This window comes from Coregonus clupeaformis, unplaced genomic scaffold, assembly GCF_020615455.1.
Source record: "Coregonus clupeaformis isolate EN_2021a unplaced genomic scaffold, ASM2061545v1 scaf1563, whole genome shotgun sequence".
NCBI classification, from domain to species: domain Eukaryota; kingdom Metazoa; phylum Chordata; class Actinopteri; order Salmoniformes; family Salmonidae; genus Coregonus; species Coregonus clupeaformis.
The window spans coordinates 48,617-120,705 of NW_025535017.1; the positions used below are offsets into that span (position 1 = coordinate 48,617).

General features: G+C 43.6%; 1 protein-coding gene across 1 annotated transcript; it reads left to right on the forward strand.

The window, feature by feature from the left end:
- Nucleotides 1-1,653: 1,653 nt before the first annotated feature.
- On the forward strand, nucleotides 1,654-58,444 carry LOC121585739 (cadherin-related family member 2-like). The gene is made up of 30 exons (XM_041902054.2): nucleotides 1,654-1,733; nucleotides 2,124-2,192; nucleotides 2,369-2,520; nucleotides 2,950-3,000; nucleotides 3,136-3,225; nucleotides 24,346-24,435; nucleotides 24,648-24,770; nucleotides 24,968-25,114; nucleotides 25,450-25,525; nucleotides 26,157-26,269; nucleotides 26,376-26,603; nucleotides 26,888-27,043; nucleotides 27,824-27,988; nucleotides 32,169-32,230; nucleotides 32,425-32,668; nucleotides 37,753-37,986; nucleotides 38,302-38,371; nucleotides 38,632-39,231; nucleotides 39,423-39,494; nucleotides 39,650-39,699; nucleotides 39,992-40,146; nucleotides 41,913-42,015; nucleotides 42,458-42,546; nucleotides 42,773-42,841; nucleotides 44,883-45,021; nucleotides 47,903-48,024; nucleotides 53,489-53,605; nucleotides 57,172-57,255; nucleotides 57,375-57,438; nucleotides 57,524-58,444. The coding sequence occupies exons 1-30, from the start codon at nucleotides 1,685-1,687 to the stop codon at nucleotides 57,671-57,673; spliced, it is 3,933 nt and encodes a 1,310-aa protein (XP_041757988.2). The 5' UTR covers nucleotides 1,654-1,684; the 3' UTR covers nucleotides 57,674-58,444.
- The last annotated feature ends 13,645 nt before the right edge of the window (nucleotides 58,445-72,089 follow it).

The following is a 72,089-nucleotide window of genomic DNA, read 5'->3' on the forward strand; positions in this document are numbered from 1 at the left end:
AGAATGATGGAGGCCACTGTTTTCTTGGGGACCTTCAATGCTGCAGACATTTTTTGGTAGCCTTCCCCAGATCTGTGCCTCGACACAATCCTGTCTCAGAGCTCTACGGACAATTCCTTCGACGTGTGCCTTTCCAAATCATGTCCATTCAATTGAATTTACCACAGGTGGACTCCAATCAAGTTGTAGAAACATCTCACCAATGGAAACCGGATGCACCTGAGCTCAATTTCGAGTCTCATAGCAAATGGTCTGAAATGTCTTCTTTTTTTTCTTCTTTTTTTTATATACATTTGCAAAAATGTAACGTAACAAAATGTGGAAAAAGGGAAGGGGTCTGAATACTTTCCGAATGCACCGTACCTATCTGATTGACTGAGAAGGTGTTTTCAGTTCTAAAATGTAATTCTATGGCGTTTTGAGTTCTTATAATGACAAGAAAAATAATTGTTCAACTTGAAAAAGTTTTGTCACATACACCAGATAAGTGCAGTAAAATGTGTTGTTTAACAGGCCATTATAGTACAGCTCCCCTTGAGTTCTAATATGTCATTCTATGGTGTTTAGAGTTACAATATGTAGTTCTATGTTGTTTTGAGTTGTAATATACTGTATTATTCTATGGTGTTTTGATATATAATATGTCATTCTATGGTGTTTTGGGTTCTAATATATAATTATATGGTGATTTGTGTTCTAATATATAATTATATGGTGATTTGTGTTCTGATGTGTCATTCTATGGTGATTTGTGTTCTGATATGTCATTCTATGGTGATTTGTGTTCTGATATGTCATTCTATGGTGATTTGTGTTCTGATATGTCATTCTATGGTGATTTGTGTTCTGATATGTCATTCTATGGTGATTTGTGTTCTGATATGTCATTCTATGGTGATTTGTGTTCTGATATGTCATTCTATGGTGATTTGTGTTCTGATATGTCATTCTATGGTGTTTTGTGTTCTGATATGTCATTCTATGGTGTTTTGTGTTCTGATATGTCATTCTATGGTGTTTTGTGTTCTGATATGTCATTCTAGGGTGTTTTGTGTTCTGATATGTCATTCTATGGTGATTTGTGTTCTGATATGTCATTCTATGGTGATTTGTGTTCTGATATGTCATTCTATGGTGATTTGTGTTCTGATATGTCATTCTATGGTGTTTTGTGTTCTGATATGTCATTCTATGGTGATTTGTGTTCTGATATGTCATTCTATGGTGTTTTGTGTTCTGATATGTCATTCTATGGTGATTTGTGTTCTGATATGTCATTCTATGGTGTTTTGTGTTCTGATATGTCATTCTATGGTGATTTGTGTTCTGATATGTCATTCTATGGTGATTTGTGTTCTGATATGTCATTCTATGGTGATTTGTGTTCTGATATGTCATTATATGGTGATTTGTGTTCTGATATGTCATTCTATGGTGATTTGTGTTCTGATATGTCATTCTATGGTGATTTGTGTTCTGATATGTCATTCTATGGTGATTTGTGTTCTGATATGTCATTCTATGGTGTTTTGTGTTCTGATATGTCATTCTATGGTGTTTTGTGTTCTGATATGTCATTCTATGGTGTTTTGTGTTCTGATATGTCATTCTGTGGTGTTTTGTGTTCTGATATGTCATTCTATGGTGTTTTGTGTGTAGTCTGTAGTTAGCAGGCCTGCGGAGGATGGAGGGCTGTCTGCTGCTGCTGTGTCTTGTGAGCCTCTTCGCTGGAGGTGAGTACCTACCTGGGTCTCTAAACACATCCTCTCTGTGTCCCAAATGGCACCTTATTCCCTAAGTAGAGCATTTATTTTGACCCCACAGGGAATACGAGCCCTGGTCAAAAGTAGTACACTATATAGGGGATAGGGTGACATTCGCGACGCAACCCAGGAATCCTGTTGCACTGGCTATTGAACCGCATTAACTTTACGTCTAATAATGTGATTTCTATTCATACATTGATACTGCATGTTTAAGGGCAATTTCACAGATACAGTGAGGAAGTTTAAACTCAATGTAAAATGTTATCAATATTATTGTAAAGTAGGACCCATTTTGCTTGGACTTACACGTTAAATATGATTACTCCTCATTTTAAACTACCTCTGCTTTTTCTCCAGCTCAAAGCCGAAACCAAACCCCGAGCATTACAACAGATTATGCCCAAGTAAAGGAAGACACTCCGACAAGTATGTGTTTATTGTACTCCTTAGTAAAGAAACGCATTTATCATTGAACTGGGCATGAATTAAAGTGAAATATGAAAGGTTTCTATAACAAAATAATATGTCAATTCATGCATGCTCTTTGCCACATACTGGGTTTTTGACTCACATTTTGTCAACCCAACACCCTCTGCCTTCAGACGAGTTTGCCTTTCAAATAGAAACGTATGATCCTGATCTGGTTCCTAATCCACTTACGTACATGATTACCGGGCCGAAAGCAAGCTACTTTAGAGTCGACCCAAACACAGGGACGGTAACCGTCCGGAACCCCTTGGAGAGAGATGATGATGTAGGTCCCGGACTCCCATTTCAGTATTTTCCGTATTGTTTCATCCATTTTATTATTTCAGTATTGGTTTAAGCCATTTTAGTATTTCAGTATTATTTCAGCCATTTTAGTATTGTCAGCCATTTTAGTATTTCAGTATTATTTCAGCCATTTTAGTATTGTCAGCCATTTTAGTATTTCAGTATTATTTCAGCCATTTTAGTATTATCAGCCATTTTAGTATTTCAGAATTATTTCAGCCATTTTAGTATTGTCAGCCATTTTAGTATTTCAGTATTATTTCAGCCATTTTAGTATTATCAGCCATTTTATTATTTCAGTATTGTTTCAAGCATTTCAGTGTTTAAGTATTATTTCAGCCATTTCAGTATTTTTAGCCTTTATATTGCCTGACCTGAATCTCTAATTGATTAGCTTATATTTGTTTAGGACAAGGGTGTATTCTCTATCGGCGTTGTGGTTTCTGACGCTGATTATACAGTAAGTTCACAATAAAGCCTCTAACTTAAAAAAAGGTTTTACTATATTTTTCTTCATATATTTTATTGTTTTTAAACAGATTGATACATGTATTGTAACAATGTCTTGCACAATATATCATGTCATCCTTTTTAGGTTAACAAAGACATTCAGATAATCATAACAGATGCGAATGATAATCGACCCATATTTGAAAATGCACCTTACAACGAAAATGTCAAAGAAGTAAGTACAATTACTAATTTTACATTCCTTTATTAAGAATTACATTTATATGGCAAGTTCAATTAATTTCCAGCCGTAACTAAGAAATTGTGGGCAACTTTATGAGCCTGTGAAATCATCTCAATTGACTAGGGTTTCAAAATTCCCGGTAATTTACCAAAGTTACCTGAATTATCTGAAATGTTGGTATCAAGTAATTTGGGAAATATATGGAAACTTTTTTACTTGAATAACGTTTTTGAAATATATTTATATTACTTTCATATTATTTACAGCGCCTTCAGAAAGTATTCATATCCCTTGACTTATTTCGTATTTTGTTGTGTTACAGCCTGAATTCAAAATGGATTCAATAGATTTTATTCTCACACCCATCTACACACAATAAACCATAATGACAAAGTGAAAACATGTTTTTAGAAATTTTTGCAAATGTATTGAAAATTAAATACAGAAATATCTCATTTACATAAGTATTCACACACCTGAGTTAATACATGTTAGAATCACCTTTGGCAGCGATTACAGCTGTGAGTCTTTCTGGTTAAGTCTCTAAGAGCTTTGCACACCTGGATTGTACAATATTTGCACATTGTTCTTTTAAATATTCTTCAAGCTCTGTCAAGAAAGTTGTTGTATTTGCTAGACAGACATTTTCAAGTCTTGCCATAGATTTTCAAGCCAATTTAAGTCAAACCTATAACTCAGGAACATTCAATGTCGCCGTGGTAAGCAATTCCAGTGTATATTTGGCCTTGTGTTTTAGGTTATTGTCCTGTTGAAAGGTAAATGTGTCTCCCAGTGTCTGTTGGAAAGCAGACTGAACAAGGTTTTCCTCCAGGATTTTGCCTGTGCTTAGCTCTATTCCGTTTAGTTTTATCCTAAAAAACTCTCTAGTCCTTGCCGATGACAAGCATACCCATAACATGATGCAGCCACCACCATGCTTGAAGAAATTTGAAGAGTGGTACTCAGTGATGTCTTCTGTTGGATTTTCCCCAAACATAACGCTTTGTATTCAGGGCACAAATTTAATTTCTTTGCCATATTCTTTGCAGTATTACTTTAGTGCCAATATTGCAAACAGGAATTCATGTATATATGTTTATTCTGTACAGGCTTCCTTCTTTACACTCTGTCATTTAGGTTAGTATTGTGGAGTAACTGGGTGTATTAATGCAACATCCGAAGTGTAATTAATAACTTCATCATGCTCAAAGGGTATTCAATGTCAGCTTTTTTTTCTTTTTTTTCTCCTCCATCTACCAGTAGTTTTTTGTTTTTGTTTTTTGTTTTCTTTTTATTTCACCTTTATTTAACCAGGTAAGCCAGTTGAGAACAAGTTCTCATTTACAACTGCGACCCGGCCAAGATAAAGCAAAGCAGTGCGATAAAAACAACAACACAGAGTTACATATGGGGTAAAAAAAAACATAAAGTCAAAAAATACAACAGAAAATATATATACAGTGTGTGCAAATGTAGCAAGTTATGGAGGTAAGGCAATAAATAGGCTATAGTGCAAAATAATTACAATTAGTATTAACACTGGAATGCTAGATGTGCAAGAGATTATGTGCAAATAGAGATACTGGGGTGCAAAAGAGCAAAATAAATAACAATATAGGGATGAGGTAGTTGGGTGGGCTAATTTCAGATGGGCTGTGTACAGGTGCAGTGATCGGTAAGGTGCTCTGACAACTGATGCTTAAAGTTAGTGAGGGAGATAAGAGTCTCCAGCTTCAGAGATTTTTGCAATTCGTTCCAGTCATTGGCAGCAGAGAACTGGACGGAATGGCGGCCAAAGGAGGTGTTGGCTTTGGGAATGACCAGTGAGATATACCTGCTACAGCGCAGACTACGGGTGGGTGCTGCTATGGTGACCAATGAGCTAAGATAAGGCGGGGATTTGCCTAGCAGTGATTTATAGATGGCCTGGAGCCAGTGGGTTTGACGACGAACATGTAGTGAGGACCAGCCAACAAGAGCGTACAGGTCACAGTGGTGGGTAGTGTATGGGGCTTTGGAGACAAAACGGATGGCACTGTGATAGACTACATCCAATTTGCTGAGTAGAGTGTTGGAGGCTATTTTGTAAATGACATCGCCGAAGTCAAGGATCGGTAGGATAGTCAGTTTTACGAGGCAATGTTTGGCAGCATGAGTGAAGGAGGCTTTGTTGCGAAATAGGAAGCCGATTCTAGATTTAACTTTGGATTGGAGATTCTTAATGTGAGTCTGGAAGGAGAGTTTACAGTCTAACCAGACACCTAGGTATTTGTAGTTGTCCACATACTCTAGGTCAGACCCGTCGAGAGTAGTGATTCTAGTCGGGTGGGCGGGTGCCAGCAGCGTTCGATTGAAGAGCATGCATTTAGTTTTACTAGTGTTTAAGAGCAGTTGGAGGCTACTGAAGGAGTGTTGTATGGCATTGAAGCTCGTTTGGAGGTTTGTTAACACAGTGTCCAATGAAGGGCCAGATGTATACAAAATGGTGTCGTCTGTGTAGAGGTGGATCTGAGAGTCACCAGCAGCAAGAGCGACATCATTGATATACAGTGAGAAAAGAGTCGGCCCAAGAATTGAACCCTGTGGCACCCCCATAGAGACTGCCATAGGTCCAGACAACAGGCCCTCCGATTTGACACATTGAACTCTATCTGAGAAGTACTTGGTGAACCAGGCGAGGCAGTCATTTGAGAAACCAAGGCTATTTAGTCTGCCAATAAGAATGCGGTGGTTGACCGAGTCGAAAGCCTTGGCCAGGTCGATGAAGACGGCTGCACAGTACTGTCTATTATCGATCGCGGTTATAATATCGTTTAGGACCTTGAGCGTGGCTGAGGTACACCCATGACCAGCTCGGAAACCAGATTGCATAGCGGAGAAGGTACGGTGGGATTCGAAATGGTCGGTGATCTGTTTGTTAACTTGGCTTTCAAATACTTTCGAAAGGCAGGGCAGGATGGATATGTAACAGTTTGGATCTAGAGTGTCACCCCCTTTGAAGAGGGGGATGACCGCGGCAGCTTTCCAATCTCTGGGGATCTCAGACGTTACGAAAGAGAGGTTGAACAGGCTAGTAATAGGGGTTGCGACAATTTCGGCAGCTAGTTTTAGAAAGAAAGGGTCCAGATTGTCTAGCCCAGCTGATTTGTAGGGGTCCAGATTTTGCAGCTCTTTCAGAACATCAGCTGTCTGAATTTGTGTGAAGGAGAAGCGGGGGGCATGGGCAAGTTGCAGCGGAGGGTGCAGAGTTGGTGGCCGGGGTAGTGGTAGCCAGGTGGAAAGCATGGCCAGCCGTAGCAAAATGCTTGTTGAAATTCTCGATTATTGTAGATTTATCGGTGGTGATAGTGTTTCCTAGCCTCAGTGCAGTGGGCAGCTGGGAGGAAGTGCTCTTATTCTCCATGGACTTTACAGTGTCCCAAAACTTTTTGGAGTTAGTGATACAGGATGCACATTTCTGTTTGAAAAAGTTAGCCTTTGCTTTCCTGACTGCTTGTGTCACGCCCTGGCTCTGGGGACAATGTTATGTTGAGCCAGGGTGTGTAATTCTATGTTTGATTTTCTATGTTGGTCTGAGTGACTCCCAATCAGAGGCAACGAGTGTCAGCTGGGTGTCTCTGATTGGGAGCCATATTTAACTGTCTGTCTTTCACGTTGTGTTTGTGGTTTCTTGTTCGTGTTGGTGTGTGTTTAACCATAGACGTCACGTTTTTCGTTTGTTGTTTTGATCGTGTGATCATTTAATAAATATAATATGTTCACCCGCAACGCTGCGCCTTGGTCTCTCCATGACGATCGTGACAGAAGAAACCACCTAAACCAGACCAAGCAGCGTGTCCAGGAGCCATCGCTGGCAGATCTCCGTGGCAGCCTCGACTGGGTCAAGCCTAGTGAGGAGCAGAGAGGGTGGACTTGGGACCAGTTGAGGAGGAGCTTCGACTGGGTCAAGCCCATTGAGGAGCTGAATGGCGAGAGTTGGAGACAGAGGAGCGAGAGTTGGGCGAGAACGATGGAGGCCTGGCCCACGGGGAGGAGAGACCCCCAGAAATTTTTTAGGGGGGGGCTCACGACGTCGGGGCAGCAGGAGGCCGCGATAGAGCGGTCCAGCGGGTTGGCAGAGGAGGCCGCCAGGTTACGGGAGTCACTGGTCACCAGGGGGAAGGAGGTTGTAGAGGCACGGCGAGAGGTACTGGCGTGTGTTGCCAGTCCGGTCCGGCCTGTTCCTGATCCTCAAGTAGGGCCAGTGGTGTGTGTTCCCAGTACGGTCCGGCCTGTTCCTGCCACTCCCACCAAGTCAGTGGTGCGTTTCGTCAGCCCGGCGCGGCCCGTTCCTGCTCCCCGCCCCAAGTCAGTGGTGCGCGTCGTCAGCCCGGTCCGGCCCATTCCTGCTCCCCGCACCAAGTCAGTGGTGCGCGTCGTCAGCCCGGTCCGGCCCATTCCTGCTCCCCGCACCAAGTCAGTGGTGCGCGTCGTCAGCCATGTCTGGCCCATTCCTGCTCCCCGCACCAAGTCAGTGGTGCGCGTCGTCAGCCCGGTCCGGCCCATTCCTGCTCCCCGCACCAAGTCAGTGGTGCGCGTCGTCAGCCCGGTCCGGCCCATTCCTGCTCCCCGCACCAAGTCAGTGGTGCGCGTCGTCAGACCGGTCTGTCCCATTCCTGCTCCCCGCACCAAGTCAGTGGTGCGCGTACGTCAGACCGGTCCGGCCCATTCCTGCTCCCCGCACCAAGTCAGGGGTGCGCTTCGTCAGCCCGGTCCGGTCCATTCCTGCTCCCGCACCAAGGCAGTGGTGCGCCCGTCAGCCCGGCTCGGCCCGTTCCTGCTCCCGCGCACCAAGTCAGTGGTGTGCTTCGTCAGCCCAGTCCGGCCTGTCCCTGCTCCACGCACCAAGCCTACGGTGTGCGTCGTCAGCCTGGTAAGGCCCGTTCCTCCTCCACGCACCAAGCCAGGGGTGCGCGTCGTCAGTCCAGCACAACCCGTGCCTGGGTCATGTCCGGAGCCGGATCCGCCGCCTAGGCGGAGTGCCCACCCGGTCCCTCCCCTGTGGGATTTAGTTGGCGCGGTCGGAGTCCGCGCCTTTAGGGGGGGGTACTGTCACGCCCTGGCTCTGGGTGTCAGAGGAAGGCCCTCAAAATTGTCAAAGACTCCAGCCACCCTAGTCATAGACTGTTCTCTCTGCTACCGCACGGCAAGCGGTACCGGAGTGCCAAGTCTAGGTCCAAAAGACTTCTCAACAGCTTCTACCCCCAAGCCATAAGACTCCTGAACAGCTAATCATGGCTACCCGGACTATTTGCACTGCCCCCCACCCCATCCTTTTTACGCTGCTGCTACTCTGTTAAGTATTTATGCATAGTCACTTTAACTCTACCCACATGTACATATTACCTCAACTACCTCAACTAGCCGGTGCCCCGCACATTGACTCTGCAACGGTACCCCCTGTATATATAGCCTCCCTACTGTCACTTTATTTTACTGTATATATAGCCTCCCTACTGTCACTTTATTTTACTTCTGCTCTTTTTTTCTCAACACTTTTTTGTTGTTGTTGTTTTATTCTTACTTTTTTTGTTTAAAATAAATGCACTGTTGGTTAAGGGCTGTAAGTAAGCATTTCACTGCAATGTCTGCACCTGTTGTATTCGGCGCATGTGACCAATAAAATTTGATTTGATTTGATTTGATTTGGGGACAATGTTATGTTGAGCCAGGGTGTGTAATTCTATGTTTGATTTTCTATGTTGGTCTGAGTGACTCCCAATCAGAGGCAACGAGTGTCAGCTGGGTGTCTCTGATTGGGAGCCATATTTAACTGTCTGTCTTTCACGTTGTGTTTGTGGTTTCTTGTTCGTGTTGGTGTGTGTTTAACCATAGACGTCACGTTTTTCGTTTGTTGTTTTGATCGTGTGATCATTTAATAAATATAATATGTTCACCCGCAACGCTGCGCCTTGGTCTCTCCATGACGATCGTGACAGCTTGTGTATATTGGTTCCTAACTTCCCTGAAAAGTTGCATATCGCGGGGGCTATTTGATGCTAATGCAGTACGCCACAGGATGTTTTTGTGCTGGTCAAGGGCAGTCAAGTCTGAGGAGAACCAGGGGCTATATCTGTTCTTAGTTCTGTATTTTCTGAATGGGGCAGGTTTATTTAAGATTGAGAGGAAATTACTTTTAAAGAACAACCAGGCATCCTCTACTGACGGAATGAGATCTATATCCATCCAGGATACCTTGGCCAGGTCAATTAGGAAGGCCTGCTCGCTAAAGTGTTTTACGGAGCGTTTGACAGTGATGAGGGGTGGTCGTTTGACCGCGGACCCGTTACGGACGCAGGCAATAAGGCAGTGATCGCTGAGATCCTGGTTGAAGACAGCGGAGGTGTATTTAGAGGGTAAGTTAGTCAGGATGATATCTATGAGGGTGCCCATGTTAACGGATTTAGGGTTGTACCTTGTAGGTTCGTTGATAATTTGTGTGAGATTGAGGGCATCTAGTTTGGATTGTAGGATGGCCGGGGTGTTAAGCATATCCCAATTTAGGTCACCAAGCAGTACGAACTCTGAAGATAAATGGGCGGCAATCAATTCACATATGGTGTCCAGGGCACAGCTGGGGGCTGAGGGGGGTCTGTAGCAAGCGGCAACAGCGAGAGACTTATTTCTGGAAAGGTGGTGTTTTAGAAGTAGGAGCTCAAACTGTTTGGGCACAGACCTGGATAGTATGATAGAGCTCTGCAGGCTATCTCTACAGTAGATTGCAACTCCACCCCCTTTGGCAGTTCTATCTAGACGGAAAATGTTATAGTTGGGGATGGAAATTTCAGAATTTTTGGTGGCCTTCCTAAGCCAGGATTCAGACACTGCTAGAACATCAGGGTTGGCGGAGTGTGCTAACGCAGTGAATAACTCAAACTTAGGAAGTAGACTTCTGATATTAACATGCAAGAAACCAAGGCTTTTGTGATTACAGAAGTCAACAAATGATAGCGCCTGGGGAGTAGGAGTGATACTGAGGGCTGCAGGGCCTGGGTTAGTCTCTACATCACCAGAGGAACAGAGGAGGACTAGAATAAGGATACGGCTAAAGGCTTTAAGAACTGGTCTTCTAGTGCGTTGGGTACATAGAATAAAGGGGGCAGATTTCCGGGCGTTGTAGAAAAGATTCAGGGCATTATGTACAGACAAGGATATGGAAGGATATGAGTAAAGTGGAGGTAAACCTAAGCGTTGGGTATCAATGAAAGAGATAGCATCACTGGAGGCACCGATTGAGTCGGTCTCCACGTGTATGGGGGGTGGGACAAAGGAGCTGTCTAAGGCAGGTTTAGCTGGGCTGGGGGATCTACAGTGAAATAGTACAATTAGAAATAACCGAAACAGCAATAAGCAAACCCTATTGACATGGGAGAGAGGCATAAAGCAATCACAGGTGTAATTTGAGAGAGCTAAGACAACAGCTGGTAATGACGACACAGTTTGGGCTGAGGCTAAACATAAACAGGATGCAGTACCGTAAAAAGGAACAGTCCAGCAGGCATCAGCTGTATAGCTGAGTTATTATAAGGTCCGGTGAACAGCAATAGGATAGTTCGGAGGTAGTTCGGGGGCTGCTAAAGCACTAGCGAGCAAGAGGCCATGGCTAGCGTGTGCTAGCGGGCCGGGGCTAGCAGATGGAATCTTCATGGTCGACGTCGTAACGGGAAGCCTGTTGTAACCACATCAGACGATTTCGTCGGCAGACCAGCCGTGTAGGATCGGCGGGGCTCCGTGTCAACACTAGGTGGTCTCGTCCGGTTGACAGAGAGGTAGATAGCCGGGAGATGGGCCTAGCTCAATCTCTCAATTTGTCTGTCATAGTTGACGTGTACCTATGATGAAAATTACAGGCCTCTCTTGCACAATTGGTGGCTTTTTTCCCCCACTGTATGCGAAATAAAAAAAAGGAAAATCACGTTTTTTGACTGCAATGCCCCTGTAGTGTCGAGACAACGATGCTGATATGCTGTGATGACAAGAAATCCGCTGACACTGTCCTTGATTATAATGGTTTTATTACATCAACGATTACAGTATCAATTTACAGACTCCTGCAGACATCTGGAGAACAACTGACCCAATCTCTAATATGTTATTCTCTCCCCATCCTTTGTTCCAACCATGGTATTTATAATATGTAACATAATATGGGTGTTTTTTTATAGACCAATCCCTGGCCTCTACACATCCGAATCTCCTCTGTCTTAGGGGGCCCCTATAGTAATGTTTTCCAGATGTTTCCGCAAGCAGAGCCAAATTCCTCTAACACACCATTTGCAAAACGTCAGCAAAATCATAAACTGTTTAGATACTACATATTTCACCCCTTCGAGACTAATTAAGTCTCGAAAACAAAAATAATAGGATTATGACAGATCTTGTGTAACTTTAACAATAAAACAAAATGTATGCAGTGTGAACACATTTTTATGAAGTGTAAACAAATCGTTATGGAGTGTAAGAGCAAAAAACCTGTCTGGCAGCTTTCTTTCCAAATATCCATCAATCAATCAAGACAGTAAAATTCTCTCACGGCCCCTCTGCCCCAGGCGACCACCTAAGTACTCCAGATCAATTTATAAATCTTTATCAATGCATTTTAAACTATGATGCAATTGAATACACATGAAAGCCTCAGAAAACAAAATACAATCAAAAATGTCCACATTCAGGCTGGTCGACCCATCGGACCCTCCTGTGGATTCTCTCTGTCCCTTCCTAGACCCAATATCCCTAAGCATCCACGAAAAAAACAACAACATCTGAGGTCCCCACATGTACCCAACAACAGAAAATATCATTCTTCAAAAATCTATACAGAAAGAATATGACACAAATTATGTATTACACATGCAAATATGTCTATATATCATTGCAGACACTGGAATGTAGTCCACTACACTGCATCTCCTCAGCAGTGTCGACTTTTAATGCAACGTCGATGATGGAATCTGAACATTTCCACACCTTCCTTGTTCCACTTCCTCCAGTCCATTCATATTGTCCATGTTTGAGTATTTGAATCCCCTCTACACATTCCCCCATATGCTTCTGGAAGAAAAGAAAAGACCAACCAGTATCTTTTTCAAAGCAACACATGAAAATTAAAACATCAATATCAAAATAATATAAAATGATATATAAATGATATATAAAAATTAATCACATTCCATTTCCCCCTTTGATTCATAAGAAAATACTAAATATCACAATAATATGTAAAGACGTGAAAAATGATTGGATATTCAAAATGGATATCTATCCATCAATACTCCATCCAGTCCCACTTGTTTATCTCCATCTAGATCAGTAACAGTTAACAACGGCATCTGAGTGTTGTCTCCAGGCATCACAACTCCAACCCATCTCAATATCATAGCCTTCGCAAAAGTCAATAACAAAGTACAAAAGCAAAACATCACACACAGCGCTACAAGAGCTGCTACTAAAATCTGAACCATCACTGCTCCCACTGGGCCTAACTGATCTTGCAACCAAGCCTTCGCTGACCATCCAGCTCCTTCAGATCTACCAAACGCATCCCTTATATTCTTCAATGCATCTATAACACTAGTGATATTATCGGAACTATCGGGGATCAAAGTATAACAATCATCCCCCGTCAAGTTCATAGCCAAACACAAGCCACCTTGTTTGGCTAAAATATAGTCAAGAGCCATGTCATGTTTTAACAGCGTCAGTCTGTGACTTCTTTGAGTATTTGACAGAAGGTTAAACCCTCGTATCGTTTCATTTGCAAAACCCTGCAAAGTATAGGTAATATTATCAATGTGATCTGCCAAAAATGTTACACCATACCATGGAAAAAGTTCAAGTCCCCACTTCTCTCCTAGACTTATCCTCCAATGGTAGGCTTCCAGACTATGACATTTCGCCATTTCCCTTTTCACCCTATTTCCAGACCTAGAATCAGATTTATCTGTGTCCGGTGCTTCCCCTCTTTTAATGGTAAAAACCTCATATGGAAGCTTCAATGTCGACATGTAACAACATCCTGTCCATCCATAGGGTAAGAATATATACGCTTTATCACCACAAACCCACCAAATATCTCAAAAATTCCCAATAGTCACATTGCCAGGCAAAAGCTGATCTTTCACCATCAAAGTCCTGCTCTTCTTACTAAATGGAACATAAAAAGTTACTTTATATTTCTCATTACTAACCTTACGTTCATGCTTACCCAAAGTCATCATATAATCATCACAATCTGATATTCCCCTAAACATCCCCTTTCCATCATATGTTTTATTTGAACAAAAACAGCTTTTAGCCCTCACGGGTTTCACCTCCAATGCTTCAGGAATCGCTGTTAACTGATTTTCCTTCCGATCTAACAAATTCACATAGGGTAATTCATTTAACCAAGAACAATTACACCTAGGCCTAAACAAATGCTTCGACAACGACATCATTATATCTGTTAATGATTGTTGCTGATACAACAGCCATGATAAAGCATAAGATTGACACGCAGTTGATAGAGGTTGAGCCACCGTCTCTAAGATTGAACCCCATGTGCCTGGTGCTGGAATTCTCAACAGACATGGACCCTCCAGTTTCCTAACCGATCTCACAGAATGAGTTAACTGCTGGAACCATAGATTCCTACCTGCCCATCCATCTTTAATATGCAAAACAGAAGAATCAAATCCATATGCCTTCCATTTAGTTTATCTCTTCCCTAACGAGCGGTATTGATCAGATATATCTTCTGGTGTTCCATCAAAATTAAAGAACTCGTCCTGTACCTCCGGGATAGTATTCTGCACTTTTTCAGATGAATCTTCATCATTCTCTGCTACCATCTGCTCTCCTATCTCAACACTATCCTTACTACCATTTACACCAATCTCCATCTGTATCATAGACTTCTGAGTTACATTTACTACATCCTTTAGTTTCAGAAAAGTTGTTGTTGGTGTCTGTGTCACATTTCCGAAATTTGTTATCGCCGTCGTAACATTAATCTCTTTCAAAGTTACTGTTAAAATAGTGGCTTTAGTTGATGTATTAACACTCTTCATTATTTCCAGTGGCAAAGTGACAGATATCCTCTGTGTAGTATTTACTGTTGGAGTGGCTACTGTAATATACTTCTCCTGAACTTCTTTGGTGACTGTGGAAACTTCAACAGACTTTAAATCTTCCATCATAAGCGTCACCTTACGAGTTACATAGCCTTCTAACCAATATTTCTTAACTGGAACAAATTTGAATGCTGGCTCTAAATAAGTACACGTATATTCTCCCTGATCTTCCCATGTATCATTACGCAAAATAAGTGAGCAATCACTCATAACCCTCTTCCACTTCATATCGTTGTACAAAATATACCTCCTTTGACTAGATGGCACAGCTTCTACTTCTGGTCCTGATAACAACACTTCTTCTCCATAATTATCTCTCCACGTGGGAGAAATGTCACCACCCCCACTCCGTCTCTCACATCTACAAGGAAGATGAGCTGTACCACCCATCCTAACCCTAATCACAGTCTTTTCTTCTAAAATTGGTGTTGGACCGATTTTCTGAGGCGCCATTGTAATCAAATGTGATACATTTATAGCTTTAATAACTGTCAATGTTGAAAGAGTTGAATTGCTTCTCACTGTTGTATTAGGCTGAAGTGTTGATGTCATTGTTGTTGATTCATCTATTTTCCCTACAGCTTGGAGCTCTTTACTTGTATTTCCACATAGAGACTGCAATCACCCTCAATCTTCAGTCTTCTCTTATCATTCAGCAACGCATACTTTCTCAATTCAACTGCTCCTAACAGATCTAAACTCCTGCCATAGCTATCTTCCCACTGAACTCTAAATTTCCCTTCATCACTGTTCTCTCTCGTGCACTGACATGGAAGCTGAACTGACTTTCCTAGAGTTACTTCAACCCTAGTTTTTTTCTCCTAACTGGTCTGGGCCTACTTTGTCTAACCGAATCACCAGCTTCTCCTGTAACAGAGTTGCCCTTGGTGATCTCTGCGGTTTCACATTCCACTGAAATATTCCCTGTTGTTTCTGGGACGTATTGAAAATCAATGTCCCCAAATCTCCTCTCCTTTCCATCCATTGCAGAGTCATCTCTGGCATCATCAGAAGTGTAAACATTATCATCAACGTTGTCCACAACATGGACAATCTCTCCTTCTGGGTTTTGACTCTGGATATTGTCATGTATCTCTCCTTCTGCCTGTTCTCCCCTATCTTCATCCTGCTCTCTTGAGCCTTCAACATCCTGTCTCTCTGCGCGTGGCACCTCTTCTCCAGGCGCTTTAACACAATGTGACAAATGATACCACGTTGGAGACCCTTTAACCTGGACAGCTGTTCCAGTACTACGAACAACTTCAAATGGTCCTTCACGACGTTCGTTATACCACTTCCTTCTAAATACCTTCACGAACACCTTGTCCCCAGGTTGCACTGTACTCCTTTTTTGCTCATCAAGCTTCTCCTGCACCTCTTCTGTTCTTTGCCTGTCAGAAACATATGTGGACAACTTTTTATGAAAATTGGCCATATATGTAACGTACGCTCTCATTTCATCTTCCAAAAGAGCCAAGCTTGGACCCTTTCCGCTTGTTCGCAAACAAGGCGTAGGCATCCTTCTTCCTGTGACCAGTTCATGGGGTGTCATACGTAGATCACGCAACTCACTTGAGCGACACACCATTAATGCTAAAGGAAGCGCCGCTATCCAGTTTAGACCCGTACGCTGACAAATTTTGATAATGCGATTTTTCAAGACACCGTTCATTTTTTCACAAATCCCTTGACTTTGTGGGTGATAAACGATGAACTGTCCTGAGACCCCAACTTCCATCATTGCCATCTGATTTGCACTCCCTCCCAGGCTGCTTCATGGGAAACATCTGGGAAAGTCTGGAAACTACTTGGATCCACTGAACAGTCAAGTTGAAAATAGTTCCCAGAATTCCCAGAATGTGTAGCGTCACCTGTTCTGCCACCTGGGAGAGACTTTTCTCTCATTTTTACCGGTACTCGTATTTAGTCCATTGCAATGTATTTATTGTCATTCCCCATTGTTTGTGGCGGCAGGTAGCTTAGTGGTAGAGCGTTGTGCCAGTAACCGAAAGGTCGCTGGTTCTAATCCCCGAGCCGACTAGGTGAAACATCTGTTGATGTGCCCTTGAGCAAGGCACTTAACCCTAATTGCTCCTGTAAGTCGCTCTGGATAAGAGCGTCTGCTAAATGACTAAAATGTAAATGTAATAAACTGCTCCAAGACGTTGCTTAATTCCCAATTTTTGCAACATCAATTTCACTGATTTATCCACAAATTCCTTTCCATTATCTGAGGATATTCGATCGGGAAGTCCCCACCTGCTTATGACTTCTTTACACAAGAACTTGGCAACCGATTGAGCATCTTTTCGCTTGGTTGGACAGGCCTCCGGCCATCGTGAAAATCTATCTACAACCACCAACATGTATCTTTTCCCATCAACTGGTTTTATCATATCAACAAAGTCGATAACCAACTCACGCATAGGACCTTGTGGTCCTAAAATTATGCAACATGAGCTGAGTTGAACTTTCTTTGGTTGATGACTCAACCATTCCTCTGAGTTCGATTGGGCAGCATTCTTGAAATACTTGAGCGTACAATGAAATGGATATTCCGGAAGCCTCGCATCTGGCATATTTGCCACAATGAATTTCTCCCATATCTTAGCCTGCTTCAAAAAATCTTCACTGAGATTTCCAATCCAGAATACTGAAGAAGAATCCATCTCTGTCGTCATCAACAATTGGTAAACCTTTTCCTTTGGCACTTCTACCAGACAGCCGTCTGGTGTACATTTTATTGTACAGTTCAATTTACACAATGCATCTCTTCCCAACAATGTAATAGGTGTATGTTCTGATACCAGTATGGGTATTGTAATTTTCTGATTTTCATAGCAGAGCTCAATTGGTTCCGTAAGAGGAATCAACTGTTTCAATCCCTCAAATCCAATTGTCCTAATTAGTTGATTGGACATAGGGAGATGTGTAGCATCTTCAGGCCGAACACAGGTAAAAGCAGCTCCGCCATCACTTCCAATGGTCGGTTGTTTACTTTCACCTCAATTGTGGGATCTTTTTCCGGTCCTGATGCTACCAGCTGACACCCCCCTTTCGGATCTTCTGGGCACCCCTAGAATCCTTGCTCCGGGCCACTATAAGGGTTCACCGGTCCTCCAGATGATCTTGACTGGCCCCTGTATCTTCCTCTGAAATTCCCTCTGGTGTTTCCTCCTGGCCCATTACACTACCGGGCAAAGTGACCAACCTGTCCACAATTATAACACACTTCTGAAGATTGCTGGAAGTATGGCTTAAATCTTCCTCCTCTTCCTCTTCCTAAGCCTTCTCGTCCTCTTCCTCTCCAATTCTGTGTCTGTCCAGAAACTGGCTGTGGATATGAAACAACTGGTACCGCAATTGGTGGCTGGTACAATTGCGGTTGGAACTGGTTCAGTTCAAGCTGTGGCAGTGATTGTTGATTTGGTGCACACTGATTCTGCATAACCAAAGCTTGTTTCTTCTCCTTCTTATTCTCCACCAGTTGTATTTTATTGAGTTTTCTGAGAGTTTCTTGGTCCTGTTCTTTCTGGTTGTGTTCCTTTTTCCGGTACAGATCCACTTGATGGGCTATATGATCTGTATAGACACCTTTTGTCATGCTTCCAAGTCCAACCACCTCTGCCAGTTTGCTCCTTACTTGTGAGGGCAGTCCCATCTGTAGTTTAGCTCTCAAAATTGACTGCTCAATTTGACTCACATCTGGATCATTTCCGGTAATATTTCTCCACACTTGATGAACTCTTGACACATAGGCTCTCTGACTTTCTTGTTGTCCTAGTGGGTTAATCAGAATGTTGTCAGGATGCACATTTGTTGGAAACATATCTTTCAGTGCTCTCCACAGCCGATTTCTACTTGCAGCCAACAATTCAGGATCATTCACCGCAGTCCCCACATATCGATGAAGTCCAGCTCTCTGAAAAATTTCTCCCATACCTCGAATCCCAAGGAGATTAGCCAAAAGTCCCTTAATGTCTCCTATGGCAGACTGTGTTCCCACCATAATTTCTTCCAATTTCGAAATCCAAGGATATGCTCCATCTTGAAGAGTAGGCAGCTTCTCAAGTATATCTGACATATCGGTATTCTGCAAAGGCTTATACTCCAGGTTCTGTCCTCGAATTATCACTGGCATCATCTTGTTACTTGTGCTCCCTTCATTGTAGGATAAAATCCTCTTGAACATGAAGCACCTTTAATCTCCAAATCTTCATCGCTGTCTCCATCTTCACTTTCATCAGAGATCGAATCTCTTGTATCCTTCTTCTTCCAACTTCCATCACCCCTTCTTTCCGCTCTGGCCAACCTCCGCCTGATCACAGGGTCATATCCACTCATGATCTCTGCTGAATCACTCTGATCATCATCATCATCATCTTCAAGTTCCATCCTCCTGAACCTCACTCCACCATTAGTTTCCAGACATCTCATTTTCTTCTTACTTTTGGAGTTTGGATTCATCTTTATGGTCGTTTCTGCTTGTCCTCTCTCTGTTGTTCGTTCATCTTCATCTCTGATGCAATAATCACCCTCCTGAATGATCACTGGAAGCTGAGGATAGACGTCCTTAAACTCTACTTCTTCCTCGTAAGGTGGGGGTCTTTTTGCTGAATCCGTATGATGTATTGACTTCTTCCATTAGTTTTTCTGTCACCTTCACCTCTTTTGCCATTTTCTCTATACCTCTCTCTCTTTTATCTTTTGTATCTTTTATCAGTTTTTGTCCTTCATTTTCAAACAGCTTAAGAACACCCAGCTCTCTTTGTCTATTTTCTTTACGTTGTTCCCCTTTTTTCCCCTTCTTTTGATCTGCCTTATACGTGGATACAAGTACTTTCATTATCTTGATGACGTCTGGGTTAAGAGTCCCTTCCACTGGCCATGGTTGTTCAATGTCAGGCCAACGTTTATTCCATTTTCCAGATAACCTTGCAATACCATTAACTAGAGGATTACTATTTTGTACTACATCAACAGGAGTAATTACTTTCGTAGTTTTGATGTCCTTTTTCCCCATTGTAACAACTCTTTTATATTCCTTTATTGTGAATTATTTTATTATTATTATTATTATTATTATTTTAAACCAATTAATTTGTAAACCAAAAATACTTTAGACTATGTAGCTTATGTTTCCCTCCTTTTTTAATTTTTTTATTTATTTTATTTATTTATTAATTAATCAATAAATTAATTCATCAATATATTTTTATTAATTTATTAATTTATTAATTCATTTTTGTTTTATTTTATTTTACCAAATTATTGATTAGTGGCAATCTTACCACATCCGATCAGGAAAAGTAAAGGAAAGTAGTCAACTTCAGAGCAATCCAAAAAAGAAAGACCTGTAATCAAGCAACACTACAGCACTCACAAACCAATTGCTTAATAATCACCCAATTACCTTAATTTTACAGAATAATGTCAGTGCTGGATTTCCAACACAACTCTAATCAAACCAACCCATGCACAAAAAACTCCAATGTGCAATTCTTAATTACATCAATTGATCAGTCTGTTGCCAAGTCCCTGTCAAATTGTCACAACATGAAATATGCTAGGCACACACAATATCCTCTATGGGAAAATAAGTTTTGTGAACAGAGCAGTACTGGCCTTGATTGGACTGGATCCAGGGCAGCACACATCGTCGCGTGACGCACTGGTCAGCACCTCCTCTCTCTCTCTGTCTCCTCCTTCTCGTCTCTCACATGACAGGAGAACAAAGGAAACAGACAACAATTTAGTATTTTATGCATACCTACAGTGGGGGAAAAAAGTATTTAGTCAGCCACCAATTGTGCAAGTTCTCCCACTTAAAAAGATGAGAGAGGCCTGTAATTTTCATCATAGGTACACGTCAACTATGACAGACAAATTGAGAATTTTTTTTCAAGAAAATCACATTGTAGGATTTTTAATGAATTTATTTGCAAATGATGGTGGAAAATAAGTATTTGGTCACCTACAAACAAGCAAGATTTCTGGCTCTCACAGACCTGTAACAACTTCTTTAAGAGGCTCCTCTGTCCTCCACTCGTTACCTGTATTAATGGCACCTGTTTGAACTTGTTATCAGTATAAAAGACACCTGTCCACAACCTCAAACAGTCACACTCCAAACTCCACTATTGCCAAGACCAAAGAGCTGTCAAAAGACACCAGAAACAAAATTGTAGACCTGCACCAGGCTGGGAAGACTGAATGTGCAATAGGTAAGCAGCTTGGTTTAAAGAAATCAACTGTGGGAGCAATTAATAGGAAATGGAAGACATACAAGACCACTGATAATCTCCCTCGATCTGGGGCTCCACGCAAGATCTCACCCCGTGGGGTCAAAATGATCACAAGAACGGTGAGCAAAAATCCCAGAACCACACGGGGGGACCTAGTGAATGACCTGCAGAGAGCTGGGACCAAAGTAACAAAGCCTACCATCAGTAACACACTACGCCGCCAGGGACTCAAATCCTGCAGTGCCAGACGTGTCCCCCTGCTTAAGCCAGTACATGTCCAGGCCTGTCTGAAGTTTGCTAGAGTGCATTTGGATGATCCAGAAGAGGATTGGGAGAATGTCATATGGTCAGATGAAACCAAAATAGAACTTTTTGGTAAAAACTCAACTCGTCGTGTTTGGAGGACAAAGAATGCTGAGTTGCATCCAAAGAACACCATACCTACTGTGAAGCATGGGGGTGGAAACATCATGCTTTGGGGCTGTTTTTTTTGCAAAGGGACCAGGACGACTGATCCGTGTAAAGGAAAGAATGAATGGGGCCATGTATCGTGAGATTTTGAGTGAAAACCTCCTTCCATCAGCAAGGGCATTGAAGATGAAACGTGGCTGGGTCTTTCAGCATGACAATGATCCCAAACACACCGCCCGGGCAATGAAGGAGTGGCTTCGTAAGAAGCATTTCAAGGTCCTGGAGTGGCCTAGCCAGTCTCCAGATCTCAACCCCATAGAAAACCTTTGGAGGGAGTTGAAAGTCCGTGTTGCCCAGCGACAGCCCCAAAACATCACTGCTCTAGAGGAGATCTGCATGGAGGAATGGGCCAAAATACCAGCAACAGTGTGTGAAAACCTTGTGAAGACTTACAGAAAACGTTTGACCTGTGTCATTGCCAACAAAGGGTATATAACAAAGTATTGAGAAACTTTTGTTATTGATCAAATACTTATTTTCCACCATAATTTGCTAATAAATTCATTAAAAATCCTACAATGTGATTTTCTGTATTTTTTTTTCTCATTTTGTCTGTCATAGTTGACGTGTACCTGTGATGAAAATTACAGGCCTCTCTCATCTTTTTAAGTGGGAGAACTTGCACAATTGGTGGCTGACTAAATACTTTTTTTCCCCACTGTATGTTCACATTCGCGCTAAGAAATAAGCAAACAGCTTAACTCAGGAATATTATAAATAGCGCAAAAACAATTTTATTTATTTATTTGTTTATTTATTTTATTATTTTTATTATTTTTATTATTTTTATTATTTTTATTATTTTTATTATTTTTATTATTCTTATTATTTTATTTATATATATATATATATATATATTTTTTTTGTATTTTTTTTGTATTTTTTTTTTTTTATCTGTCAACATATCTCTCATTTATAAATTCAATAGATCTCAATCAAATCGTTTCATAGTTAAGCAACAGCCACTTATCAAACAGAATACTTTATCCGTGTGTATTCAAAGTCTCCCCCTTTCTTCTCTGTCTGTAGCACTAATTCTGCGTGTCACAGCAGCTCAGTGCAGGCAGGGGAGTGGCATATTTGCTCTACGTAACTCTAAACTCATAAAATCCCACGCATGCGCAGCTCATTCACCAGTGCGATTTCAGAGTGAGAGGAGCTCTCCCAATCAGCTCTCTCCAAGCTAAACAACAGAAAGCAGACAGACTAGCTGTCCCTCCGTTATTTCCAACACAGACAAACAGTAACACTTAACAAAACTCACAAACCAACACAGAACATAGAACACAAATCCTACTTCGAAGTTTCTTAACTTAATTTATCCTAATCTGCAGATTTATAATTATTTTCTTATCCATTACAAAACATCTCTATACAATCATAATGTCCTCCCAGGGGGCTCATAGTTTTTTAACAATTATTAAACGTTCTCTTTTATAGAGACTCATACAAGGTTTTAACCTTAACGTCCTCCCAGGGGGCTCATAGTTTTTTAAACAATTATTAAACGTTCTCTTTTATAGAGACTCATAAGATTTTAACCTTAACTAACATATTTCCTTACAAAAAACTAAAACCCCTGTTCTCAACCAAAACATATATATGTATATATCTCTAACATAAATCTTATCATAACATGAGTCGACACACAGCTGAAACACAACAGAGACGTCTTTATTTTATTTTTTTCCGCACACACACACTCTCTTTCCTAACACACACACATGAAAAGAATGCATCCATTCATACGGTCCTCTAAAGCATGCTACCGTCGCTCCTTATTTCTCATTGTTCCTGCCTACATTTCTGCTACCTCGAGTTGCAGATATTCAATGAGAGGTTACTTCGAACATATACCTCGTCAACTATATGTCGAAGGGGTAACATGCAAATGAATGTATCTTCCACAACTCCAGTTCCCAGAACTGACCCGAAAGTTCACTCTAGTGACTTTCCTAGGATTTACGGCCCATCCTAATGATCGCCTCTTTTGAGGGCTTCCTTAAATCAGCGACGTCCTAGTCGTATACTTTTTCCTTATTTCCTGGCCTTATTCCTTCATGCTATTCCTGGACACTCCTTTTAATTTTATTCAAGCCAAATATCCGTGTGCCCAGTGTTAACAATTCCCCCTGTTTGCGTTGGGGGGAATTGTTAACACTGGGCACACGGATATTTGAACAGATTCTTATCCCACAGCAAATAACAGCAAAGTGCACACGCAAGTTCCAAACGGTACATCCGCTCAACGCACACACACACAAGCACACGAACCGACCAGCGGCCAAAGTGGTGAGAAATCCCACCTTATTTGCCGGCGTCTTGAGCGGGAGTCACTTCGTAGCTCATGAATGGAACGCTGGAGAGACGCAACTTGTCCCAAAGATCCTCGTCGCCATTCTGTGGTGTCGAGACAACGATGCTAATATGCTGTGATGACAAGAAATCCGCTGACACTGTCCTTGATTATAATGGTTTATAACATCAAAGATTACAGTATCAATTTACAGACTCCTGCAGACATGTGGAGGACAACTGACCCAATATCTAATATGTTATTTCTCCCCGTCCTTTGTTCCAACCATGGTATTTATAATATGTAACATAATATGGGTGGTTTTAATAGACCCATCCCTGGCCTTTACACATCCGAATCTCCTCTGTCTTAGGGGGCCCCTATAGTAATGTTTTCCAGATGTTTCCGCAAGCAGAGCCAAATTCCTCTAACACACCATTTGCAAAACATCAGCAAAATCATAAACTGTTTAGATACTACATATTTCCCCCCTTCGAGACTAATTAAGTCTCGAAAACAAAAAGAATAGGATTATGACAGATCTTGTGTAACTTTAACAATAAAACAAAATGTATGTAGTGTGAACACATTTTTATGAAGTGTAAACAAATCGTTATGGAGTGTAAGAGCGAAAAACCTGTTCGCAAACGTCAGCAAAATCATAAACTGTTCAGATACTACACCCCTTTAAAGGTGCCACAGGCCTATTGATAGCGGTGAGCTTTTAGCCTATAGCTAAATCTGTATGTAGTTTATTGGTAATCCTCAGTGATTTAATTCTCACTTGATCCAATAAGACTTAGTATGGAACATCTCCATCTAACCGGGTCCCTTGCTAGTATATAGTCAGGAATTAATCTTCGTGCTCTACTTTTGAAAATTACTTTTGTAAATAGTGACGAAAAAAAGTACTATTGTGCCTCCAACCTCCTCTGTTTTCTGTTATTAGAATACCGCCTTGGACACTGTTCTGTTTCAAGTATCTGCCAAAGACGCCGACGCTGGACTTGCCGCTGTTGTAAGGTACAGCATTGACGAGGTAAGCGTTACTTTTGAACACAATTCAGATTTTCTGTATCGATACACAAGTGAACCTGAAGCAAAACATAAACAGTGAACGTAGAACCGCGTTACATCCCCAACATTAGTCATGTAGCAGATAATAATAATAAAAGCCCTTCTCAACCGACATTGGGGCAAATTAAAAACAGACTCCATTTTATTTCAACCCAACTCTCTCCTCATTTCTAGGCTAGTCCAAGTGATGGACTAACTCATTTTCTTATCAATGAGAATAATGGCGAAGTCAAACTGACTAAAAAACTGAGTTTTACAAGTTTGAGCACTTTCTATCAGCTGAGGATCAAAGCAACTGTAAGTAGCCACTTCTCAACACTTCTCTCTATTCGCTGTTGTATCTTCACTAGTCACTCTCACTTGTCACTCATTGGAAGCGGTTTTCTAGATTCCTGACAAAAAAAAAGTTAATTCTAGGATTGATCGTGCTTTTTGGTCCAGTTGTGGGCTTAATCTGAGAAACGGGCGTTTGTGATTGTGTTTCCCCCTCACAGGATGGCGGAGGCCCTGCGTATAATGGAGATACTGTTTATCAGTCCAACACTGCCTTTGCCTTCATCACCGTAGTGGACATCCCAGACCTGGATCCACAGTTTCTAAGCACTCCTTACGCGACTGCTGTCAATGAGCATTCTCCCGTGGTGAGTCAAATTCAATGGCACTTTCCCTTTAGTACAGAGCTCAACCGCCTTAGGATGTGAAACAATTCTCACACCGTGTGTTCTACCAACAGCTAAGTCCTTTTTTTATTTGTTTGTTGTTGTACACGTCAGCATCTGGGTGCTGTATCTATTCCTAAATAGATAAACAGTTGTAAAAGTAAAGGTACGGACCAATAAAGTCCCAAATGGCACCCTATTCCCTATCTGGTGTACTACTTTTATTCAGGGACATTTACAACTTTTGGGGTGCCAAATGGGACAAAGCCTTTGTTGACGTCAGCCTTGAACTCTACTGTGTCTCTCTTTCATTTCAGGGCCAGTCTGTGTTTAAAGTGCGCGCAATTGATCAGGACACAGGAATCAATGATGCCATCACCTACAGCATTGAAGGTGAGCAAAACTACATCTCTGAAACATCTGCTCATTTCAGGTTGTTAGCGGAACATCAGCATAAACGCTGTCTATTGCCATTGCGCTGACAACTCTTAATTTTTTACACCCTTTTTCTCCCCAATTTCGATCTCATCGCAGCAACTCCCCAACGGGCTAGGGAGGCAAAGGTTGAGTCATGCGTCCTCCGAAACATGACCCGCCAAACCGCGCTTCTTAACACCTGCCCTCTTAACCCGGAAGCCAGCCGCACCAATGTGTCGGAGGAAACACTGTTCACCTGACGACCGAGGTCAGCCCGCAGGCGCCCGGCCCGCCACAAGGAGTCGCTAGAGCGCGATGAGCCAAGTAAAGCACCCACCCCGGCCAAACCCTCCCCTAACCCGGACAATGCTGGGCCAATTGTGCTCCGCCCTATGGGACTCCCGATCACGGCCTGTTGTGATACAGCCCGGGGTCGAACCCGGGTCTGTAGTGACGCCTCTAGCACTGCCATGCAGTGCCTTAGACCTCTGCTCCATTCGTGAGGCCCCGTGCTCACAACTCTTGAAAATATAAGGGGGGAAAAAAATCTAATTTGTTGGTATAATGATGAAGATTGGACTCTGATATATGTTTTGTTATTTTGCAGGTACCAATGACCTGTTTGAGATTGCAGCCAGTGATGGAATCATATCTGTCAAAAGTGATATTGACAGAGAGGCTTTGTTGGACATCAATTTCGGCGTTGTCCTTGAAGTGACGGTATGCTCTTATTGCTTAATCCTTCACATCATTTCCAACAGTCGTTATCCAAAAGACAACATTTAATTTTCGAGCTGACCTACTGTTAATTAAACTATAATTCCAGGCAACGGAGGTGAATCCAAGTGTCCTGGGGACCCAAGCCCACACCACTACTGAGGTGCGGATTACCATCGGTGACATCAACGACAACAAGCCTAAATTTTATAGCTGCGGCGTGAATCCCTCCGATCCCTGCGTGGAGGCCAGCAGCTTCACGGCCAACATCTTTGAGCACTCCTCCATGGGTGTTCCAGTCAACGTCCTCAACATCAAAGCCAACGATCTGGATCAGGTCAGAGCCCTTTATAATAAATAGGGTTGCAACATTTTCGAATTTTCTAGAAATCCTGGTTGGAAGATTCCCGGAATTAGGAGGGAAAAAGGAATAATGAATAATGAAATCTGGAATCCTCTGGATTACTGGAAAACCTGGAAAACCTGGGCATTGTTGGAAAGTTACCTTAAATTTGCAACCCTAATCACAAAATGTATTTTTTTTTATAAATAACTGTGAAATTCATGTGGGGACCAGTGTTTACTCAGACCTGAAAATCGATCATCTGTATTCTGATGTAGGGAGAAAATGGAACGTTCGAACTAAGCCTTGCTGGACTAGACAAGGATGCGTTCAGTGTGTCGCCACAGATTGCCGACTCAGAAAGCCTAGTTCAGATCATGGTCAAGAACTCCCAGGATGTGGACTACGAGACGAAGACATCAATGGTTGTCCAGGTAAAAAGTACAACTTCCAAAAAAAAAAAAATGCGTCCCAGATGACACCCTATTCCCTATTTAGTACACTACTTTTCACCAAAAGAAGGGTACTACAGTATGAAGGGAACAGGGTGCCATTTGGAACAAAGTCTTTATCGTCCAGGTAATGTGGGAAATGTCTTTACTGTAATTTGATTGACTAACACCAAAGACTAACGCCATTGTCAAATCCTCAAGAACCACCTTTTGTCATCATAATCATTCAAATACATTTGACAACATTTTCAAAAGAAGATGTGTGACAAGTTGATTTGAAGAATTCAACCAGATAAACTAAGTGGTTTGGAATGTGACCAATGCCAGAATTAAACCCAGCGTAGCTGAAACAGGGTTTGTGTAGTTAAGACGGGCAAACATACATAGGATCCATTGCACACAGGGTGATTACTGCTGTTAAAGAAGGTAGCGTTGCACCCTTCACACGGTATAGCCAGGTGAACTTCGAACACGCGAGAGACATGTAATGGTCTCTACCAGTCCGGTTGCCAAGCTGCAGACCATGGTATAATGACACCGCATGATCAGCAATACATTGTACACAGAATTATTTTGGGACGATCATATCACCATTTTCAAAAACCAACACTCTGTTTCAAATGGCCCCCTCTTCACCAAATAGTGCACAGCTTTTAACCTGAGGTTTACTTATTGATATTCAACACAAAGAACAACATTCTTACTCTGTCTGAAAGCGTGTGTTTAAAAGTGAGGTAAGTCGTGGTTGTTTTTCCTGTGCAGATTATCGCCAAGGATCCCTCCAATACAGTAGACTGCTGTTCCACGGCTACAGTCACCATTCAGATCAAAGACATTAATGACAACAGCCCCACGTTCCCCCACGAAACCTACAACATCAAGGTTGATGAGCACAGTGCTAATGGAACCACTGTGGACACGATAACAGTAGGTCCATGTTATTGGTACCAGTCTAACAGTAGGTCCACGTTATTGGTACCAGTCTAACAGTAGGTCCATGTGATTGTTACCAGTCTAACAGTAGGTCCATGTGATTGTTACCAGTCTAACAGTAGGTCCATGTTATTGGTACCAGTCTAACAGTAGGTCCATGTTATTGGTACCAGTCTAACAGTAGGTCCATGTTATTGGTAACAGTCTAACAGTAGGTCCATGTTATTGGTACCAGTCTAACAGTAGGTCCATGTTATTGGTACCAGTCTAACAGTAGGTCCATGTTATTGGTACCAGTCTAACAGTAGGTCCATGTTATTGGTAACAGTCTAACAGTACCTATGATGAAAATTACAGGCCTCTCTCATCTTTTTAAGTGGGAGAACTTGCACAATTGGTGGCTGACTAAATACTTTTTTCCCCCACTGTATATGGAGGCTTAAATATCCTGACCCAGTGAGATATACATGGCGGAGACTGAATCAAGCTAGTCGTCTTGACTTCTTTCTTATCTCATTCTCGTTGGCACCAAAAGTACAAAAAGTGTTGATAGGGGACAGAATGCGGTTGGACCATCATATAATTGGCATATACATTACTCTTACTGAATTTCCACGTGGGCGAGGATATTGGAAATTTAATCAAAGCCTATTGGATGATAATTTATTTATAATTAGAACAAAGGAATTTATAACTGACTTTTTCCGACATAAAATAAGTACAGCAAATCCCCTTATTGTATGGGACACCTTCAAATATGCCTTTATAGGCCATGCAATTCAGTACTCATCTCGAAAACAAAAGCAATTTAGGTCAAAAGAGTTTATACTAACAATGGAAATAGAAAGTCTAACAGAACAGATAGATGGCAATAAAAACTGTAACATAGAGGCACAGAATAAATGGAAAAACAAAAAGAAATGGAGAAACTTATTCAAGAAAGATCAAGTGTAATATATTATAAAAATAAAGCAAACTGGATGGAATATGGGGAAAAATTCACAAAATTATTTTTTAATCTTCAACATAGGAATGCTACCAAAAAGAACTTAATGAAACTGGTTACAATTGATGGAGTCACCCATGATTCACCAAATGATATTTTGAAGGAGGAAACAAAGTACTTTAAGCATATGTTTTCTTTTCAGTCGCCTCCATCTCCTCTAACTGAAGCTAATTGTAGTGATTTTGTTTCTATTGATAATGTCAAATTAACAGCCATACAGAAAGACTCATGTGAAGGTGAAATTACAGAGGAGGAACTTCTGGATGCAATTAAAGACTTTAAGTCTGGGAAAACTCCAGGGTTGGATGGCATACCAGTTGAGGTATACCAAACCTTTTTTGATATACTAAGAGGACCGTTATTAGCATGTTTTAACCACTCCTGTGTAAATGGTAGATTATCTGACACTCAAGAAGAAGGTCTGATCTCATTATTACTGAAACAGGATACAAGTGGAAAATATAAAGATCCAGTCCATTAAAAAAATTGGAGGCCCCTTACACTTCAGTGTTGTGATGCAAAAATTCTAGCAAAATGTATAGCGTATAGAATTAAAAAGGTATTGTCGGATTTTATTCATTCTAATCAGACAGGTTTTTTACATGGAAGATACATTGGAGATAATATAAGGCACGTATTGGAAACAATAGAACACTATGGAAAATATGGGAAACCAGGCCTGCTATTCATAGCAGACTTCGAAAAGGCATTTGATAAAGTACGACTGGGGTTTATATATAAATGCCTGGAGCATTTCAATTTTGGAGAATCTCTTATAAAATGGGTCAAAATCATGTATAGTAACCCTAGGTGTAAAATAGTAAATAATGGCTATTTCTCAGAAAGTTTTAAACTGTCAAGAGGAGTGAAACAAGGTTGTCCACTATCGGCATATGTTTTCTTTTCTATTTATTGTGGCCATCGAGATGTTAGCTATTAAAATCAGATCCAATAATAATATCAGAGGATTAGAAATCCAGGGCTTAAAAACAAAGGTGTCATTGTACGCTGATGATTCATGTTTTCTTTTAAATCCACAACTAGAATCCCTCCACAGCCTCATAGAGGATCTAAATACATTTTCTAACCTCTCTGGATTACAACCAAATTATGACAAATGTACTATATTACGTATTGGATCACTAAAAAATACAATTTTTACATTACCATGTAGTTTACCAATAAAATGGTCTGATGGTGATGTGGATATACTCGGAATACATATTCCAAAGGAAATAAATGATCTCACTTCAATAAGTTTTAATAGAAAGTTAGCAAAAATAGATAAGATCTTACTACCATGGAAAGGAAAATACCTGTCAATTTGAGGAAAAATCACCCTGATTAACTCTTTAGTATTATCCCAGTTTACCTATTTGCTTATGGTCTTGCCTACGCCTAGCGAACAGTTTTTTTAATTATATGAGAAAAAAATATTCAATTTTATTTGGAACGGCAAGCCAGACAAAATTAAAAGGGCCTATTTATATAATAAATATGAATTCGGAGGACAGAAATTATTAAATATTAAAGCATTAGACCTATCACTAAAAGCTTCAGTCATACAAAAGTTATACTTAAATCCGAACTGGTTCTCTAGCAAATTAGTCAGATTGTCTCACCCAATGTTCAAGAAAGGCCTTTTTCCCTTTATTCCGATTACAACAACTCATTTTCAGTTATTTGAAAAGGAAATAATCTCCCAAATATCACTATTTCTAAAACAAGCCATAGAAAGTTGGTTGCAATTTCAATTTAATCCTCCAGAAACAACAGAACAAATAATCCAACAAATATTGTGGTTAAATTCAAATATACTAATTGACAAAAAAAACTGTATTTTTTGACAGAATGTTTAAAAAAGGTATAATCTTCGTAAATGATATCATCGGTAGGACTGGTGGAGTTATGTCGCACATGCAGCTAACAAAAACATATGGAAATGTCTGCTCTACCCAAAATTACAACCAAATAATTGCAACCTTACCGCAAAAGTGGAAGAGGAAAGTGTAGCAAAAATAGATAAGATCTTACTACCATGGAAAATTAGTTGCAAAATAGTTGGGAAGATTGCAAAATAGTTGGGAAGAGATTTTTGATGTACCGATCCCATAGCATAGTGTTTATGAACTGACACGCAAAACGACACCGGATTCAAAAATTAGAATCTTTCAGTTTAAATTATTATATAAAATTCTTGCTACCAATAGAATGTTATTTATATGGGGAATACAATCTTCCCAGCTCTGCAGATTTTGCTGTGAAGAGACAGAATCATTAGATCATTTGTTTTGGTTCTGTCCATTTGTAGCTTGTTTTTGGACACAGGTCCAGGAATGGCTAAAGGATTGCAATATTTACCTGGAGCTAACCTTGCAGATAGCATTACTGGGTGATCTGAAAAGTCATAGTCAATCGATCAATAATATAATAATACTTTTAGCAAAAATGTTTATTTTTAATTCACAATCTGTAGAAGCAATGAGAATAGAAAGGTTCAGAACTTTTGTAAAACATCACAGTACGGTTGAAATATATATGGCAAATAGAAATCCTATATGGATGGTGTTAAGAGATAGATTGGAAGTGATGCAGACAATTACATTGATGGAAGTTACAATCTATCTGCAATATTAAGCTGATCTACCCCCCCAAATAAAAAATAATACAGTAGGTCCATGTTATTGGTACCAGTCTAACAGTAGGTCCATGTTATTGGTACCAGTCTAACAGTAGGTCCATGTTATTGGTACCAGTCTAACAGTAGGTCCATGTTATTGGTACCAGTCTAACAGTAGGTCCATGTTATTGGTACCAGTCTAACAGTAGGTCCATGTTATTGGTACCAGTCTAACAGTAGGTCCATGTTATTGGTACCAGTCTAACAGTAGGTCCATGTTATTGGTACCAGTCTAACAGTAGGTCCATGTTATTGGTACCAGTCTAGCTGGAATTCAACCTATGTGCAAATGCGCTCTGTGTATTTGATTTGAGCAGTGTCTTAAAGTATCCGGTGTTAACTCACTCAACCCAGGAGACACCGCTATGTAATTCAAAAAACACTTGCAATAAAATGTGAATTGGCCTTTTGTTTAAATTATAGCCTCTGTTTCGGGTTGTTGCTGCTAAATGCATTGGAAATACAAACACAAAACTCTACTCCCCCAGGCAACCGATCCCGACACTATGGATGTTGGCAACATCAGATACAGACTTCTTCCAGACAGCATGTACGTACACTGCAAACCATTATACTGTATGTTTTCTTATGTCTTTATGATTCTTTATTAATTTACTTCCCTTTATAATAGGCTTTCATACAATGTATAACTTTTGATGTTGTCTGACGTTGGGGTGGCAAAGTTAGTGAAACGAGACCCAATGCACGAGAACTATAAACTAAAAGGGATTTCTGATTTTTCAGACTAAAGTACTTCGATGTGAATGCAACGACAGGGAGGATCTTTGTGACAAACAGCAAACTGATTGACCGCGAGGTGATCTCCCTGCATTCTCCAACTCTGCAAGCAAGAGACCAGGCCAACAACACAGGGACCACTGTGTTAGAAATCGCACTGACAGACATCAACGACCAGACACCACAGTTCAACAGAGAATCCTACGTTGACTATGTGAAAGAGGGCTCAAACCTGAGAATTCAAGTACAGGTCAGTATCTGAGTCTCTATACAAGTGGATTTCCAAACCTCTCCTCAGACGTTTCATAATTCTGTTGTAGCCCTGAACTAGCTCAACTGATTCACCCAATCAAGTGCTTGATGATTTATTTGACAAGTTAAATCCAAGTGTGGAATAAGCATTGTAAATAAGAATTTGTTCTTAATTGACACCTGTATCAATAAAGGTGAAATAAAAAAAAACATGGAACGCCTGGGGGTCCCCGACGAGAGGTTAGCTAACCCCTGCTCCACACCACAGGTGTCCAACTCATTCCACGGAGGGGTGAGAGCTTGCAGGTTTTCACTCCTCCCTTGGACTTGTTTGATCAATTAAGGTCAGTGATTAGTAAGGTCAGTGATTAGTTAGGTCAGTGATTAGTAACGTCAGTGATTAGTAAGGTCAGTGATTAGTTAGGTCAGTGATTAGTTAGGTCAGTGATTAGTAAGGTCAGTGATTAGTAAGGTCAGTGATTAGTAAGGTCAGTGATTAGTTAGGTCAGTGATTAGTAAGGTCAGTGATTAGTTAGGTCAGTGATTAGTAACGTCAGTGATTAGTTAGGTCAGTGATTAGTTAGGTCAGTGATTAGTTAGGTCAGTGATTAGTAAGGTCAGTGATTAGTAAGGTCAGTGATTAGTAAGGTCAGTGATTAGTTAGGTCAGTGATTAGTAAGGTCAGTGATTAGTTAGGTCAGTGATTAGTAACGTCAGTGATTAGTTAGGTCAGTGATTAGTAAGGTCAGTGATTAGTTAGGTCAGTGATTAGTAAGGTCAGTGATTAGTTAGGTCAGTGATTAGTAACGTCAGTGATTAGTAAGGTCAGTGATTAGTTAGGTCAGTGATTAGTTAGGTCAGTGATTAGTAAGGTCAGTGATTAGTAAGGTCAGTGATTAGTAAGGTCAGTGATTAGTTAGGTCAGTGATTAGTAAGGTCAGTGATTAGTTAGGTCAGTGATTAGTAACGTCAGTGATTAGTTAGGTCAGTGATTAGTAAGGTCAGTGATTAGTTAGGTCAGTGATTAGTAAGGTCAGTGATTAGTTAGGTCAGTGATTAGTAAGGTCAGTGATTAGTAACGTCAGTGATTAGTTAGGTCAGTGATTAGTAAGGTCAGTGATTAGTTAGGTCAGTGATTAGTTAGGTCAGTGATTAGTTAGGTCAGTGATTAGTAAGGTCAGTGATTAGTTAGGTCAGTGATTAGTTAGGTCAGTGATTAGTTAGGTCAGTGATTAGTTAGGTCAGTGATTAGTAAGGTCAGTGATTAGTAAGGTCAGTGATTAGTAAGGTCAGTGATTAGTAAGGTCAGTGATTAGTAAGGTCAGGGATTAGTAAGGTCAGTGATTAGTAAGGTCAGTGATTAGTAACGTCAGTGATTAGTTAGGTCAGTGATTAGTAAGGTCAGTGATTAGTTAGGTCAGTGATTAGTTAGGTCAGTGATTAGTAAGGTCAGTGATTAGTAAGGTCAGTGATTAGTAAGGTCAGTGATTAGTTAGGTCAGTGATTAGTTAGGTCAGTGATTAGTTAGGTCAGTGATTAGTAAGGTCAGTGATTAGTAAGGTCAGTGATTAGTAAGGTCAGTGATTAGTAACGTCAGTGATTAGTTAGGTCAGTGATTAGTAAGGTCAGTGATTAGTAAGGTCAGTGATTAGTAAGGTCAGTGATTAGTAACGTCAGTGATTAGTTAGGTCAGTGATTAGTAAGGTCAGTGATTAGTAAGGTCAGTGATTAGTTAGGTCAGTGATTAGTTAGGTCAGTGATTAGTTAGGTCAGTGATTAGTAAGGTCAGTGATTAGTAAGGTCTGTGATTAGTAAGGTCAGTGATTAGTAACGTCAGTGATTAGTAAGGTCAGTGATTAGTAAGGTCAGTGATTAGTAACGTCAGTGATTAGTTAGGTCAGTGATTAGTAAGGTCAGTGATTAGTAACGTCAGTGATTAGTTAGGTCAGTGATTAGTAAGGTCAGTGATTAGTTAGGTCAGTGATTAGTAAGGTCAGTGATTAGTAAGGTCAGTGATTAGTAAGGTCAGTGATTAGTAACGTCAGTGATTAGTTAGGTCAGTGATTAGTAAGGTCAGTGATTAGTAAGGTCAGTGATTAGTTAGGTCAGTGATTAGTTAGGTCAGTGATTAGTAAGGTCAGTGATTAGTTAGGTCAGTGATTAGTTAGGTCAGTGATTAGTAAGGTCAGTGATTAGTTAGGTCAGTGATTAGTAAGGTCAGTGATTAGTAACGTCAGTGATTAGTAAGGTCAGTGATTAGTTAGGTCAGTGATTAGTAAGGTCAGTGATTAGTAAGGTCAGTGATTAGTAAGGTCAGTGATTAGTAACGTCAGTGATTAGTAAGGTCAGTGATTAGTAAGGTCAGTGATTAGTAAGGTCAGTGATTAGTAAGGTCAGTAAGGTCAGTGATTAGTAACGTCAGTGATTAGTAAGGTCAGTGATTAGTTAGGTCAGTGATTAGTAAGGTCAGTGATTAGTTAGGTCAGTGATTAGTAAGGTCAGTGATTAGTAACGTCAGTGATTAGTAAGGTCAGTGATTAGTAAGGTCAGTGATTAGTAAGGTCAGTGATTAGTAAGGTCAGTGATTAGTAAGGTCAGTGATTAGTAAGGTCAGTGATTAGTAAGGTCAGTGATTAGTAAGGTCAGGGATTAGTAAGGTCAGTGATTAGTAAGGTCAGTGATTAGTAACGTCAGTGATTAGTTAGGTCAGTGATTAGTAAGGTCAGTGATTAGTTAGGTCAGTGATTAGTTAGGTCAGTGATTAGTAAGGTCAGTGATTAGTAAGGTCAGTGATTAGTAAGGTCAGTGATTAGTTAGGTCAGTGATTAGTTAGGTCAGTGATTAGTTAGGTCAGTGATTAGTAAGGTCAGTGATTAGTAAGGTCAGTGATTAGTAAGGTCAGTGATTAGTAACGTCAGTGATTAGTTAGGTCAGTGATTAGTAAGGTCAGTGATTAGTAAGGTCAGTGATTAGTAACGTCAGTGATTAGTTAGGTCAGTGATTAGTAAGGTCAGTGATTAGTAAGGTCAGTGATTAGTTAGGTCAGTGATTAGTTAGGTCAGTGATTAGTTAGGTCAGTGATTAGTAAGGTCAGTGATTAGTAAGGTCTGTGATTAGTAAGGTCAGTGATTAGTAACGTCAGTGATTAGTAAGGTCAGTGATTAGTAAGGTCAGTGATTAGTAACGTCAGTGATTAGTTAGGTCAGTGATTAGTAAGGTCAGTGATTAGTAACGTCAGTGATTAGTTAGGTCAGTGATTAGTTAGGTCAGTGATTAGTAAGGTCAGTGATTAGTTAGGTCAGTGATTAGTTAGGTCAGTGATTAGTAAGGTCAGTGATTAGTTAGGTCAGTGATTAGTAAGGTCAGTGATTAGTAACGTCAGTGATTAGTAAGGTCAGTGATTAGTTAGGTCAGTGATTAGTAAGGTCAGTGATTAGTTAGGTCAGTGATTAGTAAGGTCAGTGATTAGTAACGTCAGTGATTAGTAAGGTCAGTGATTAGTAAGGTCAGTGATTAGTAAGGTCAGTGATTAGTAAGGTCAGTGATTAGTAAGGTCAGTGATTAGTAACGTCAGTGATTAGTTAGGTCAGTGATTAGTAAGGTCAGTGATTAGTAAGGTCAGTGATTAGTTAGGTCAGTGATTAGTTAGGTCAGTGATTAGTTAGGTCAGTGATTAGTAAGGTCAGTGATTAGTAAGGTCTGTGATTAGTAAGGTCAGTGATTAGTAACGTCAGTGATTAGTAAGGTCAGTGATTAGTAAGGTCAGTGATTAGTAACGTCAGTGATTAGTTAGGTCAGTGATTAGTAAGGTCAGTGATTAGTAAGGTCAGTGATTAGTTAGGTCAGTGATTAGTTAGGTCAGTGATTAGTAAGGTCAGTGATTAGTTAGGTCAGTGATTAGTTAGGTCAGTGATTAGTAAGGTCAGTGATTAGTTAGGTCAGTGATTAGTAAGGTCAGTGATTAGTAACGTCAGTGATTAGTAAGGTCAGTGATTAGTTAGGTCAGTGATTAGTAAGGTCAGTGATTAGTTAGGTCAGTGATTAGTAAGGTCAGTGATTAGTAACGTCAGTGATTAGTAAGGTCAGTGATTAGTAAGGTCAGTGATTAGTAAGGTCAGTGATTAGTAAGGTCAGTGATTAGTAAGGTCAGTGATTAGTAACGTCAGTGATTAGTAAGGTCAGTGATTAGTTAGGTCAGTGATTAGTAAGGTCAGTGATTAGTTAGGTCAGTGATTAGCAAGGTCAGTGATTAGTAACGTCAGTGATTAGTAAGGTCAGTGATTAGTAAGGTCAGTGATTAGTAAGGTCAGTGATTAGTAAGGTCAGTGATTAGTAAGGTCAGTGATTAGTAAGGTCAGTGATTAGTTAGGTCAGTGATTAGTAAGGTCAGTGATTAGTTAGGTCAGTGATTAGTAAGGTCAGTGATTAGTAAGGTCAGTGATTAGTAAGGTCAGTGATTAGTAAGGTCAGTGATTAGTAAGGTCAGTGATTAGTTAGGTCAGTGATTAGTAAGGTCAGGGATTAGTAAGGTCAGTGATTAGTAAGGTCAGTGATTAGTAAGGTCAGTGATTAGTAAGGTCAGTGATTAGTAAGGTCAGGGATTAGTAAGGTCAGTGATTAGTAAGGTCAGTGATTAGTAAGGTCAGTGATTAGTAAGGTCAGTGATTAGTAAGGTCAGTGATTAGTAAGGTCAGTGATTAGTTAGGTCAGTGATTAGTAAGGTCAGTGATTAGTAAGGTCAGTGATTAGTAAGGAACTCCCCTCACCTGGTGGTCTAGGTCTTCATTTGACACAAATTGAAAGGATATAACAACATCCAGCAGCCACTGGGGCCCTCCATGGAATGAGTTTGAGACCCCTGCTCTACACGCAGTAACCAAAGGGTTAAAACCGCTCTACAGCTGACCCCTAGACCCGTAGACCCGGAACATTCCAGTAACGTTCCTAAAATTCCCAGGTTTTTGTAAAATCCAGGAATCTTCCATCTGGGATTTCTGGAAAACCTAGGAATTTGGGGAAAGGTTACCAGAATTGTGCTACCTAGGTTGTTGATGATTTTCTTCCTCCTTCTCGTTTTTTCAGGCTACTGACGGAGATGAGTCACCCAACAGCGAGATCGAGTACGGAATAGTGACCAGTGACTACAGTGCCAACTTCACCATTGACCCCACCACAGGCTGGTTGGAGAACAATGGCCCGCTAGACAGAGAGGCCATGCAGGACAAGGATAATGGGCAGGTTAAATTAAACGTGACAGCAACTGACAAAGGCAGCCCACCACTGTCCACCTGGGGGCCAGTCGTCATCAATGTGGAGGTAAGATCACCGTCCATCTCTCACAAACCTTTGACAATGAATGGAACAAGTGCACAGACAGGGTGTATTGGTACCTGGGCACACCCCCTTTTATTCATTTTGATTTAGAAGGCTGTACTGATCCTAGATCATCATTTTTTACTCTGAGAAGCTTTATGCAAATGGAACCAGACCTTGTATCTGTTTTTAGACTGGATAGATCTTTCGACAGATTGATTGGTGCAGTTTTTAACGTGTCTTCTGGAGGTGATCAGAAGTATGAGGAAGGCTCCTTGTATCTTTGTCAACCTCATGAACATGCGTTTTCCAACCTAGGACATCAACGACAACATACCGAAGTTTAGAAAAACTTCTTACACATTCTCAGTGGAGGAGGGTAAGAAAGGTAAGCGCGTTTCTTTTTGTTGAAATCAGACATTTTGCCGCCATTACCCTGATTAAAACTCCAGGGAGGATGTGGTTTTAGTCCCCCTTCTACTCAGAAAAACACTTGCCATGTTTTCCACTTGCCATGCTGTCATTGTGAATAGGAATTTGTTCTTAACTGACTTGCTTGGTTGATAATAAAGATTTAATCATCTACCAAAACATTTAGCTAATCATAAATTCAAAAAACGTAAGGCCGTCTCTGTCTGTCTCCAACAGCTGAATTCGTTGGCTCCGTCCAGGCAGTGGATTTAGACCAAACTATTGACCACAACCGCATCTCCTTCAGCATCGTCAGTGGAAGCTTCGGACAATTCATCATCCGAACCTTCAAAGACAAACCCGACGGTTACATCGGTAACATCACGGTCGACCCGGACATCGAGCTAGACTACGAAAGCAGCGTCAAGACCTTCAGTCTGAAAGCGGAGGCCACGGACCTGGGATCGATGAAGGACACCGTAACCGTGGAGGTGATTGTGTTGGATGTGAATGATGAGAGGCCCCAGTTCAAGCCCATCGGCCCGCTGCTCGTAAAGGAGAACACCACTATCACTGAAGCCGTGGGAAACATCGAGGCGGTGGACCTGGACAGTAATCACTCTCTGGTCTACCAGCTGGTCTCCAGTAGGTGCCGCTGTAATGGCTCCCTGTCGTTGGGCCCCTGCTCAGAGGACTGGTTCAACCTGGAGACCACAGGGGAGATCATGCTCAGCGAGGACTTTGTGATCGACTATGAGATGTGTGAGCAGGTTGAGCTGGAGGTCCAGGTGGTGGATGAGTTCACCCAGAAAGGGGAGAACAACAGCGCAACACCAGGTTGGTTCAACTGGGTTTGGTACTTCTGTTTTGGTCTAGGGTTGTAAAATTCCCAGGTTGAAAGATTCCCTGGGAAAAGACTCCCGGGATCAGGAGGGAAAATGCAGAAACTCCTATTCTGTAACATTACTGTCGTTAATATCTACGTTTGTAACTTTAATATCTTTCTAATCATTTCAAATTAATTTCAGGGCGCATTGTGATCAACATTGAAGACATCAATGACAACGCCCCTGCGTTCGACACAATAGATTCCTTATATGGTAAATATGTTTCTAAACTTCGGCACATTGTATGGTAAATCTGAATACCGTATTTTTTTTCAATATATAATAACAATAAAGTTATTTTATTATATTCATCTAGGTAGCTACAGATTGACTTAACAGTGTTCTTGACAACCTTTTCCCCTCTACAGTTGTGGTGTCAGAGAGTGCCTCTGTAGGCTCAGTAATCGCCAGTGTCACTGTGAGTATAACTGTTTGAAATGTACAACGTCAGTTATTTTCTATTTGATAAGGTATATCAAAATAAGTCCAGGGGCGGGTGTGTTTTTGTTTTGTTTTTGAATCTCAGAATGTAGCTTTAAAAGGTAGACTCTGCAATTTGACATTATACACAATGGGACAGCTTCTTGCTATGCAGAAAACAACAACAACAACAACATTTTAATCTAATATAAAGTATACCTTTTAATACATTTAACTTGCCGGTTGTGATGTGAGTTATGAATTCCAGTCTTCCTTTTTTCCTTCCATAGGCTACAGACCGTGATTCCGGGAAGAATAGGCTAATTACATTTTCGATAACAAGTGTGCAATTCAGGGATGACGTCAACAATAAAACGACTAACGTGGACAGAGTGTTTCGAGTTGTCACCACACAGGAAGACGATAAATACGTTGGAAATATTCAGTGAGTGTACAGTTGAAGGTCGGAAGTTTACATACACCTTAGCCAAATACATTTAAACTCAGTTTTTCACAATTCCTGACATTTAATCCTAGTAAAAATTCCCTGTCTTAGGTCAGTTAGGATCACCGCTTTATTTTAAGAATGTGAAATGTCAGAATAATAGTAGAGAGAATGATTTATTTTCTGCTTTTATTTCTTTCATCACATTCCCAGTGGGTCAGAAGTTTACATACACTCAATTAGTATTTGGTAGCATTGCCTTTAAATTGTTTAACTTGGGTAAAACGTTTCAGGTAGCCTTCCACAAGTTTCCCACAATAAGTTGGGTGAATTTTGGCCCATTCCTCCTGACAGAGCTGGTGTAACGGAGTCAGGTTTGTAGGCCTCCTTGCTCGCACACGCTTTTTCAGTTCTGCCCACACATTTTCTATAGGATTGAGGTCATGGCTTTGTGATGGCCACTCCAATACCTTGACTTTGTTGTCCTTAAGCCATTTTGCCACAACTTTGGAAGTATGCTTGGGGTCATTGTCCATTTGGAAGACCCATTTCCGACCAAGCTGTAACTTCCTGACTGATGTCTTGAGATGTTGCTTTAATATATCCACATAATTTTCCTTCCTCGTGATGCCATCTATTTTGTGAAGTGCACCAGTCCTTCCTGCAGCAAAGCACCCCCACAGCATGATGCTGCCACCCCCGTGCTTCACGGTTGGGATGGTGTTCTTCGGCTTGCAAGCATACCACTTTTTCCTCCAAACATAACGATGGTCATTATGGCCAAACAGTTCTATTTTTGTTTCATCAGACCAGAGGACATTTCTCCAAAAAGTATGATCTTTGTCCCCATGTGCAGTTGCAAACCGTAGTCTGGCTTTTTTATGGCGGTTTTGAAGCAGTGGCTTCTTCCTTGCTGAGCGGCTTTCAGTTTATGTAGATATAGGACTCGTTTTACTGTGGATATAGATACTTTTGTACCTGTTTCCCCCAGCATCTTTACAAGGTCCTTTGCTGTTGTTCTGGGATTGTTTTGCACACCAAAATACGTTCAGCTCTAGGAGACAGAAAGCGTCTCCTTCCTGAGCGGTATGACGGCTGCGTGGTCCCATGGTGTTTATACTTGCGTACTATTGTTTGTACAGATGAACGTGGTACCTTCAGGCATTTGGAAATTGCGCCCAAGGATGAACCAGACTTGTGGAGGTCTACAATTTTTCTTCTGAGGTCTTGGCTGATTTATTTTGATTTTCCCATGATGTCAAGCAAAGAGGCACTGTGCTTGAAGGTAGGCCTTGAAATATATCCACAGGTACACCTCCAATTGACTCAAATTATGTCAATTAGCCTATCAGAAGCTTCTAAAGCTATGACATCATTTTCTGGAATTTTCCAAGCTGTTTAAAGGCACAGTCAACTTAGTGTATGTAAACTTCTGACCCACTGGAATTGCGATACAGTGAATTATAAGTGAAATAATATGTCTGTAAACAACGGTTGGAAAAATTACTTGTGTCATGCACAAAGTAGATGTCCTAACCGACTTGCCAACACTCTTTGTGGAGTGGTTGAAAAACAAGTTTTAATGACTCCAACCTAAGTGTATGTAAACTTCCGACTTCAACTGTAAATACTGTCCGCCAAGTCATGTTTTAATTTCTGATTTCACTATAATTAATAGCCATTATGCGACAAAAAGTGAAAATGATTTGTTAGGTTTTATGCTGTTAGTTGGATACAGAAGAATAACAGGTCTTTCAACGTTGCAGGAACGATGAAGCGCTAAATATCGATGTTAAAGGAAAGTATTTGGTGACAGTTGGGGCAACTAACACTGAAGAACCGAAACTCTTCTCTGAAACCAAACTGGAGGCAGGTGTAAAACTTACTGTAATTCATCCAAAGGTGTTGATGGTTACATTAGTGAACATATTTCATTCTCTGTTCTTACTGTTCTCTCTTACCCTCTGTCTGTCTGTCTGTCTGTCTGTCTGTCTGTCTGTCTGTCTGTCTGTCTGTCTGTCTGTCTGTCTGTCTGTCTGTCTGCCTGTCTGCCTGTCTGCCTGTCTGTCTGTCTGTCTGTCTGTCTGTCTGCCTGCCTGTCTTCCTGCCTGCCTGTCTGTCTGTCTGTCTGTCTGCCTGTCTGCCTGCCTGTCTGCCTGCCTGTCTTCCTGCCTGCCTGTCTGTCTGTCTGCCTGCCTGCCTGCCTGCCTGCCTGCCTGCCTGCCTGTCTGTCTGTGTGTCTGTCTGTCTGCCTGTCTGCCTGTCTATCTGTCTGCCTGTCTAACACTTTGTTTCATGTTCCCCTCTCCAGATCTTCACAGTTGACAGGAGCTTAAAAGTTCAGCTTTTGTTTTCAAAAACAGTAGAAGAAGTTAAAGCGGCCCAAAGTCAGATCGTACTGTAAGAGATCTTTACTGCATATATTCACTATATTACAAATGTAGCATGAAAATGTAGTAACATAATAAACTATAGACATGTATTTATATTAATTCATTTATACGTTTAACCATTCATGTGGAAGTCCCTATAGGAAGACTTTCAGATTAAAATGATGTTGACAAGTGTTTTAACCACAGCGTGGGTAATAAATGAATGAGTTAACTTTATCAATGTTTCCTTGCAGGCTTCTCACTGCAGCAACACAGACGAAAGTGGAAGTTGTTAGGGCTGAACCAGGCAGTCCGGAAACCAGGTAGGTTAGGGCTGAACCAGGCAGTCCAGAAACCAGGTAGGTTAGGGCTGATCCAGGCAGTCCAGAAACCAGGTAGGTTAGGGCTGAACCAGGCAGTCCAGAAACCAGGTAGGTTAGGGCTGAACCAGGCAGTCCGGAAATCAGGTAGGTTAGGGCTGATCCAGGCAGTCCGGAAACCAGGTAGGTTAGGGCTGAACCAGGCAGTCTGGAAACCAGGTAGGTTAGGGCTGAACCAGGCAGTCCGGAAACCAGGTAGGTTAGGGCTGATCCAGGCAGTCTGGAAACCAGGTAGGTTAGGGCTGATCCAGGCAGTCCAGAAACCAGGTAGGTTAGGGCTGAACCAGGCAGTCCGGAAACCAGGTAGGTTAGGGCTGATCCAGGCAGTCCAGAAACCAGGTAGGTTAGGGCTGATCCAGGCAGTCCGGAAACCAGGTAGGTTAGGGCTGATCCAGGCAGTCCGGAAACCAGGTAGGTTAGGGCTGAACCAGGCAGTCTGGAAACCAGGTAGGTTAGGGCTGAACCAGGCAGTCCGGAAACCAGGTAGGTTAGGGCTGAACCAGGCAGTCTGGAAACCAGGTAGGTTAGGGCTGAACCAGGCAGTCCAGAAACCAGGTAGGTTAGGGCTGAACCAGGCAGTCCGGAAACCAGGTAGGTTAGGGCTGATCCAGGCAGTCCGAAACCAGGTAGGTTAGGGCTGATCCAGGTAATCCGGAAACCAGGTAGGTTAGGGCTGATCCAGGCAGTCCGGAAACCAGGTAGGTTAGGGCTGATCCAGGCAGTCCGGAAACCAGGTAGGTTAGGGCTGATCCAGGCAGTCCGGAAACCAGGTAGGTTAGGGCTGATCCAGGCAGTCTGGAAACCAGGTAGGTTAGGGCTGAACCAGGCAGTCTGGAAACCAGGTAGGTTAGGGCTGAACCAGGCAGTCTGGAAACCAGGTAGGTTAGGGCTGATCCAGGCAGTCCAGAAACCAGGTAGGTTAGGGCTGAACTAGGCAGTCCGGAAACCAGGTAGGTTAGGGCTGATCCAGGCAGTCCAGAAACCAGGTAGGTTAGGGCTGATCCAGGCAGTCCGGAAACCAGGTAGGTTAGGGCTGATCCAGGCAGTCCGGAAACCAGGTAGGTTAGGGCTGAACCAGGCAGTCTGGAAACCAGGTAGGTTAGGGCTGAACCAGGCAGTCCGGAAACCAGGTAGGTTAGGGCTGAACCAGGCAGTCTGGAAACCAGGTAGGTTAGGGCTGAACCAGGCAGTCCAGAAACCAGGTAGGTTAGGGCTGAACCAGGCAGTCCGGAAACCAGGTAGGTTAGGGCTGATCCAGGCAGTCCGGAAACCAGGTAGGTTAGGGCTGATCCAGGTAATCCGGAAACCAGGTAGGTTAGGGCTGATCCAGGCAGTCCGGAAACCAGGTAGGTTAGGGCTGATCCAGGCAGTCCGGAAACCAGGTAGGTTAGGGCTGATCCAGGCAGTCCGGAAACCAGGTAGGTTAGGGCTGATCCAGGCAGTCTGGAAACCAGGTAGGTTAGGGCTGAACCAGGCAGTCCAGAAACCAGGTAGGTTAGGGCTGATCCAGGCAGTCCGGAAACCAGGTAGGTTAGGGCTGATCCAGGGAATCCGGAAACCAGGTAGGTTAGGGCTGATCCAGGCAATCCGGAAACCAGGTAGGTTAGGGCTGATCCAGGCAATCCGGAAACCAGGTAATGACATCACACGACTACCAGGGCCGGGGTCAGTTCCACTTGAATTCCAGTCAATTCAGAAAGTAAACCAAATTCCAATTCCACATTTTCCTAATTGAGGAGCATTGCAGATCATTGGAATTGGAATTTCAGTGTACTTCCTGAATTGAATTGGAATTGACCCCAACCCTGACTACTACATACCGATGTATTTCTTCTTCCTTCTGATGAACGAATAGAGCACCATTAACTTCGACACTATTCAGTGTGTGTGTGATCTGTGTCACTGCTCAAGTAGTTTAGAAATACATCATTAAAAAGGTGAAAAATTAAGTTACAAAAAAAGAAAATCCTTCATCCTTTTGCAGGGCGGCTGGCGATACTGTAATGGAGGTGTACTTTGTGAATGCCAATGGAACGGCCCTCGACTCTGACAGTGCTGAGACTATTCTGTCCAAGAGTGATGAACGATTCAAATTACAGATTGAATATGGCCTGAAATATATCGTAAGTAAACTATTTTTCCCCTCATGCCTGGACATTACCATACACATAAAATACACATCTATTTTATAACAAATGTCACTTTTCATTTCTTGGATTTAGAATCTCAAGTAGTCTCCCCGAACTCACTGAATTGAATTTGAATTGTCTCCAACCCGGCCTTGGACATGCTAAATGAATATTCCTCTTGGGCTGTGTCACGATCGTCAGGGAGAGACCAATGCGCAGCGTGATGAACAAACATACTTTAATTAGTTAAAGTGTAAACACAATACAAAACAAGAAACGACTCGTGAAGTCCACGGTATCAATGACCGAACACGGAACAAAAACCCACAAACACAAAGGGAAAACAGACAGTTTAAATATGGCTCCCAATCAGAGACAACCAGCCAACAGCTGACACTCGTTGCCTCTGATTGGGAGTCACTCAGGCAAACATAGAATAAAACAAACTAGAACCCCCAACATAGACATATAACACATAGAATAAACACACCCTGGCTCAACAAATAGAGTCCCAGAGCCAGGGTGTGACAGGCTGTGTCCAAAATGAGACCCTATTCCCTATGTAGTGCACTATATTTGACCAGGGCTCTGGTGAAATATAGTGCACTACATAGGGAATAGCATTCCTATAGGGACTTCCACATGAATGGTTAAACTTACAAATGAATAAATATAAATAAATGTCTGTGTCACGATCGTCAGGGAGAGACCAAGGCGCAGCGTTGAATGCGTACATATTTATTAATAGAATGATCACACGATCAAAACAACGGACGATAACGTGATGTCTACGGTTTAACACAAACCAAACAAGAACAAGAAACCACAAACACAAAGTGAAAGACAGACAGTTAAATATGGCTCCCAATCAGAGACAACCAGCTGACACTCGTTGCCTCTGATTGGGAGTCACTCAGGCCAACATAGAAATACAAACATAGAATACACACCCTGGCTCAACATAACAGTGTCCCCAGAGCCAGGGCGTGACAGTACCCCCTAAAGGCGCGGACTCCGACCGCGCCAACTAAATACCACAGGGGAGGGACCGGGTGGGCACTCCGCCTTGGCGGCGGATCCGGCCCGGGCCTGATCCCCACTCCCTCTCCAACCCCCAAAGTACCCCTGGTCCGGTCTGGCCCCGCTGGTCGGAGCTGGACTGTACACTGATGGAGCGGATTGCTCTAGCTCGGCGTAACGCATCTGACCGGTGCCGGACCAGGCACCAGTGGAACAGGCACGGGCCGTGCCGGACCGACGACGCACACCACTGGCTTGGTGTGGGGAACAGGCACGGGCCGTGCTGGACTGACGACGCACACCACTGGCTTGGTGTGGGGAGCAGGAATGGGCCGAGCCGGGCTGACGAAACGCACCACAGACTTGGTGCGAGGAGCAGGAATGGGCCGGACTGGGCTGGCGACGCGCACCACAGACTTGGTGCGGAGAGCAGGAACGGGCCGGACAGGGCTGACGAAACGCACCACAGACTTGGTGCGGGGAGCAGGAATGGGCCGAGCCGGGCTGACGAAACGCACCACAGACTTGGTGCGAGGAGCAGGAATGGGCCGAGCCGGGCTGACGACGCGCACCACTGACTTGGTGCGGGGAGCAGGAACGGGCCGAGCCGGGCTGACGAGACGCACCACAGACTTGGTGCGGGGAGCAGGAATGGGCCGGACTGGGCTGGCGACGCGCACCACAGACTTGGTGTGGAGAGCAGGAACAGGCCGGACAGGGCTGACGAAACGCACCACAGACTTGGTGCGGGGAGCAGGAACAGACCGGACCGTACTGGGGACACACACCACTGGCCCTACACCGGGATCTGGAACGGGCCGGACCGGACTGGTAACACACCCCAGTACCTCTCGCCGTGCCTCTCCACCTTCCATCCCCTCTTCGACCAGTGGCCCCCGTAACCTGGCGGCCTCCTCTGCCAACCCGCTGGACCGCTCTATCGCGGCCTCCTGCTGCCCCGACGTCGTGAGCCCCCCCCTAAAAATGTTCTGGGGGTCTCTCCTCCCCGTGGGCCAGGCCTCTATCGTTCTCGCCCAACTCTCGCTCTTCTGTCTCCAACTCCCGCTATTCAGCTCCTCAATGGGCTTGACCCAGTCGAGGCTCTTCCTCCATTGTTCCCAAGTCCACTCTCTCTGCTCTTCCCTCGGCTTGACCCAGTCGAGGCTGCCACGGAGATCTGCTAGGGATCTCCCTGGCGATGGCTCCTCGACTCGCTGCTTGGTCCAGTTGTGGTGGTTTCTTCTGTCACGATCGTCAGGGAGAGACCAAGGCGCAGCGTTGAATGCGTACATATTTATTAATAGAATGATCACACGATCAAAACAACGGACGATAACGTGATGTCTACGGTTTAACACAAACCAAACAAGAACAAGAAACCACAAACACAAAGTGAAAGACAGACAGTTAAATATGGCTCCCAATCAGAGACAACCAGCTGACACTCGTTGCCTCTGATTGGGAGTCACTCAGGCCAACATAGAAATACAAACATAGAATACACACCCTGGCTCAACATAACAGTGTCCCCAGAGCCAGGGCGTGACAGTCTGCAGTTGATAATGTTACTACATTTTCATGCTACGTTTGTAATATAGTGAATATATGCAGTAAATATTTCTTACAGTACGATCTGACTTTGGGCCGCTAAAGGAATGTTCCCCTGAGCTAGGGTAGCAAAATTCTGGTAACTTTCCAGGTTTTCCAGAAATCCTTATTGGAAGAATCCCTTTATCAGGAGGCAGTAAGCAATAATTCTGGAATCTTCCAACCGTGATTTTTTGAAAACAAGGGAATTCTGGGGAAGTTACTGTAATTTTTGCAACCCTACTCTGAACTCTGTGTGGTGTTGCAGGGGGGGACTGTGGTGACAGAGAAGCAGGTGGATCCAGTACTGTTCGTTCTGCTGGGGCTGGTGGCGGGCCTCATCATCGTCCTGGCTGTCATGACAACATCTCTCGTCTGCACCCGCAGGAGGTAAGCTGAGACCTGGGCCCGTAAGTATAAAACGTCTCAGAGTAGAAGTGCTGATCTATGATCAGTTTTGTCCTTTTAGATTATAATCAGTGGTGTAAAGTACTTAAGTAAAAATACTTTAAAGTACTACTTCAGTAGTTTTTTTGGGGTATCTGTACTTTACTTTACTATTTATATTTTTGACAACTTTTACTTTTACTCCACTACATTCCTAAAGAAAATAATGTACTTTTTACTCCATACATCGTCCAAAAGTACTCCTTACATTTTGAATGCTTAGCAGGACAGGAAAATCGTCTAATTCACGCACGTATCAAGAGAACCTCCATGGACATCTCTACTGCCTATGATCTGGCGGACTCACTAAACACAAATGCTTTGTTTGTAAATTATATCTGACTGTTGAAGTGTGCCCCTGGCTATCCGTAAATTAAAAGAACAAGAAAATCGTGCCGTCTGGGTTGCTTACTTTAAGGAATTTGAAATGATTTATACTTTTACTTTTAATACTTAAGTATATTTAAAACCAAATACTTTTAGACTTTTACTAAAGTAGTATTTTACGGAGTCATTTTCTTTTAAGGTATCTTTACTTTTACTCAAGTATGACAATTGGGTACTTTTTCCACCACTGATTATATAATTAATAGTATTATATGGACAAGGGGACTGTCACGAAAACTGATGTGGATGCAGTGGTGGAGTCAAGCGCAGGACAAGGAGGCTAAGTCCAAAATGACTTTACTAGAATGGACAAAGTCAAAACAAAAGGCCTCTAAACCAAGGAGGCGAACGATTACGCACACACGCGTAAAACACTAAACATCGAACAAGACACCAATCGGACAGGCGGACAATTACACACAACTGCAAACAAACCAAAAGGGAAACTTATAGGTGACATAATCAATACTCAATACGAAACAGGTGCACACACAAGACCAGACCAAACAACTATCGAGAACATCCAGCGGTGGCAGCTAGTACTCCGGGGACGACGAACGCCGAAGCCTGCCCGAGCAAGGAGGAGGAGCAGCCTCGGCAGAATCCGTGACAGGGACCTGATCCTATATCAGCACTCTGACGTGTTTGATACGATTCACTTAATGGACCTAAGAAGACATTTGAGAAGTTCTTAAGAAATTTGGAGGGATTAGAATTTATGATCAATCTTATGAAATTCTTTGTAAGAACCCAATCAAAAGCAGGATCAATTCAGGTTAGTTAGTGATTAGTGTGGTGCTCAGTTGGTAGAGCATGACTACCAGGGTAGTGGGTTCGATTCCCAGGACCACCCATATGTAAAAAAAATTATGCACGCATGACAAAGTAGCTTTGGATAAAAATATAAATGCAACGTGCAACAATTTAAAAAAGATTTTACTGCGTTACAGTTCATTTAAGGAAATCAGTCAATTGAAATGAATTCGTTAGGCCCTAATCTATGGATTTCACATGCTTGGGATACAGATATGCATCTGTTGGTCACAGATATACCTTTTTAAAATGTAGGGGCGTGAATCAGAAAACCAGTCAGTATCTGGTGTGACCACAATTTGGATATTGGCGGGAACTGGAAAATGCCGCCTTACGTTGATCCAGAGCATCCCAAACTCAATGGGTGACACATCTGGTGAGTATGCAGGCCATGGAAGAACTGGGACATTTTCAACTTCCAGGAATTGTGTACAGATCCTTGCGACATGGGGCCGTGCATTATCATGCTGAAACATGATGTGATGGCGGTCGGATGAATGGCACGACAATGGGCCTCAGGATCTCGTCACGGTATCTCTGTGCATTCAAATTGTCAACAATAAAATGCAGCTGTGTTCATTGTCCGTAGCATATGCCTGCCCATACCATAACCCCACCGCCACCATGGGGCACTGTGTTCACAACTTTTACATCAGCAAACCGCTCGCCCACACGACGCCATCTGCCCGGTACAGTTGAAACCGGGATTCATCTGTGAAGAGCACACTTCTCCAGCGTGCCAGTGACCATCGAAGGTGAGCTACGATGCCAAACTGCAGTCAGGTCAAGACCTTGGTGAGGACGACGCGCACGCAGATTATCTTTTCTTTACAGTTTCTGACAGTTTTTAGAAAGTCTTTTGGTTGTGCAAAACCCACAGTTCCATCAGCTGTCCAGGTGGCTGGTCTCAGACGATCCCGCAGGTGAAGAAGCCAGATGTGGAGGTCCTTGGCTGGCGTGGTTACATGTGGTCAGTGGTTGTGAGGCCGATTGGACTTACTGCCAAATTCTCTAAAATTATGTTGGAGGCGGCTTATGGTAGAGAAATTAACATCCAATTCTCTGGCAACAGCTCTGGTGGACATTCCTGCAGTCAGCATGCAATTGCATCTGTGGCATTGTGTTATTTGACAAAACTGCACGTTTTAGAGTGGCCTTTTATTGTCCCCGTTCACAAGGTGCACCTGTGTAATGATCATGCTGTGCACAAAATTATAGAAATACGTTTTTTTTGTGCGTATGGAATATTTCTGGGATCTTTTATTTCAGCTCATGAAATGGGACCAACACTTTAACGTTTTTCAACCACTCCACACATTTCTTGTTAACAAACTATAGTTTTGGCAAGTCGGTTAGGACATCTACTTTGTGCATGACACAAGTAATTTTTCCAACCATTGTTTACAGAGAGATTATTTCACTTATAATTCACTCTATCACAATTCCAGTGGGTCAGAAGTTTACATACACTAAGTTGACTGTGCCTTTAAACAGCTTGGAAAATTCCAGAAAATAATGTCATGGCTTTAGAAGCTTCTGATAGGCTAATTGACATCATTGGAGTCAATTGGAGGTGTACCTGTGGGTGTATTTCAAGGCCTACCTTCAAACTCAGTGCCTCTTTGCTTGACATCATGGGAAAATCAAAAGAAATCAGCCAAGACCTCAGAAAAATAATTGTAGACCTCCACAAGTCTGGTTCATCCTTGGGAGCAATTTCCAAACGCCTGAAGGTACCACGTTCATCTGTACAAACAATAGTACGCAAGTATAAACACCATGGGACCACGCAGCCGTCATACCGCTCAGGAAGGAGACGCGTTCTGTCTCCTAGAGATTAACGTACTTTGGTGCGAAAAGTGCAAATCAATCCCAGAACAACAGCAAAGGACCTTGTGAAGATGCTGGAGGAAACAGGTACAAAATTATCTATATCCACAGTAAAACAAGTCCTATATCGACATAACCTGAAAGCCGCTCAGCAAGGAAGAAGCCACTGCACCAAAACCGCCATAAAAAAGCCACGGTTTGCAACTGCACATGGGGACAAAGATCGTACTTTTTGGAGAAATGTCCCCTGGTCTGATGAAACAAAAATAAAACTGTTTGGCCATAATGACCAATCGTTATGTTTGGAGGGAAAAGGGGGATGCTTGCAAGCCGAAGAACACCATCCCAACCGTGAAGCACGGGGGTGGCAGCATCATGCTGTGGGGGTGCTTTGCTGCAGGAGGGACTGGTGCACTTCACAAAATAGATAGCATCATGAGAAAGGAAAATTATGTGGATATATTGAAGCAACATCTCAAGACATCAGTCAGGAAGTTACAGCTTGGTCGGAAATGGGTCTTCCAAATGAACAATGACCCCAAGCATACTTCCAAAGTTGTGGCAAAATGGCTTAAGGACAACAAAGTCAAGGTATTGGAGTGGCCATCACAAAGCCCTGACCTCAATCCTATAGAAAATGTGTGGGCAGAACTGAAAAAGCGTGTGCGAGCAAGGAGGCCTACAAACCTGACTCCGTTACACCAGCTCTGTCAGGAGGAATGGGCCAAAATTCACCCAACTTATTGTGGGAAGCTTGTGGAAGGCTACCCGAAACATTTGACCCAAGTTAAACAATTTAAAGGCAATGCTACCAAATACTAATTGAGTGTATGTAAACTTCTGACTCACTGGGAATGTGATGAAATAAATAAAAGCTGAAATAAATCATTCTCTCTACTATTATACTGACATTTCACATTCTTAAAATAAAGTGTTGATCCTAACTGACCTAAAACAGGGAATTTTTACTAGGATTAAATGTCAGGAATTGTGAAAAACTGAGTTTAAATCTATTTGGCTAAGGTGTATGTAAACTTCCGACTTCAACTGTAGGTTAAATAAGGATTTTTAAGCCTTGATACAATTGAGACATGGATTGTGTATGTGTGCCATTCAGAGGGTCAATGGGTAAGATAACATATTTAAGTGCCTTTAAACGGGGTATGGTAGTAAGTGCCAGGCACACCGGTTTGTGTCAAGAACTGCAACGCTGCTGGGTTTTTCACGCTCAACAGTTTCCTGTGTGTATCAAGAATGGTCCACCACCCAAAGGAAATCCAGCCTACATAACACAACTGTGGGACACATTGGAGTCAACATGGGCCAACATTTCTGTGGAACGCTTTCGACACCTTGTAGAGTCCATGCCCCTACGAATCGAAGCTGTTCTGAGGGCAAAAGGGGGTGCAACTCAATATTAAGAAGGTGTTCCTTTTGTCTGGTATACTCAGTGTCTATTAGGGTACAACCATGTCACTACAATGTGAATGGTAACTATGGTAACTATGGTAACTATGGTAACTATGGTCAGAAAAGTAGAAATCCACTCCATGGTATGCTGCTCCCAAAGTGTTTAATGAGAAAAGGGTAGCAGGTAACTAGTAGGGGGTTAGTTAGTAGGGGTAACTAGTAGGGGTTAGTTAGTAGGGGTAACTAGTAGGGGTTACTTAGTAGGGGTAACTAGTAGGGGTTACTTAGTAGGGGTAACTAGTAGGGAATAGTTAGAATGGATAGCTAGTAGGGGTTAGTTAGTATGGGTAACTATTTAGTATGAGTTAGTTAGTTAGAATGGGTACCTGGTATGGATGAGTTAGTATGGGTTAATTTGTATGGGTTAGTTAGTAATGGTAACTGGTATGGGTTAGTTAATGTGGGTAACTAGTATGTGTTAGTGTGGGTAACTAGCATATGTTAGTATGGGTAACTAGTATGTGTTAGTTTGTATGGGTCAGTTAGTATGGGTAACTGGTATGGTTTAGTAAGTATGGGAAACTGGTAGGGGTTAGCTAGTATAGGTTAGTTCGTACTAAACATCTCCTGAGTGGCGCAGTGGTCTAAGGCACTGCATCGCAGTGCTAGCTGTGCCACTAGAGATCCTGGTTCGAATCCAGGCTCTGTCGTAGCCGGCCGCGACCGGGAGACCCATGGGGCGGCGCACAATTGGCCCAGCGTCGTCCAGGGTATGGGAGGAAATGGCCGGCAGGGGATGTAGCTCAGTTGGTAGAGCATGGCGTTTGCAACGCCAGGGTTGTGGGGTTCGATAAAATAATGTATGTGCTAACTGTAAGTCGCTCTGGATAAGAGCGTCTGCTAAATGACTAAAATGTTAAATGTAAAATGTACGGGTAACTAACCTACGGACGGTAATATTTCACAGCTACAGAACGAAGCTGAAGGCAGCTAAAGCCATGAACTCAGCAGCCAAGGTGGTGACTGGTGGAGATGGGAAGAGTGGGCCTGTCGTTCCTGGAACCAACAAGTACACCATGGAGGGGCGAGTCCTGACTGGAACACATAGGCTGCATCCCAAATGACACCCTATTCCTTACATAGTGCACTAGTTCTGACTGGAACACATAGGCTGCATCCCAAATGACACCCTATTCCTTACATAGTGCACTAGTTCTGACTGGAACACATAGGCTGCATCCCAAATGACACCCTATTCCTTACATAGTGCACTAGTTCTGACTGGAACACATAGGGTGCATCCCAAATGACACCCTATTCCTTACATAGTGCACTAGTTCTGACTGGAACACATAGGCTGCATCCCAAATGACACCCTATTCCTTACATAGTGCACTAGTTCTGACTGGAACACATAGGCTGCATCCCAAATGACACCCTATTCCTTACATAGTGCACTAGTTCTGACTGGAACACATAGGGTGCATCCCAAATGACACCCTATTCCTTACATAGTGCACTAGTTCTGACTGGAACACATAGGGTGCATCCAACTACCTACAGGAAATGTACAGTATTGTATCACAAATGTAATTGTAACGTGTAAAGAAATGCATTCCACCCTGTCTCTGCTTGAAAAGCCTGTAAGGCTAGTTTGGAGTGCATGTTGGAAACACGTTATCAAGTCATTTCACATGTTAGAATTGCCAAGAGAATAGGGTAACGGTGTTGTCCCTGGGTGTGTGTCTAGGGGTAACGGTGTTGTCTCTGTCCCTGGGTGTGTGTCTAGGGGTAACGGTGTTGTCCCTGGGTGTGTGTCTAGGGGTAACGGTGTTGTCCCTGGGTGTGTGTCTAGGGGTAACGGTGTTGTCTCTGTCCCTGGGTGTGTGTCTAGGGGTAACGGTGTTGTCTCTGTCCCTGGGTGTGTGTCTAGGGGTAACGGTGTTGTCCCTGGGTGTGTGTCTAGGGTAACAGTGTTGTCTCTGTCCCTGGGTGTGTGTCTAGGGTTAACGGTGTTGTCTCTGTCCCTGGGTGTGTGTCTAGGGGTAACGGTGTTGTCCCTGGGTGTGTGTCTAGGGGTAACGGTGTTGTCCCTGGGTGTGTGTCTAGGGGTAACGGTGTTGTCTCTGTCCCTGGGTGTGTGTCTAGGGGTAACGGTGTTGTCCCTGGGTGTGTGTCTAGGGGTAACGGTGTTGTCTCTGTCCCTGGGTGTGTCTAGGGGTAACGGTGTTGTCCCTGGGTGTGTGTCTAGGGTAACGGTGTTGTCCCTGGGTGTGTGTCTAGGGGTAACGGTGTTGTCCCTGGGTGTGTGTCTAGGGGTAACGGTGTTGTCCCTGGGTGTGTGTCTAGGGGTAACGGTGTTGTCCCTGGGTGTGTGTCTAGGGGTAACGGTGTTGTCTCTGTCCCTGGGTGTGTGTCTAGGGGGTAACGGTGTGGTGTCTGTCCCTGGGTGTGTGTCTAGGGGTAGCGGTGTTGTCCCTGGGTGTGTGTCTAGGGGTAACGGTGTTGTCCCTGGGTGTGTGTCTAGGGTAACGGTGTTGTCTCTGTCCCTGGGTGTGTGTCTAGGGGTAACGGTGTTGTCTCTGTCCCTGGGTGTGTGTCTAGGGGTAACAGTGTGGTGTCTGTCCCTGGGTGTGTGTCTAGGGTAACGGTGTGGTCTCTGTCCCTGGGTGTGTGTCTAGGGGTAACGGTGTTGTCTCTGTCCCTGGGTGTGTGTCTAGGGTAACGGTGTTGTCTCTGTCCCTGGGTGTGTGTCTAGGGGGTAACGGTGTTGCCTCTGTCCCTAGGTGTGTGTCTAGGGGGTAACAGTGTTGTCCCTGGGTGTGTGTCTAGGGGTAACGGTGTTGTCCCTGGGTGTGTGTCTAGGGTAACGGGGTTGTCTCTGTCCCTGGGTGTGTGTCTAGGATAACGGTGTTGTCTCTGTCCCTGGGTGTGTGTCTAGGGGTAACGGTGTTGTCTCTGTCCCTGGGTGTGTGTCTAGGGTAACGGTGTTGTCCCTGGGTGTGTGTCTAGGGGTAACGGTGTTGTCTCTGTCCCTGGGTGTGTGTCTAGGGGTAACGGTGTGGTCTCTGTCCCTGGGTGTGTGTCTAGGGGTAACGGTGTTGTCCCTGGGTGTGTGTCTAGGGTAATGGTGTTGTCCCTGGGTGTGTGTCTAGGGTAATGGTGTTGTCTCTGTCCCTGGGTGTGTGTCTAGGGTAACGGTGTTGTCCCTGTCCCTGGGTGTGTGTCTAGGGTAACGGTGTTGTCTCTGTCCCTGGGTGTGTGTCTAGGGGGTAACGGTGTGGTCTCTGTCCCTGGGTGTGTGTCTAGGGGTAACGGTGTGGTCTCTGTCCCTGGGTGTGTGTCTAGGGGTAACAGTGTTGTCTCTGTCCCTGGGTGTGTGTCTAGGGGTAACGGTGTTGTCTCTGTCCCTAGGTGTGTGTCTAGGGGTAACAGTGTTGTCTCTGTCCCTGGGTGTGTGTCTAGGGGGTATCGGTGTTGTCCCTGGGTGTGTGTCTAGGGGTAACGGTGTTGTCCCTGGTGTGTGTGTCTAGGGTAACGGTGTGGTCTCTGTCCCTGGGTGTGTGTCTAGGGGTAACGGTGTTGTCCCTGTCCCTGGGTGTGTGTCTAGGGTAACGGTGTTGTCTCTGTCCCTGGGTGTGTGTCTAGGGGGTAACGGTGTTGTCCCTGGGTGTGTGTCTAGGGGTAACGGTGTTGTCTCTGTCCCTAGGTGTGTGTCTAGGGGTAACGGTGTTGTCCCTGGGTGTGTGTCTAGGGTAACGGTGTTGTCTCTGTCCCTGGGTGTGTGTCTAGTGGTAACGGTGTTGTCCCTGGGTGTGTGTCTAGGGTAACGGTGTTGTCTCTGTCCCTGGGTGTGTGTCTAGGGGTAACGGTGTTGTCTCTGTCCCTGGGTGTGTGTCTAGGGGTAACGGTGTTGTCCCTGGGTGTGTGTCTAGGGTAACGGTGTTGTCTCTGTCCCTGGGTGTGTGTCTAGGGTAACAGTGTTGTCCCTGGGTGTGTGTCTAGGGTAACGGGGTTGTCTCTGTCCCTGGGTGTGTGTCTAGGGGTAACGGTTTTGTCTCTGTCCCTGGGTGTGTGTCTAGGGTAACAGTGTTGTCTCTGTCCCTGGGTGTGTGTCTAGGGTAACAGTGTTGTCTCTGTCCCTGGGTGTGTGTCTAGGGTAACAGTGTTGTCTCTGTCCCTGGGTGTGTGTCTAGGGTAATGGTGTTGTCCCTGGGTGTGTGTCTAGGGTAATGGTGTTGTCTCTGTCCCTGGGTGTGTGTCTAGGGGTAACGGTGTTGTCTCTGTCCCTGGGTGTGTGTCTAGGGTAACGGTGTTGTCTCTGTCCCTGGGTGTGTGTCTAGGGGTAACGGTGTTGTCTCTGTCCCTGGGTGTGTGTCTAGGGGTAACGGTGTTGTCTCTGTCCCTGGGTGTGTGTCTAGGGTAACGGTGTGGTCTCTGTCCCTGGGTGTGTGTCTAGGGTAACGGTGTTGTCTCTGTCCCTGGGTGTGTGTCTAGGGTAACAGTGTTGTCTCTGTCCCTGGGTGTGTGTCTAGGGTAACGGTGTTGTCTCTGTCCCTGGGTGTGTGTCTAGGGTAACGGTGTTGTCTCTGTCCCTGGGTGTGTGTCTAGGGGTAACGGTGTTGTCTCTGTCCCTGTATTTGTTTCTAGGGCTAACCCTGTGCTCAACCTAAACATCGACACAGCCACAGACCTGGGCTTCGACGAGGAAGGATCCAACGCAGACAGAGTCAGGTAGAAAATATCTCAAAGTATTGAGTTATTACTGTTAACAAATAATGAAGATGTCATCATCATCATGGCCTCCCCTTGTATATGGCTCTAATTTACTGAATTTCATTTTTTAATTCAAGCCTCAATTCCTTGGACTGCAACATGGACATAGTCATGTCTGACAGGGATACAATGCCCATGATGGTAACGTTATAGTTATTATTATTATTATTATTACTATGTTATTATCATTATTCTGGATGGTCATGCCTGTCTCCTCCCTGTGTAGATGATCCAGGAGGAGGATGAGGAGGGGGGAGCACATAATCCGTGCAGCGAGCCTCTAGGTGAAGCCTTGGCCCAGCATGGCAGGAAGAAAGACAATGACAGCCCTAGTTTAACCTTCGCTAACCCTTCGCTCAGCACCACAGACCTGTGAGTGGCCGCCATTTTGGGTCAGTATGTGACTGCCATTTTTGGGGCAGAATCACTGACCAGTGACGGCCACTTTGGGGCAGTATTAGTGACCTTTTTGGGGGCAGTACCACTGAGCTGTGACGGCCATCTTGGGATCTAAGACTGACTGCGGGTCATAAAATGGACCACCAAAATGGACCTCCCTCCCCTCCTGGAAAAGGATGGATGCCAAACTCTGTGATAGAAAGACAATCTGTCTTTTGAAATTAAATCAAGCTCAATCAAATGTTTTTTTTTTTGGGTTGATCCACTTGTTTGCATGCTATTCTTTATTTTAAATTGAGGGAATATTTCCATGTAACCATTTATCACAACACATAGTGATCTTAGATCTGTCGGCTTGCTATTTTCTGCTACGGTATGTCACAAGTTAGCCAGGAGTTTGCTTTTGCCAAGACTCCCAATGTCCTCATGAATCCATTGAACAATATCAACCTAAAAGGATGGCAAAACCATTAACCTTTTTGGATGAAAAGCAAAAGTAAACAATTTTCATTGTGAATCACTTCATTATTTTTCTAAATATGTAAAGATTTGATATTTTTAATACATTCTGCTTTGCGATGTCATGTTTTTTTATATACATTTAATTCTGCGTTTTCCGTTATATTGAAACTAAGCAGTTGTATCTGGAATTCTGTGTTTGTTATCTAATCCAATTAACATAATAAAAAACTCCCCTCAAAATCCGTCTGTTTAAACTAGAGATATCAGTTGTTTTGCATGGGCTGCGTCTCAATCCACCACATCCGCCGATATCGCCCTTCCGCATCTGCGGTGAAAGGTGGCAGAGCGGTGTTTGTCAGACCATGAGACCGGTCTTCTAAAAATAAAACATCTGTAGTGTCAGGAACGGTTTGGAACAAAGTTCGACAAAGTATCATGACCACTCTATTGAAAGATGAGACTCTCACGAACAAGATGGCATTCTCCGATTTGCTCTAGGACACCCACAAGCCTCACAAAAGACTCTTCTGCGCCCAGATATCCAACTGATTACTTGTTGTTTATGTTAGTTCAAAAGTAGCCAGTTGTAGGGTGTCGCCCCAGGGGAGACGGGTGATTGGACCGCAGAGGAGCAACCCATATTTTTACATTGTTTATAAGTATATGCTGGGGGCACAGGAAAGCAGAGCAGCCATTAGAATTCGAGGACACTGCTCTCCAGACCCTGCAAGTCTGTAACTCATGCTGAAAGCTGGTGATATGAATAAAACTTATGATCAAAGGTTCAGTATGAGCGGACTCTTTGTTTGACAGCAATAACCACCAGCATCCCACTCGGACACGAGAGACGACACTGGGAAAGGTACTTTCTTGTATACTGGAGCATCAGAGTGGAATGAGTTGCCTCTGCCCATAAAACACGACATCCTCTCTGGGCAACTGTTTGATGTCTTCTGTGCCCATATGAATGACCCCTATGATGATGATATAGATAGTTCTTCTTCTTAGTCTTTTGTTTTATTATCATACCGTGTTCAACCGTGTTCCGTCTTGCCCAGCCATCTTGTTTCAAGACGACCACAATGGAAATAAGTCCAAAGACATTATTGTGTGTTATCCTCAATGATTTTACTCGTGCATGTACGGCTTTTTCAAGTTTTTATGTGTGCTTGTTTTTTTTGTTTTTTTTATGGTTGAATTATTAAACTAAATTAAAAACTAAACAGAAGGTCCCCGGTACCAGTTTAAAAAATGAATGGAAGTGTATATATATATGGAGATACTGTAGTTTAGTGCCTAAAATAAGGGGATAAATACATGTCAAAAATATATATAGTTTGCTGATCTTCCTGATCTCTCAGATATTGGACAGACACTTCAGAACAAACTTCCTTTAGATTTTCTTGGGGACTATCTGTTGCTCCATGTAATTAATCTGATATTCAATGCATTTCTATTGGCTAGTAGTAGTAATGCCAAATTCAATGTTGCATCCAATAACGAAAAAAATGTATACCTTAAGGGGTCTTAAAATTCCAAATCAAATAGCTAAATGATCCTAGGTATGACCATCTTAAAACAATTCCATATGTTAGCTTAGACAGAGCTTACACTCTGGAGGGTTAACTGAAACACATGGAAATGTACATAGTCTTACATCACAATCAACAAGATAACTATCACAAAATGTGATTATCACTGTAGCTGGCAATGCATACATTTAGCCATAAGGAATTATTACTTTTAAAAATTACTTTGATTGTAAAATTGCCATTGAACATATCTTTCGAAAAGTAACATTTGCACAATAACACAGAGATAATGCAATTAAGGCAATAACTGAAATGAGCACTTTGCACCAAATATACAATCACAACATAACAACCATAATTTAGGGTCTCTATAAAGAAAACAGGTTAAAGACCACATAAAAAAAAGGCTATCCATATTTTTCCAAAAGCCAAAGAAGAACGTTTTTAAAGTGACATGTTGTCATGTTTCCTTCTTGAATCTTCTGACACAATCCTCGCTGACGTTCATGACAAAGTTCCTCTGATAATGCGGTAAAGTTGCACACAAGGTCCAACCAAAACTTGACTTCCATTTTTAACCCAACCCTCTTAATCTGAGAGGTGTGGGGGTGCCACATTGGGTGCCCGGGGGCTGTTGTTGGGGGTCAACTGCCTTGCTAAAGGGCAGAATTACAGATTTTTTTCAAACTAGCAACCTTCCGGTTACTGGCCCAACGCTCTAACCGCTAGGCTACATGTAGTTAGCCTACTGTCCAGTGGGTGAGGAAAGGGAATTGAGATAATGTAGTTAGCCTTCAGTCCAGTGGGTGAGGAAAGGTGGTTTTGGATGATGTTCCTGCAGTGTCACTCAGTGGAATGAGCTCGGGAGCAACAGTTGGGCGGCTGCATGTTCTTCAACAGCAAACGGAAAGGATTCCTCCGGCGCCTGCCTCTCTTCCCGTCCCGCTCGCCTCTCTTCCTGGCAGAGCCCTTACCTGACAATCCCTGGGTGGCCCCAGAGGCTGGAGGAGGGGTGGAGGGCAGGGGCATGGCGGTTGGGTTGAGGGGAGGAGGGGTAGGGGGAGGCAGGGGCATGGCAGTTGGGTTGAGTGGAGGAGGGGTAGGGGAGGCAGGGGCATGGCGGTTGGGTTGAGGGGAGGAGGGGTAGGGGGAGGCAGGGGCATGGCGGTTGGGTTGAGGGGAGGAGGGGTAGGGGGGGAGGCAGGGGCATGGCGGTTGGGTTGAGGGGAGGGGGGGGAAGGAGGGGCATGGCGGTTGGGTTGAGGGGGAGGAGGGGGAGGCAGGGCAGGGGAGGGATGCTTCCTGAGCTTCCCAACCTGTTTCTCCAGGTGTTTCTGTATGGCTGAGCCCAGGACGGCTACCTCTACTACTGCCCCATACACCTCCCACGTCATCCCCTTCTCGTCCCACCGTACCTCCTGCACCACCTCGTCCAACCTCTCCTCTTCCTTTGTCTGCTCCTCACCCTCCTTTACCTCCTCCTTTGCTTTTGCTTCAGTTTTCTCTTCTGTTCTCCCCCCGTTCTTCTCGTTCGTACTCTCCTCCACCTTTCTCTCCTCTTTCCTCTCCTCCCCCTCTCTCCCGCTGAGCTCTGGGAAGGCTGCGGGGCGGTGGGGGCCGTTTTTGGAGTCATGGGTGCCGTGGAGACAGAACGGAACTCCACCTGCCCGGCCCACCTGCAGCTCAGCGTCCCTTAGTCTCCGCCCCCTTCCTCCTAGAGGATGCTGGGAAGAGGAAGGTGTCGGCGCCCGGCCCCCTGGGGTGGGGTCATGGGGCTGGTGGCTACAGAGTGATGCTGAACCACCTCCAGACTCCTAGAGGATGCTGGGAAGAGGAAGGCGTCAGCGCCCGACCCCCTGAGGTGGGGGTCATGGGGCTGGTGGCTACAGAGTGATGCTGAACCACCTCCAGACTCCTAGAGGATGCTGGGAAGAGGAAGGCGTCGGCGCCGACCCCCTGAGGTGGGGTCATGGGGCTGGTGGCTACAGAGTGATGCTGAACCACCTCCAGACTCCTAGAGGATGCTGGGAAGGGAAGGCGTCGGCGCCGACCCCCTGAGGTGGGGTCATGGGGCTGGTGGCTACAGAGTGATGCTGAACCACCTCCAGACTCCTAGAGGATGCTGGGAAGGGGAAGGCGTCGGCGCCCGACCCCCTGAGGTGGGGTCATGGGGCTGGTGGCTACAGAGTGATGCTGAACCACCTCCAGATTCCTAGAGGATGCTGGGAAGGGGAAGGCGTCGGCGCCGGCCCCCTGGGGTGGGGTCATGGGGCTGGTGGCTACAGAGTGATGCTGAACCACCTCCAGACTCCTAGAGGATGCTGGGAAGAGGAAGGTGTCAGCGCCGACCCCCTGGGGTGGGGTCATGGGGCTGGTGGCTACAGAGTGATGCTGAACCACCTCCAGACTCCTAGAGGATGCTGGGAAGAGGAAGGCGTCAGCGCCGACCCCCTGGGTCATCATGTGCTGCTGCTGCCGAGACAGGGAGGCAGGGACTGGAGGGCCAACTAGAGGGCGCTGGAACTGTTCTGTCTGGTTGGGTTGGGGAGTTCCACTCCTGTCCACTAGGCTGCGCTGTTCTGTCTGGTTGGGTTGGGGAGTTCCACTCCTGTCCACTAGGCTGCGCTGTTCTGTCTGGTTGGTTTGCTCCTCACTAAAGCAGAGCTTCGCTTCCTCTCCTATTTGTTCAGGGTGCTTGTTTTTAGTCAGGGATTGTGGTGATGTCTTCTGCTTTGTGTCTGTTTGAATGTCTTCACCGGAAGGAGGGAGAGAATCTTCCGGTCTGTTTCCGTGTGAGCGTAGGTTCATGACGGTCCCTGTGGTTTTGGGTTGAACTGTGTCGTCACTCCTCCCATCGTCCAGGCTGTTTTGGGGCACCGGAGGAACGACTTTCACCCCCTCACTGTTGTCTACCTCCACAGACCCCTCAGATCCCTCAGACTCAGTGGAGTGAATAAATGACATCATCTCCTCCCTTCTCTCCTCCTCCTCCTCTTCTTCCTCCTCCTCTTCTTCCTCAACTCCGCGCTGTCACTGGGTCACCAGAATGGTGATCTCTTGATCGACAGCGTCCCCAGTCGCCCCATGTTGCCCTCTCCTTTTAACCGACACTGGTTCCGGTTCATCAGCGTGGTTGTGACAGAGTCTTTCAGTCTGAGGGTCTGAGTAAGCGGAGCTATCTAGAGGCATGTTGGACTGAGACTTTGTCTCTTCAGCCACCTCCTCGTTCGGAGCGCTACATTTCAGTACGGGGGCTAACACCAGACGAGGAGTAACTACAACAGGCTCTGACTCACATTTAGTTGTAGTTTCCCTCTCGTCCCTCCCCTCTTTCTCCTTCCTGTCCTCCCCTTCTCTCCTGCTGAGCTCTGGGAAGGCAGCGGGGACTGGGGGCTGTTGGGGTTTTTGGAGTCATGGGTGCCGTGGCGACAGAGCGGAACTCCACCTGGCGGCCCAACTGCAGCTCTGCATCCTTAGTCTCCGCACCCGGCCCCCTACAGGATGCTGGGAAGATGAAAGCCCCGGCGCCAGCCCCTGGGGTGGGGTCATTGGGCTGGTGGCTACAGAGTGGTGTTGAACCACCTCCAGACTCCTAGAAGATGCTGGGAAGAGGAAGGCGTCGGCGCTGGCCCCCTGGGGTGGGGTCATGGGGCTGGTGGCTACAGAGTGATGCTGAACCACCTCCAGACTCCTAGAGGATGCTGGGAAGAGGAAGGCCCCGGCGCCAGCCCCCTGAGGTGGGGTCATGGGGCTGGTGGCTACAGAGTGATGCTGAACCACGTCCAGACTCCTAGAGGATGCTGGGAAGAGGAAGGCGTCGGCGCTGGCCCCCTGGGGTGGGGTCATGGGGCTGGTGGCTACAGAGTGATGCTGAACCACCTCCAGACTCCTAGAGGATGCTGGGAAGGGGAAGGCGTCGGCGCCGGCCCCCTGAGGTGGGGTCATGGGGCTGGTGGCTACAGAGTGATGCTGAACCACCTCCAGACTCCTAGAGGATGCTGGGAAGGGAAGGCGTGGCGCCAGCCCCCTGTAGTGGGGTCATGGGGCTGGTGGCTACAGAGTGATGCTGAGCCACCTCCAGACTCCTAGAGGATGCTGGGAAGAGGAAGGCCCCGGCGCCCAGCCCCTGGGGGTGGGGTCATGGGGCTAGTGGCTACAGAGTGATGCTGAGCCACCTCCAGACTAACCTGGGTCATCATGTGCTGTCTCTCTGTCTCTCTCTCCTCCTCTGTCTCTCTCTCCTGCTCTGTCTCTCTCTCCTCCTCTGTCTCTCTCTCCTTCTCTGTCTCTCTCTCCTTCTCTGTCTCTCTCTCCTCCTCTGTCTCTCTCTCCTTCTCTGTCTCTCTCTTCTCCTCTGTCTCTCTCTCCTTCTCTGTCTCTCTCTCCTCTGTCTCTCTCTCCTTCTCTGTCTCTCTCTCCTCCTCTGTCTCTCTCTCCTCCTCTGTCTCTCTCTCCTTCTCTGTCTCTCTCTTCTCCTCTGTCTCTCTCTTCTCCTCTGTCTCCCTCTTCTCCTCTGTCTCTCTCTCCTCCTCTGTCTCTCTCTCCTTCTCTGTCTCTCTCTTCTCCTCTGTCTCTCTCTCCTTCTCTGTCTCTCTCTCCTTCTCTGTCTCTCTCTCCTTCTCTGTCTCTCTCTCCTTCTCTGTCTCTCTCTCCTCTGTCTCTCTCTCCTTCTCTGTCTCTCTCTCCTTCTCTGTCTCTCTCTTCTCTGTCTCTCTCTCCTTCTCTGTCTCTCTCTCCTCCTCTGTCTCTCTCTCCTCCTCTGTCTCTCTCTTCTCCTCTGTCTCTCTCTCCTCCTCTGTCTCTCTCCTCTTCTCTGTCTCTCTCTTCTCCTCTGTCTCTCTCTCCTTCTCTGTCCCTCTCTCCTCCTCTGTCTCTCTCCTCTTCTCTGTCTCTCTCTCCTCCTCTGTCTCTCTCTCCTCCTCTGTCTCTCTCTCCTTCTCTGTCTCTCTCTCCTTCTCTGTCTCTCTCTCCTCCTCTGTCTCTCTCTCCTCCTCTGTCTCTCTCTTCTCCTCTGTCTCTCTCTTCTCCTCTGTCTCTCGCACCTTTTTATTTGTTTTATCCTTCTCTTTCTCTCTCTCTTTGTCTTTATTTATCTCTTTACCTAACTCTTTCTCTTTCTCTCTCTCTCCATCTTTCTTTCTGACATCCTCTTTCCCTCTCTTCTCAACTTTCTCTCTCTCCTCCTCCTTCTCAGGGAGTATTCTGTGTCTGAAGCCTCACACCGTGGGTGGTGGTTATTCAGATATTTTGGGGTAAGTAGGAGTCCTCCTCTGTTGCATGGTCCTGTACTGAGGGGAGTATCACAACAGTGGGCATTTCAAACTCAGCACGCCCTGTGACCTGAGTGTTTTCCACCACAGGGTGCGAGTCCAGCTGAACTGCAACATCACCTGAGTCCACTGCTGTAATAGCTGTGATAGGTATGATAGTTGTGTCTCTGTGCTCAACGACTCCCCGTCCACCCCCACACCAATCATAGTGTGCATGTGAGGTTTTGGCTGGCAGTCTTGATTGACAGACTGGTGACTGGTGTCCATACGAGGCTCCTCCAGGGGCAGTGGTGATGTCAGAGGTTCCGGTGCACACAGGTGTGATGTCAGAGGTTCCTGTGCACACAGAGGTGATATCAGAGGATTATGTGCACACAGAGGTGATGTAGGAAAATCTACAGCAGGACAGTGATGCTCTACGGATACCATTTCAGCTTTAAAGCATTTGAATCAAGATACCATTTCAGCTTTAAAGCATGTGAATCAAGATACCATTTCAGCTTTAAAGCATTTGAATCAAGATACCATTTCAGCTTTAAAGCATGTGAATCAAGATACCATTTCAGCTTTAAAGCATTTGAATCAAGATACCATTTCAGCTTTAAAGCATTTGAATCAAGATACCATTTCAGCTTTAAAGCATGTGAATCAAGATACCATTTCAGCTTTAAAGCATTTGAGTCAAGATACCATTTCAGCTTTAAAGCATTTGACTCAATAAGTCTCCCAAGTGGCGCAGTGGTCTAAGGCACTGCATCGCAGTGCTAGCTGTGCCACTAGAGATCCTGGTTCGAATCCAGGCTCTGTCGTAGCCGGCCACGACCGGGAGACCCATGGGGCGGCGCACAATTGGCCCAGCGTCGTCCAGGGTAGGGGAGGGAATGGCCGGCAGGGATGTAGAGGCATGGCGTTTGCAACGTCAGGGTTGTGGGTTCGATTCCCACCGGGGGCAGTATGGAAAATAAAAAAGATAATGTAAGTTGCTCTGGATAAGAGCGTCTGCTAAATGACTAAAATGTAAAAATGTAAATGAATCAAGATACCATTTCAGCTTTAAAGCATGTGAATCAAGATACCATTTCAGCTCTAAGGCATTGAATCAAGATGCCATTTCAGCTTTAAAGCATGTGAATCAAGATACCATTTCAGCTCTAAGGCATTGAATCAAGATGCCATTTCAACTTTAAGGCATGTGATTAAAGATACCATTCAGCTCTAAGGCATTGAATCAAGATACCATTTCTGCTTTAAGGCATGTGATTAAAGATACCATTTCAGCTCTACGGCATTGAATCAAGATACCATTTCAGCTCTAAAGCATGTGAATCAAGATGCCATTTCAGCTTTAAGGCATTGAATCAAGATATCACACCCTGATCTGTTTCACCTGTCTTTGTGATTGTCTCCACCCCCTCCAGGTGTCGCCCATCTTCCCCATTATCCCCAGTGTATTTATACCTGTGTTCTCTGTTTGTCTGTTGCCAGTTCGTCTTGTCAAGCCTACCAGTGTTTTTCCCCCTTGCGCCTGTCTTTCTCAAGTTCCTGTTTTCCCGGTTTTGACCATTCTGCCTGCCCTGACCCTGAGCCTGCCTGCCATTCTGTACCTTGTCACACCACCCTGGATTATTGACCTCTGCCTGCCCTGACCCTGAGACTGCCTGCCGTCCTGTACCTTGTCACACCACCCTGGATTATTGACCTCTGCCTGCCCTGACCCTGAGCCTGCCTGCCTTTCTGTACCTTGTCACACCACCCTGGATTATTGACCTCTGCCTGCCCTGACCCTGAGCCTGCCTGCCGTTCTGTACCTTTTGGACTCTGATCTGGATTACTGATCTCTGCCTGCCCTTGACCTGTCGTTTGCCAGCCCCCTGTTTTTGTAATAAACTATTGTTACTTCGATACTGTCTGCATCTGGGTCTTCTCCTGAAACGTGATACAAGATGCCATTTCAGCTTTAAAGGGCGACTGCACTTCATGATTTGGCCTCGTTTTTAGATTTGGTTAATTAAGAAATGCTAGTGGCCATGACTGAATTCAAACATGAGTTGGTTTCAGGGTGTGGTTTGATGTGTTGTTGTTTTTTTCTGGTGTGTGTTCGCAGGTGGGAAAAGTTAGCCAAATTATTTAGCCAATTACCTTCAGCTGGCTGGTGTGCTACTGTGGCAAAATTGGTTTGACTTTGGATAGCCTATCTCACGGCTAGTTAGGGACCATCATTAAATTACACAATGTAAATGAGACAATATTTTCATGTTTCACACCTTTTTAGTCTTATTAAATGCTTTCCAATATTTGTATATTCATTTCTACAATTTATAGTTGGTTTGATGTTTTTAAGTCATTGAAATTTGGAGCTGTTGGAATTTTAACATTGTCCCATGTGCATTGTATGATTTACCAATGGTCCTTAACTATCCCCATAGGGATATCCAAAGTCAACTCAAATTTACCAGAAGGCGTTACGATTGGGTCCCGTATAGCTGCACTCAGAATTGATGATTCTTGTGTGCTGCAAGCTGTGGGAAGAATTGAAACAAACCCAACCTTAATTTACGTTGTGATGCAGTCACGACCACATGTCTCACAAAGACTGACTTGACCAAAATTATCATATTTACACTTTGTAGTTAAATTTGACAATAGAATAAATGTTTCTGACTCATAGCGATGCCACATAAGCTGTTTTCTAAATGAGAAGTTGGTTTTTTTTAGAGGCAGTTGCTCTTTAAGGCATGTGATTCAAGATACCATTTCAGCTTTAAGGCATGTGATTCAAGATACCATTTCAGCTTTAAGGCATGTGATTCAAGATATCATTTCAGCTTTAAGGCATGTGATTCAAGATACCATTTCAGCTTTAAGGCATGTGATTCAAGATATCATTTCAGCTTTAAGGCATGTGATTCAAGATATCATTTCAGCTTTAAGGCATGTGATTCAAGATATCATTTCAGCTTTAAGGCATGTGATTCAAGATACCATTTCAGCTTTAAGGCATGTGATTCAAGATACCATTTCAGCTTTAAGGCATGTGATTCAAGATATCATTTCAGCTTTAAGGCATGTGATTCAAGATACCATTTCAGCTTTAAGGCATGTGATTCAAGATACCATTTCAGCTTTAAGGCATGTGATTCAAGATACCATTTCAGCTTTAAGGCATGTGATTCAAGATATCATTTCAGCTTTAAGGCATGTGATTCAAGTTCCCTTTCCGTCAGTCAACTTTGGTATAACATACTATGGGGAGTCGCACTCTCGTGACTTCAAGTTGAAGGATCTACAATCACTCCTGACAAGGCCAATGAAATCCTCAGGATTGATTCCTTCAATATTCAGCCCTTCACCTTGGTGTGAACAGGAACGATTCACGCTACTGAAACAAACAATTGGAAAACGTTGCGCCAACTAAACTCTCCCATAGGGGTCGAGCGTGCTCACCCCTTGACGTTGTGTGCTGAAGGTTGCACTTGTTCTCATAAGTTTTCTAATCACAAACAATGAGTTATTCTTCAATTTGCTGGTGCAATGATTAAGATGGCTGAGAAAACAACCGAGACGGCGATGACTAAGCCGGGTTCGGGGTCGAGATCATGCCCCCAGTCATGCGGTTATAGCATTTTTCTATGTGTAGTTTGTCTCGGCTTGGAGCACATTCAGGCGGCCTTCGCTTGAACCAGTCCCTGTGCGCAATGCCACGTACTGCGTACTTTTTGTCTGTTTTGCTAATCCAGCTTGCTGCAGGGCGCTCTCTAAGCAGCGTCTCTCCCCCTGGATTGTGGAGGCTATCTCCCTGGCATATATCGCAGCAAGGGTCAAGGGTTACCTAGTGGTGTACGCCCCCTCTCCACCAGGGGTCTGGCAGCGTCTTGGCCGTTGCTTAAAGGGTTGACTGTAGGAGATATTTGTGCTGCGGAGAGTTGGGCATCACCACACACTTTCTCAAGGTCTTATGGCTTGGACGTCACTGCTTTCAGTGTAGCCCACAGTGTGTTTACTGCTGGGACGGGGGAAAGTCACTAGGCAGCACGCCGTGTGTGCAGTACCCAGACTGCTGCATCTGGCGGGGTCAGGTCTGGGTGGTCTGCCATGGGTCATTTCATTTAGTATCCGTTGGGGTCGGCTAGGGCGTGATAATATTTCCCCATAGCATGTTGTATCGGGTTGACTGACTGAAAGGGGAACGTAACGTTATGACTATAACTACTGTTCCCTGAAGGAGGGAAACGAGGCACAACACATGTTTGGTCCCGCAAAGCCCATTCCTGGGCTCTGTGAAGAGCGGTATTAAATTGAAGGAAATAATCAGAGCCTCATGCTTATCACCTATGGAAGCGCGGGCTTCCAGCGAGGTGCGGATTTCATTGGCCTTGTCAGGCGTGATTGTAGATCCTTCAACCGAAGTCACGAGAGTGCGACTCCCCATAGTATGTTGTACCTGGTTTCCCCTCCTTCAGGGAACAGTAGTTATAGTCAGAACGTTACGATATTATTTCAGCTCTACGACATGTGAATCAAGATAACCAAAATAGTGTCAACATCAAATGAGGGCTAGAAAGCTAACGTTCTTATTTTTTTTCTTTTCTTATTTTTAAATTGTATGTTTTTTTCTGGGGGAATGGATCAGCTTAATATTGCAGATAGATTGTATCTTCTATCAATGTAATTGTCTGCATCACTTCCAATCCCCCATGTTTTTTATATATATACTCCCCTTTATTACTTTTCAACCCCGCCATCCTTTCCCTACTTGGAGTAAATTAGTGAACAACAATGCCCAGGCCTACTTCCGGTCTATACTTACTATCTACACCTTATGGACAGAGTTAATTTTACAATAATTCTATTATATATATATATATATATATATATATATATATATTTATTTTTTTTGCTCCTGAACTTCTTCTACTCTCAACCTCTCCGATCATTTTCATGATGTCCATCCGGTTTGCTTCTATATGCCATATCTTTCTAACTGTGCTCTTTCCCAAAAGCTCCCAACATACAACCTATATACTTATTATGGACACAGTATGCTTACATTATTAGATATCTTTGTTATTATTTGTTGTTATTTGTTATTAGTCCCATCCTTCAACTCTATTCAATACCTCCCATCTATCTCTTAACACCATCCATATAGGATTTCTATTTGCCATATATATTTCAACCGTACTGTGATGTTTTACAAAAGTTCTGAACCTTTCTATTCTCATTGCTTCTACAGATTGTGAATTTAAAATAAACATTTTTGCTAAAAGTATTATTATATTATTGATTGATTGACTATGACTTTTCAGATCACCCAGTAATGCTATCTGCAAGGTTAGTTCCAGGTAAATATTGCAATCCTTTAGCCATTCCTGGACCTGTGTCCAAAAACAAGCTACAAATGGACAGAACCAAAACAAATGATCTAATGATTCTGTCTCTTCACAGCAAAATCTGCAGAGCTGGGAAGATTGTATCCCCCATATAAATAACATTATATTGGTAGCAAGAATTTTATATAATAATTTAAATTGAAAGATTCTAATTTTTGAATCCGGTGTCGTTTTGCGTGTCAGTTCATAAACACTATGCCATGGGATCGGTACGTCAAAGATCTCTTCCCAACTATTTTGCAATCTATATGGGATGGCTGTCAATCCTTTGGTCCTTAAGTGAAACTGATATACTTTTTTATTTATCACAGTTTTCCTTAACCAATTATGTTCTTTAATGCAAGGCCGACAGACAAGTTCCTTACTTTCTCCCCCTTCCACTTTCCTCTTCCACTTTTGCGGTAAGGCTGCAATTATTTGGTTGTAATTTTGGGTAGAGCAGACATTTCCATATGTTTTTGTTAGCTGCATGTGCGACATAACTCCACCAGTCCTACCGATGATATCATTTACGAAGATTATACCTTTTTAAACATTCTGTCAAAAAGAAAGGTTTTTGTCAATTAGTATATTTAAATTTAACCACAATATTTGTTGCATTATTTGTTCTGTCGTTTCTGGAGGATTAAATTGAAATTGCAACCAACTTTCTATGGCTTGTTTTAGAAATAGTGACATTTGGGAGATTATTTCCTTTTCAAATAACTGAAAGTGAGAGGTTGTAATCTGAATAAAGGGAAAAAGGCCTTTCTTGAACATTGGGTGAGACAATCTTAATAATTTGCTTGAGAACCAGTTCGGATTTAAGTATAACTTTTGTATGACTGAAGCTTTTAGTGATAGGTCTAATGCTTTAATATTTAATAATTTCTGTCCTCCGAATTCATATTAATTATAGAAATATGCTCTTTTAATTTTGTCTGGCTTGCCGTTCCAAATAAAATGGAATATTATTTTCTCATATAATTTAAAAAACTGTTCGCTAGGCGTCGGCAAGACCATAAGCAAATAGGTCAACTGGGATAATACTAAAGAGTTAATCAGGGTGATTTTTTCCACAAATTGACAGGTATTTTCCTTTCCATGGTAGTAAGATCTTATCTATTTTTGCTAACTTTCTATTAAAATGTATTGAAGTGAGATCATTTATTTCCTTTGGGATATGTATTCGACTATATCCACATCACCATCAGACCATTTTATTGGTAAACTACATGGTAATGTAAAAATTGTATTTTTAGTGATCCAATACGTAATATAGTACATTTGTCATAATTTGGTTGTAATCCAGAGAGGTTAGAAAATGTATCTAGATCCTCTATGAGGCTGTGGAGGGATTCTAGTTGTGGATTTAAAAGAAAACATGAATCATCAGCGTAAAATGACACCTTTGTTTTTAAGCCCTGTATTTCTAATCCTCTGATATTATTATTGGATCTGATTTTAATAGCTAACATCTCGATGGCCACAATAAATAGATATGCCGATAGTGGACAACCTTGTTCCACTCCTCTTGACAGTTTAAAACTTTCTGAGAAATAGCCATTATTTACTATTTTACACACAGGGTTACTATACATGATTTTGACCCATTTTATAAGAGATTCTCCAAAATTGAAATGCTCCAGGCATTTATATATAAACCCCAGTCGAACTTTATCAAATGCCTTTTCGAAGTCTGCTATGAATAGCAGGCCTGGTTTCCCATATTTTCCATAGTGTTCTATTGTTTCCAATAC

Excerpts from the sequence above, each read along its gene's own strand:
- LOC121585739 (XM_041902054.2), top strand. The coding sequence starts at position 1,685 with ATGGAGGGCTGTCTGCTGCTGCTGTGTCTTGTGAGCCTCTTCGCTGGA. Across the intron at positions 25,115-25,449 it reads TCAATGAGCATTCTCCCGTG|GGCCAGTCTGTGTTTAAAGT; the intron begins GTGAGTCAAATT and ends CTTTCATTTCAG. Across the intron at positions 48,025-53,488 it reads CTCGTCTGCACCCGCAGGAG|CTACAGAACGAAGCTGAAGG; the intron begins GTAAGCTGAGAC and ends AATATTTCACAG.